Source organism: Notolepis coatsorum (assembly GCF_963971535.1).
Source record: "Notolepis coatsorum genome assembly, chromosome: 14".
In the NCBI taxonomy this organism is placed as follows: domain Eukaryota; kingdom Metazoa; phylum Chordata; class Actinopteri; order Aulopiformes; family Paralepididae; genus Notolepis; species Notolepis coatsorum.
Window position 1 is genome coordinate 65,990,474 of NC_140178.1, and position 72,089 is coordinate 66,062,562.

General features: G+C 45.0%; 1 protein-coding gene across 1 annotated transcript; it reads left to right on the plus strand.

The window, feature by feature from the left end:
* Positions 1–70,850: 70,850 nt before the first annotated feature.
* LOC311240550 (inward rectifier potassium channel 16-like) lies at positions 70,851–72,005 on the plus strand (the record flags this gene model as incomplete). Its single annotated transcript, XM_084329128.1, has 1 exon — positions 70,851–72,005. The coding sequence occupies one exon, from the start codon at positions 70,851–70,853 to the stop codon at positions 72,003–72,005; it is 1,155 nt and encodes a 384-aa protein (XP_084185254.1).
* Between the last annotated feature and the right edge of the window lie 84 nt (positions 72,006–72,089).

Here is a 72,089-nt window from a genome sequence, read left to right on the forward strand (position 1 = left end):
ACCTGCAGGGGAGGTAGTGCAATACCCGTGGTGCGCTCGGCTGAGCGCACCACTCTCTGTAGGGCCTTCTTGTCCTGTGCCGTGCTGTTTCCATACCAGGCAGTGATGTTTCCGGTCAGGATGCTCTCTACAGCTCCTGAGTAGAAGGACTGGAGTATCTTCCCCGATACTCTGAACTTCCTTAACTGTCTCAGGTGGTAGAGGCGCTGTTTCGCCTTCTTTACTACTGTGTCTATGTGTGTTGACCATGTCAGATCCTCTGAGATGTGGACCCCCAGGTACTTAAAGCTGCTCACCCTGTCCACGGTAGCCCCGTTAATCATCAGTGGTGTGTGTGTCTCCTGCTGTCCTCTCCTATAATCCACGATCAGCTCCTTGGTTTTACCAATGTTCAGGAGCAGGCTGTTGTCCTGGCACCAGCGTTCCAGTACCTCAACCTCCTCCCGGTAGGCCTTCTCGTCGTTGTCCGAGATCAGCCCCACCACCACCGTGTCGTCTGCGAACTTCACTATGGAGTTGGAGCTGAACTTGGCCACACAATCGTGTGTGTAGAGTGAGTACAGCAGGGGGCTCAGAACACAGCCCTGGGGGGACCCGATGCTCAGGGTGATGGTGTTGGAGGTCTGACCCCCCACCCTGACCGCCTGGGGTCTTTCACTCAGAAAGTCCAGTACCCAGGCGCTCAGGGCGGAGCTTCTTCCCCAAGAGGAGATTGCTCCAACCAGACATGCCTATTAACAAGCGTTGATAGCATCCTAATCCTCCCCGCAGTTATAGCTTGTGACTGAGTCAAGATCTCTATAACACCACAAACATGCAAAATGTTTTCAGCGTCGGCTGGTCCCGTAGCCCCACTACCCGATGCTAATGTGGACAGGAAAACAGTCAGCTGAGCCACAACACTGGCCGCCGCTAAACACCATCCTGCAGCAGTATAGCTCTCATCCGTCCATACTGCCACCCGCCGAGCCGATTCGCTCTCAAGCATCAGCTTCCGGGTGGGACACCATCCAACCCCGCCGGGGCACAGGATCAAAGCTACCTGGCTACTTAGCCACGGCACACCCGCCCTGCACCCTGTTGTCAACCCATTTACCCGTAAAAAGGGTAAATAGGACTCAGCAAAACCCCCCACATTAGCTACCGACTGACCTTCATCAATGAACCGGTTAAGAGGAGGGAAAAGCGGCAACATCCCACGGCGGGGAACATTAGAACAGTGACCCATTTCAGCATTAGCGTTAGCATTAGTGTTAGCAGCACGCTTCAGGATCGCCTGGAAACCGTCCACTTCAGCGGAACGTTCACCAAGCCATCCCGCCCCTGGCGCCGACACACAACTCGGTTGTGTAACAACACAACCAGCATTACTAACACTAGCATCAATGCCTGATGACACAGGGCCTACCTGTGTGCGAGCCGGCTCGATAGCCAAACCTCGCATGCTGTCCCTCGATCTGCTGCCACAAGATGAGGAAACATAAGAATAGACCCGACGTGTCGTTGGAACATGCCCCAAAGATTCCAGGGGTAAGCAAATCTCCGGTAAGCATTCAATATTACGCAATTTCTCTAAACTTTTCACAACTAGATGCATAGGGTGTCATGCATCCGCTATGATGGAAACGAAAATAGAGGAAGAGTGAGTGGTGACCACGCCTAGTACTATATAGTACGCCACTAGGGGCGGGGCCTGGCAGGTGATGGGTGTATTAGTTTTATTCGTTGATGGAGTACACTAGGTACATGAGATGAGGTATATCTCGGTATGGCTTAAGAGCGGGACGCGATGCCAGTACGAATATATAACTAGCCTACACCAAGGTCCTTGATGGAAATAAGTTGATAGACTTTATTCTGTCAACCTTGACAATGTGCTATTGATGTAGACTAATCAAAGTATTTTTAAATGCTTTATGTCTAATAAACTAGACTAAATATAGCCTATAGAACAGATTTTTACAGCCTAACGTTAATATAGAGAGATGGAAACAATACGTTATTTATATTGATGTGATGTCGATTGATATGAATAGCTAGTTACGTTAATATAGAGAGATGAAAACAATATGTTATTTATATTGATGTGATGTCGATTGATATGAATAGCGCGTTACGTTAATATAGAGAGATGAAAACAATACGTTATTTATATTGATGTGATGCCGATTGATATGAATAGCGTGTTGCGTTAATATAGAGAGATGAAAACAATACGTTATTTATAATGATGTTATGCCGATTGATATGAATAGCGCGTTACGTTAATATAGAGAGATGAAAACAATACGAGGAAATGGGCTACGTTAATATAGAGAGATGAAAACAATACGAGGAAATGGGCTGTGGAACTGAAGGACTTGGGCTGTGGAACTGAAAGCTAGGCGCAACGCGATTGGGCGCTGAGAGAAGCGTCAGTGGCCAATCAGGCCGCGCAAACCGAACGCGGAAGGACAACCACCTTGGGGAAAGTATTCACGCGTCCCCGACGCTTGATTACCAAACCTAGCCGCATTTCTGGCAGACGCTCTCTGATTGGCCGACTTCAGTTTCTACACTGGTTAAGCTTAGGCACTCTTCGAAGTTGGTTAAGGTTAGAGTTTGTCTTAGAGCATGGCGATAGAACGCCAGGTAGTTTGCAGGCTGTTCGACGCGGAAATGGGCAAAGACACAGCTCGTCACGCGATTGGGCAAACATGTCAGTGGCCAATCAGAGAGCGTCAGTCAGTGCCAATCAGAGAGCGTCTGCCAGAAATGCGGCTAGGTTTGGTAATCACGCGTCCCCGACGCCTGTACCCGTTCCGCAACTGTAAGTTACTTCCGGGGTAGGCCTGATTGGCCCCGACAGGCACGTGACGCGGCAAACTCAGGACGCGCAACGAGGCTGCTGAGAGCTGTCGCGCGGAAATAGGCTGTCTATTGCCATTCTCTAACACAAACTCTAACCTTAACCAGCTCCTTAACAGCGCCTAAACTTAACCGTTCTAACCTTAACCAACTCCGAAACAATGCCTAACCTTAACCTTAACCTTAACCATGCCTAACCTTAACCATAGAAAGAATATTGCCATTCTCTAAGACAAACTCTAACCTTAACCAGCTCCTTAACAGCGCCTAAACTTAACCGTTCTAACCTTAACCAACTCCGAAACAATGCCTAACCTTAACCTTAACCTTAACCATGCCTAACCTTAACCGGCGAAAGAATACACGTTAAAAAAAAAATCACGTTAAAAAAAAAAAATTGATGGGATTCGAACTCGTCAACAACGGACCGCAGGACCGCAGGACCGCTGCTCTGCCAGGTGAGCTGAAGCGCAGAATGAAAATCATGGCGGATTTGGGCGGTTACATAATTCCGCAAGCTCTGCCGCTCCGCTCCGCGGAGCGTGCCGCGCGGCAGAGAAAGTTGCGCGTCACGTGCCTGTCGGGGCCAATCAGGCCTACCCCGGAAGTAACTTACAGTTGCGGATAAGCTATAAGCGTCCCCGACACACGCAGTCAAGTTTGTGTGTAAATGCTCCTACGAGGGAGAGAGATGGCGCACACACATTTTTACACACACTTCTGCACGGTCCCTCTGGTCCCTCTCTCTCTCTCCCTCTCTATCTCTCCCTCTCTCTCGCTCGCTCGTTCTCTGCCTCTGTCAAAACCCGTTTGAGGAAGTGTCGGGTTACACTATGCGCTACAACCATAGAGGGGGCGTTACTGCAGATCAGCTACTTGCTACGTCGCATTGCGAGTCAAATCAGAACAGCTTAGTTGAGTGAGGGAAGATCTCGTGAACTCGAGACTAGACTGATGAGTTAATATGATAATTAACGACACAGACCACATTGATATAATCCCAAATTGCTAGGAAACAATGCTAAACACTGGAAAAGGCCATTTATAATGCATGGGACCTTTACAACTGTCTCACTCTATCAAACTCAAAGCTACCGCGCACTGTCAAACTCAAACCCGACATGTCAAAAAAAGGGCGTGTTCTTCACCGTGCTTTAGACATAATCCTCATTGAACTGGCTGAGCCTATATCTAACATATAGACCACTCAGCAGCATCACTGGGGCTGCACCTCGTCTACTACTGCTTTAATCTACAAATTTACAAGGCAAGGCAGGTTTATTTATATAGCACATTTCATACATAGAGGCAATGCAAAGTGCTTTACATAAAATAGTTACAAATACATACAAGCAAATCATAGAGCATAACAAATATTTATATAAAAGTAAAAGCATTAAAAAAAAGAAGAAACGTCATTATCAGTGGGCTTTACCAGTAATTCAATTTGAATTAAAGGCAAGATTCAAGATTTCAAGATTCAAGATGTTTATTTATCACATACATACCATGGCATACAGTGAAATGCTGGTGAATATGAAGGTTTGTAGCCTGTTTTTGAAAATAGTCAGAGTTTGAACAAATCTGAAATGAAAAGAGATCATAAATCTTACCAAGAGGTAATTGCGGTCTTCTCTTTTGCCTTGTTTTAGAACATCCACATCATCAGTACTCCAGTCTCCACGATCACCATCAATATTCCTCACTTTACCTATAGTCAGCTCCATACCACATCCTAAAGAAAGTATGTCTTAGGTCAACATCTACTCATCTTCAAGTCAGGTGAAAGTGAGTTGAGGTGTGTCTGTCCACACAGCACAAAGCCAGGTAGGTAGCACAGCCAGGGGTGTAGCTCCAGATTCTGGGCCCCATGAAATAATGTATTTGTAGGCCCCCAGTGAATGTGAGCGCGCGTAAGCGGAATTTTTTTTGGCCATTTTTTTATTGATGAAAACGCATAATATGGTTTTTACCTATACATTCGGATCAGCAGTTCAACACCTGCACTGTTGGTGGGTGAGCCTAGTAAAGGATGTCGCATTGCGTTCATCTTCAATGAATGGACCAATGCAATAGTCTACCAAAGCCCCCCCTCTCTCTCTATATATCTCACACACACACACACACACACACACACACACACACACACACACACACACACACACACACACACACACACACACACACACACACACACACACACACACACACTTCAGAAACAAACATAGTATCAATGAGAGCATCAATAATACACCTGAGTGATGTCTAGAAAAAAAAAAAAAAATTGCCCCCCCCCCCAGTGCTGGGCCCTTGGAATCATCCTAAGCTACCCCGACCCCCCCCCCCCCCCCCAGCTACGCCCCTGAGCACAGCCTTCTCCCAAACAAGAGAGGCCTTGCACTGAACGTTTGTGTACAGTAGTTCTCTTTCTTCCAGTGTGGCTGCCTGTAACTATTGCTAACCACTTTCAAAAGCAAATGCATAATTTCTGTGCAGTGGTAGAGTATGTAAAACAATGGAAACACATGATATTACTGTTATACTATTCCACTAATAAGACATCAAATTATTATGTTTTTGTTCAACACCTAGCAACTGTTGTTTTGCACATAGTAACAGTTGTCTCTTCCATTGCCATGTACAAAACAATGGTTGCTATGTTACAGGCAGCCATGCTGGAAGAAAGAGAACTACACAAACATTTCATGCAAGGCCTCTATCAACCATTGCTTTAGAGTTCCAAAATGGGCCATACAATTACAAAACAATTACACTTTGAGTTCAAAAGACCAATATTTACATCAGTTAAGTAGCACATTACATTTTAAATTCCCACTGTGCATCTAATGATATATAAAGGGCACAGTCCTCACTGTAGTGCAATGGTTTCACAAGAGAACACTAGATAAGTCATTTAGAGAATTCTGATGGTCATTTCATGCCCATTTTGGAAACAGTTATTTGGGAGAAGGCTAAGCAACTAACTTGCTTATGGAGTATGTACATACAGTAATGACAAAAGGGAAATCTTCCTATAATTCTGAATAAGATTCCATAAATCATATGGAGGAAAATAAAATATCTCATTGTTGTTATCAGGGTTCATGCAGTCAAGGAAATGTCACGTCATGGAATTTTTATGGAATTTGAAAGAAGCCGTCCCAACAAGAAATGTAACATTTGCACATTAACACCAACACGTCTTAGTTGTGGAAATTGCTCTATATATCATGGAATAGTCATGGAATTTGATTTGGGGGAAAAAAGTGAACCCTAAAAGTGTATGAACCCTATATCATATTGATCTATCTCAAACTCTGCCCTCTTTTCTTGATCCTCCAATCACAACTGTTGCTTTCAACAGATATAGGGTTCATACACTTTTCCCTCCCAAATCAAATTCCATGACTATTCCATGATATATTTGTAATGTAATATAGTAATCGTTGACCTCACCATCACTGGCCCAGGCTTGGATTGCGATGGGGCAACTATCCTTCGTAAATGGGTATGTGAACATATTGATATCACAGGCCACCAGTGCGTTTATGATAACAGTGTGCTGAATCTTCCCGTTGCTAGATACAAGCAAATCTTGGGAACTGTGTTTCATAGAGGATTTCATTCTGCAGACGTGAGAGAAAGATGGGGTGTTTTTCAGCTGAGTTTCAGAATTCACGACTTGATTTGAGATTTGAATGAAAAACGACAATGCAAATAAGAAAATAGACTATAATACAGAAAGAATAGATGTCATTAATATGGGATATAAAATCTCTTTTAAGTTAAAGGACTTACGCATTAGTTATGAAGAGTTCTGGGGTCCAGACTTTACTCACTGGAAGGACTACCTTATCATGTGGGTAGACTGTTTCGTCCCATGCTAATTCGGGATCAGTCCATATCTGTGGTTTACAATCAGAATTACAGCGATTACTACATGCAACACACTGTAAGGTTTCAAGGCACAGGTTTCGGCAGTTTACTTTTTGGCCAACCTTTTGTGCAATATAAAGTAATAATGTAAATGTATATGCCTTAATCTAAAGAAATTAAAGATGTCTATTGCCAAATTAATTCATTCTCTTACCATTGTGGCTTGCAGACGACTATTAAAGCGGAGTAGTTTTGTGTCCTGTTGAGAGCAAAAACAATATTTTAAGAAAAATGTATGAATGAAAGAAAAACATCATACCACAAATAGCTGCCCTAAAATATACAAGACAATACTTACAACAGACAAAGTTTGATACTCTATGAATGTCATGTTTATTTGTTGGGTACAGTTTTGAGACTGTGGTTGAGATGTGTAACCTTTGGCAATCAACATTTCAGCCAGACATCGACGTTTAGTGCAGGATGAATTGACATCTTGTCGAGACACTAGAATTACAGTAACATTTTATCCACATTATTAACAATTTATTAACAATTTGTGTATATAAATTGATCGTCTGATATACTCTTGACAGAAAGATCTTTTTTTGTACAGTTTTTAATTTGATAGAATTAAATAACCACAACTTTGAAGTCACGGGTGTTTATAGGTGTGCCATTGTCATAGGAAAGATTCTGCCTCTTACTTATTTAAGACACACTTACCTACTAACGGTAACATGAGCAGGAAGACGGTCTTCATCAGATTGTGGTGGTTGTTGATGTTGTTGTTAAAATGTCTCAACATTTCCGCAAGCCTAGCTGTTGCAAAGCAAAATGAAGGGTAAATCAATGCAGGTATGGTAGTAACTGGATGACAAAGACCTTGTGTAGCTACTTAGCATCTCTCTCTGCACTCTCATCCTTATTTGTTATAGCTTGGGTGCAGGGGTGACCCTTAAAAAGGCTCATCTGTGACATACCAAACCCACTGTAGGACACAAAGGTGAGTAAAATGACCCTAATGTAAATACTGTTGTCAGTTATGTCCCTTGATTATCTTGTGTAAACAGTCACACCATACAAAAAAATATATGAAAATAAATACTTCCAGTGTCTATTTAATAGCCACTAGGTAGGCCCCAGCTGGTATATCTCATTACAGTTGGTTATGCTGTACTGCACAACAATAGGACTGCAGCCGTCATACTAGAGCAAGCTTGAGCAATGAACAATGCCTAATTGAGCCGGATGTCGCTCAATAGGTTCATGACAAAAGCCTCTAGCTTGTCAGCAGTGTGGTCTCAGTGTGGCAGTGGAAAACTCTGTCTTCTCACTCTAGCCTTCTGTTTTGACAGCTGGTCATTGAATGAAGGTTTAGTCACATGACCTCCCAAACATACAAGAGAGGAAAAACAAAAGGAAGAAATGTAATACTTCTTAGTTCAATGTTCAAGTTAATTTGCAGTCAATGAAGTAGAGTTGCAGATATTGCCATTCTCAACAGACCCAGGGTTTAAATCCATGTGGTAGCACTGGAGAAAGTTTTACAGAGTCAACTAAATCAACAGGTTTCTTCCTCTAGGGCAGGGGTCAGGAACCTTTTTGACTGGGAGAGCCATAAAAGCCAAATATTTCTAAATATATTTCATTAAGAGCCATATAGTATTTTTAACGTATAATAAATTAAATATGTCTTACTTTTAATGCGACTTCTGGTGCTGCATGGTTTTGCTGATGGCCTTGTAATCTGGTTCATACGTGGTGAGGTTGAGCTTCATGCAGGCGTTGAGGCTTCCATCAGTTAAACGTGAGCGTAGGTTGGTCTTAATGTTCCTCATATGCGAGAATGACTGCCCACATGCATATGTAGAGCCAAACATGGTCAATACGGCAATACTCACGCTGCATTGTGTGGTATGTCACAGGAAGCTCGTTCCAAGTTTTAAGAATCAGCTGGTCTTCAGGTTGAAGATTTTTAATTTCTGTCCACTTGTGTTCCCTCGCCAGCTCTGCTCGCTATATCTTCAGCTACAGATACTATTAGCTGTATCTTCAAAACTAATTTCTGTTTACTTTTAAATGACACAGTATTATTAAGAAATATCACAAGTATAAAAAAAAAGTTTACTCAAAAGATTCTGGGAGCCATATGCTGTCACCAGAAGAGCCATATATGGCTCGCGAGCCATAGGTTCCCGACCCCTGCTCTAGGGTAATGAGATTTGATATATTTTTGACATATTTTGTGACTGTACAATGGGTCAGGATATGCTCATTTTAAAATGGAAGGTTTGACCTGATAGGGTCACTAGCAGAAAGGTCATGGGGTCAGGGTCACTAGCAGAAAGGTCATGGGGTCAGCTAAATTATTAGATATTTTCCTGTTGGGGATATGAATGTCACATGCCCTATCAATATCAGTTGGATGTCGCAACGGCGCATTTCCAGATAAACATGGATTTATGTCAATATATTGATTGATATTGAAATTGTGAAGCTTGTAAAGATATGATGACAAGCTAGCAGCGAACACTTGTCAATCTACTCTGGTCCTACTCAGAACTTTCCCTCCCACTCTGTCTCGCTGAGATTATGACACAAAGGTTTAGCTTCATACAAGGCAGGGATGGGTTTTCATCTGATTTAAAATAAACAAAGCTTTCAGAATATTTAGATGTTATCATCAAATGCAGATTATAAATAAAACACTGACGCTTGTATGTGGCACGGATGAATTTGTAACACAGCAGGGTCTTTACAATAGGCTGAACATGTTCATCTTTTTCTTGTTTGCCCAATAATCGTTGGGAAGCACACACACCAACTGTCTTCCGCGCAACTTTCCTCATATAATCCTCTTTAGTTGGCCTAATCAATACGATAAATGGATTCACACGAACAATAATTATTAACCTCTTAAAACTCATTCAGAGCCACGCCCCTTTGACCATATTAAGGCTAGCGTGCCAGTAAGGAAGTCAATGGGAGGTCGGGAAATTTGCGAACGCCTAAACTATATCTTAAATTATGGCGTTTAATAGTGTTTCAAGCCCTGTGCTAGATATCATAAACACTTCCCTTAGAACTGGTATTTTCCCAGATGCCTTTAAAACAGCAGTTGTAAAGCCATTACTAAAAAAACCTAACTTGGATAGTAATGAAATGGCAAATTATCGTCCAATATCCAACCTACCATTCATTAGTAAAGTACTTGAAAAGATAGTTTCAGTTCAAATAAATTCCTTTGTTGAAGAAAACAACATCTTAGAAGAATTTCAGTCAAGATTCAGAAAATATCATAGCACTGAAACTGCCCTCACCAAAATAATCAGTGACCTCAGGCTAAACTCTGACGAGAATAAGATCTCCATCCTTATCCTACTAGATCTCAGTGCAGCATTTGATACAATCGATCACGATATTCTAATCGATCGTCTTGAAAACCACGTCGGTTTCTCAGAACATGTGCTAGGCTGGTTTAAAACATACATCAGAGGGAGGAAATTCTATGTTAAACTAGGAGATCACATGTCTGATATATACAACAACAACTATGGAGTTGCACAAGGGAGTTGCTTAGGTCCTTTACTCTTCTCCCTTTACATGTTGCCGCTAGGTGATATCATCAGAGAACATAATGTAGATTTCCATAGCTATGCGGATGATACACAACTGTACATATCTGCTGAACCAAATGATACAGCGATTAGCTCCATTACAGACTGCTTACTGGCAATAAATAAATGGATGAGTGTAACTCCTTCCAAGCACTGCAGACACAAGTGGTTTCCTTTCGACGGGTTTACTAAAGGCTTGGTCCTCCAATCCACCGTGAAAACTTAAACAGAAACATACGTTGCGTCAGGTCAACACAAACAATAATATACACGGTATGAAAACAACACATCAGAAAAGCAAAATACAAACAAACATTAAATACCTCGTTGGCTGCATGCTACATAAAAAGGGGTCTTATTCTTCTGTTCTTGGTAACAGTCTTGATAGTGGTACACTACACATAGTGGTACACTCTTAGAATTTAGAGAGCCTGTACAACTCGTCTCTGACCATTCCTGCCGCTTGCTTGCAGGTGTCTTAATCAGTCCCAGTCTCCGACCATCCCTGCCGCTTGCTCGCAGGTGTCTTAATCAGACCCAAATGTAAAAACACAACAGCAGCCTAACGGGACACCATATATGACCAGACGTCAAAATGAATATATTATAAATTGTAGCAAATTAAATAATAAAGAAAATAAGAAATGAAACATAAATACATTCTCAAATATTACACTTACAAACTGAAATATCATATAAATGATGAAACCATATAATGGCCACAGTTACACTCCCACCAAATCGCACACACGTGGGATTTCTCTGAACATAATTTGGTTATCTTCTAAATTAAATATTTCTTGTGGTCATTCAGCCGCTAGTTGTGCCCCTCCTGGGGACTTGTACAGAACTTGTAAGTCGCCCTGTATAAAAGCGTCAGCTAAATGACTAAATGTAAATATCATTATTAACATAAGTTTTAGGCAAAACATTAAATTAGTCTGCTTCGAGTAGCGTTATAACCTTCTGTACAGGTATCAAGGAACACTTTTAGTTATAGGTTTACCTTTTAAGGTGGTGTCACTAACCAGCCATTTCAATTTTCTCACCCTACCATCTGACCCCGTGTATGACCCTTAAACATAGACAGGTAAGTAAGAGATCATATATTTTGAGATTCTTCCTCCCTTCCACATAGATCGGATCAAAGCAGTCTATGCCAAGCAGTCTATGCCAGCGTAAGTGAAGGGTGGAGTTGCTTCCGATCTTGTGGTAAGTCACCCCCTCTTTGTCCTTCAGTACATCTTCTGTACTTTCTACACTTGACACATTCCGAGAATCTCTGTAGGCGATCCAATGATGATCTGTTTCCTTTGCTTTAGTATTGCACACAAAAGCCTTGTGGAGTTCAGGATCATCTTTCTTAATTTCTCCCACCTTGAGTTCTCTGTTTTTTTCTTCTTTTTTCTTTTTTCTTTTCTTTTCTTTTAGCTTTAGCTTGGCTTGTGGTGGTCTTTGTCCTTCTTTGGCTCGCTCCTCATGCAGACATGTAGGATGTTGCTTGTGGCACACGTCGCAAACATTCCTACTGTTGCAGCTCTTTGAGTAGTGACCAGACTTGAGACAACCAAAACATAGCTTTCCGGTTTGAACAAACTTGACTCTGTCTGAAACAGTTTTCTCCATGAACGTCCTGCATTTATGCAAAGTATGCCCTGACTTCTCACAGAAAATACATGTTATGACAGTCTCTTCATTGGAACATGTGGTCAGTGCCTTTGCTTCAAAGCTTTGATATCTTGGGCATTTAGTTTTTTCAGTCTCACCTTGTTTCAGTGACTGTAGTGATGTAACAGGGTTGCAGGCAATTTTCGCTTCTCTTGTCAGAAACTTTACAAATTGGCTGAAGGAGGGGAATTGGTTACGCTCTTCTTCTTCTTGGATAACCATCCTGTTCCATCTCGCTGTTAGCCAATCAGGCAACTTTAAAAGAATTTTCCTGTTTTCATTACAGTCATTTAAAATGTCCAATGCCTTGATGTTGACCATGGCAGCCTCGCAACTCCTGAGAAAGTCTGCAAACTCTCTGAGCTCAAAGCTGTCCTTAGATCCCATCTTGGGCCATGCTTGGAGCTTGTCTCTGTATGCTTTTGCTATTGTAAATGGATTACCATATCTCTCCTCCAAAGTCTTCCATGCTGCAACATAGGCAGATTTGGTTCCGAGTAAGAAATAGCCATCAAGTGCTTTCTTAGCTTGTCCACTTACATACCTACGGAGGTAGTATATCTTCTCCTTGTCTTCAATGCTCTTCTGATCAATCAGTATTTCAAAGGAAAGTTTCCAGTCATTGTATTTCAATGGGTCCCCACTGAATAATGAAGGTTCAGGAATTGGAATTCTGTTGACACTCAAAGCACCTGCCAGCATCTTAACAAGCTCTGCTGTACTGTCATTTGAGGAGGTGGTCACAACTTGTGGTACGGGAGACGTATACAGGGACAGAGGACTTGTGGGAGCAGGCACTTTGTTGTCTGCTACCCTCTCATGTTCTAGTACGTCTTTCCGCTCTTCTTCTGTGGCCTCCACTTGATCGTACACAAGAATTCTTGCTCGTGCTGCATTAAGACCTTTCACTGCCTCCAAATGCTGTATCTTTCTCCGCTTTTCCTCCAGAGTCCTTTGTATAGCTCCATGTTCTTCTTCCAGTTGAGCTTTACATTTTGCTTCCTCTTCCTCTCTCTTTATTCTTCGTTCAAGCTCTTCTGCTTCTTGTCCTAAACGACGTTTAACCTCTTCTGCTTCTTGTTCTAAACGACGCTTAACCTCTTCTGCTTCTCGTTCTAAACAACGCTTTATGCCTGCTGCCTCTTGCTCAGCTATCTTCTTTTTAGCTTCTGCTTCTAGGCACTGCATTTCCAATTGTTCTTTTTCTTGTTCTTTTAACACTTCCAGAACAGCTTGGCTTGCAGCAGCATCAGCGACAGCATCTCGTCGCTTTACAGAAGAACTGCTTGAATGCACTGAGGTGCCTTTCCTGGAAGAAGTGGCAGAACCAGATTTATAGGCACTTTTCCTGGAAGAAGTGGCAGAACCAGATTTATAGGTGCTTGAGTCAAAGAGAGAGCCTGCTTCTGGCCACTCTTTCTCTCCTTCTTCTAACACACTTCCCCCCCAGTCTAAATGTGGCTCTGGACACAATTATCTCAGAAATCCCTGCACACAGATCCACTCTTAGACGTGTGTCCTGGTCTGGAGTTGAGATGTCACGTAGTTCATCATAAATATGCTGCACATCATTAGAAAGACCTGTGACATCTGTAATGATATCAGTAAGCAGCTCATTAGACAAATGTTCTGTTGATTGTGATAACGGACCTTTAGAAGATTTAACTTGTGTCCTCCATTTATTGTAAATGTAATTAAATCTTTGTTGTAGCGCTTTGATCTTATCCTCCTGCATTGCTTTACCCTTCTCTGTTAGAGTTCTGGTTCTTTGAGATCGTTTTGGTACCTCTTGCTGGGCTTCAGCACCTTCTGGCTGACCTTCTTCAGGTCGGTCTTGGGAACTTGCACTATCCTTAACACTGTCCCCTACTTCAATTGCAGGCCTAATTGGCTCTGTCATTGTAAATCACTACTTTAAATTGACCAACATTTGTAAAGAGAAAATAGTAAATACACCTTTAAACCTTTAACATGTGTTGTACTCAAATTTGAATTAAATGGAGTACTATCCGAACAAATCAAATTGCTTAATTCAATTGGCTTTCAAAATAACCTCCACATATATATTAAGCACTTCAGAACGCTTAGGAACATAAATATTAGATGCCAATAATAGCCTTCACCTATAAATTATACGTGCCTTTTATAGGTTATAATTTCCAAAACACACTTTAAATTAGAAATGAATTCAATCAGAAAATATTTATACTTTAACGTTGACACCTTAATGTGTACAAATGGTTAGCTTCAGTTAAATTATATTGGCAAATAAGTCAAAACGTTTTAGCACGCACACCACAGTAATTATAATTCACAGTCAAATATATTATAGAAACGTTTACAAAGCACTCTTCTTGACCTGACCACTCTTAACTTATAATGTCCAAGTCCTTTATGGCTTTATCTTGAAACGCTGCTCATTATACGGTGTGCATCTTCTTACTTCTGTGTGTTTATGCGTGTAGTGCGTATTGTTTGTGACTCATCTGTCCTTTGATGACGGCGCGCAGGCAGCGCAGCAAACATTGTCGGGGAAGGTCCGCTGGACGCCGGCCTTAAACTTGGACTTGCTTCATCGCCCACTTGCATCGATGAACAGTCGAGTTTTCACTGTAACTCCTTCCAAGCACTGCAGACACAAGTGGTTTCCTTTCGACGGGTTTATTAAAGGCTTGGTCCTCCAATCCACCGTGAAAACTTAAACAGAAACATACGTTGCGTCAGGTCAACACAAACAATAATATACACGGTATGAAAACAACACATCAGAAAAGCAAAATACAAACAAACATTAAATACCTCGTTGGCTGCATGCTACATAAAAAGGGGTCTTATTCTTCTGTTCTTGGTAACAGTCTTGATAGTGGTACACTACACATAGTGGTACACTCTTAGAATTTAGAGAGCCTGTAAGATTCTGATCAAACTGGCCAGTATCACGTCTTCGTCTGTTTGGCCCTCCATCCAATTCCTCTGCGTTGTGTACTTTTAATGGTCCTGACGTCTCCGATACCGGTTGATAAGATCCTTATCTCCCCCGTTAGTGCAATCCATAAACCATAATAATTCTCCACCTCCGTAAGAATTCGACACTTCGACACCGTGAGATACCTTATGAGGAAAAGCGTTGTTTTATTGCTATAAACAGAACCTCATAATCAGATGTTGTCAGATGTTATCAAATTGTATCGTCCTTGAAGATTCTAATGATCTTTCGGTGTGTTCGTCTATCGTCCTTTTGTTATCCAGTCCAATAGTGTTCAGGCCTGTTCGTTAGCCTGAACCCTCCTCGTGTTAGCCGAAGCTAATGATGTCGTGGCATTCTCCCCCCCCCCCCCCCCCCCCCTCTCGTGATAAGAGGAGAGAGAGTCCTCTGTGTGATCTCAGTCCTACTCGCTCTCGGTCAGATTCTAGTCCGCCTTACACCCGGAAACACCGTTCGACTCATAGATGTTCGTCGTCGCAACGACGGCCCCGCCTTCTGGTTGTCATGCGACGTGTTGTCATGACAACTGCTAAATAACCTTTAACACCATTAAACTTTCATTAAGATGAACCTCTCTCCCTCCTGCTCTGGGACTACAGTACACTCTTATCAGTTTGTTCCTGCAAGGAATGCAAAACATTGGGCTGGCTGCTAAACATTCTGCAGTGCTGGCTACTGCCTCTTCTTCTATCACCGTTTTCTAAAGCGAACCATGCACATTTCGTTACCACCGTTTTAGCTGTGATCATCTCCCCCCAATCTATACATCACATACATTGAAAAAGCACCCCAAATCTCTCATTCCCCCCTTTGATTCTTAATCAACCTTCAGAATCATACAGACTACTTGGTTTTTCAATTAATTATACACAAAAATAGACTCATAACAATTAGGGCCCCGCCGTCTGCTGTTTTCCTTTTGTTTTCCATTACCCGCATCACACCCAAACCAGAAAGGATAAACAACGGTCATGGAGGAGAGAGAGAGAGAGAGACAGAGAAAAACACAGATTGCAACTTTTCAGACGACACACCTAAAACCCTTCGGCCCCCCTATTAGGTACCCCACGTCCAAATCAGAGCGCTCCCTTCCCTCTTACAGTACACCTCCCATCTCAGGCCGGTCCCGTCTTCTAGGGCAAGGGCCCCTTTCAGTGACGGCTCCTTTCCTGAGCTGGTCCCCCTCCCAGGGCGCGGTCCCCTAGGCAAAAATGTCTCCCCTGGTCTGCTCCTGCTCAGTGTCTCTGGCTGTCCTATCCACATCTGCTCCTCCACCGCCGCCGTCTCCTCTCTCTCGTCGTGGATGATCTGATGATCTGTGTACCAGGCTGCGGTGCCTGGCCCCTGCGGCTTCCTCCTCCTCCAGTCTGTCTCGTGGTCATCTCCTGGTCATCTCCATCGCTGTCGGTGTCTCCCCCCTTTGAAAGCAGAAACACAACACCGGCAGTCGTCTGTACATTCGACTTCCCTTGTTTTGCTATTAGTCTACCACCTTCTCCACACCTATTATCCATCTTACAGGGCGGTTCCCTGTTTGTTGTCTTCCGGCGTGACACTTGCAGTTTCCGATACCCACTCCGCGCAACTCTTCATCCCAGTTTGACCCCCAGCGTGCGCCAGTTCTTCTGGTGACGTGTCTTCTGAAGACCCTGCCTATCTATTAGGTGTGAGAAGGCCCCACTGGAATTCAAACTCCCTCTTTATTCCATAATTAACCCATTCAAATAACTGCACCATCTTTCTGTGCAATTCTTATTTAATCTATTGTATAATTAAACTCTATATCTAATATTATTATTATAATAATAATCCACTCTCTGTGCTAAATATTCCCCTATGGGTAATGAAAACTCCCCAGCACTACCCCCCCTCCACCACTAGGTGGCGACCTACTCCTCCTCTATGGTGGTTTAGTTGACATGTCATTTCCTGGTTCTTTATCTGTTGTTATCTCCTCGTGGCTCACGGCCATCTTGTATCATCCCCCTCGTGGCCCCTTTTGTGGCCATCTTGTCTCGCTCATAATGGCTACTCTCTCACAAACAAACGCTGCCCTCCTTTTTCAAGGCCTAACAACAAAACACCTGTTTCTTAGAGTCTCGTCGGCCAAACAGGTCATAATGATGTCTGCAGGTCACATGACAATAGATGATCTACTAACATGCAAGTACTGAACAGGTCAAAAATAAACTGAATGCCAAATGACGGTAGGTCTGAAAAACGTAGGTAGATTCTCCCGACTCACAGTCCCGCGTTCCCGCCTCTTGCGAGGAAAACAACCCTTATATTACAGACCAGATAAAGTGGAATTAACCCCTTAGAACACTGCCTTCCTTCACCGGCCCGTTTGTTTTTCATTCCCTGTAGATAAAACCCATCTTGGATTTTCAAAACACCATGGCTCTCTGCTCATATTATCACAGCTGGCTTCTCTGTCGCTACTTATTTACGGATGCACTATCTTCGTTCGTTTTTATTTGGCTTAAAAGATCAAAACAACCATGTGTGCACAGTGAACTCACATCTTTCTCCGGAACGCTGTTTCTCCTACAGCGCTGGTCCGCCTCATGACCACTCGACTCGACGCTCTCTCCCAGGGCTGGCCGGCCTTGCTTCGATCATGATTCTCCCACACATTGATGACTGTTGTCCACTGTCGCCCCATTATTGAAAAAGTCTTTATCCGTTGTTCTTATCTCTTGCAAATCCGGCTGTCATCAACAACCAACTGTTCCCGTTGTTTTAATCTCTTGCAAATCCGGGTCACGGCACCAACTGTAAGATCCTGATCAAACTGGCCAGTATCACGTCTTCGTCTTTTTGGCCCTCCATCCAATTCCTCTGCATTGTGTCATTTTAATGGTCCTGACGTCTCCGATACCGGTTGATAAGATCCTTATCTCCCCCGTTAGTGCAATCCATAAACCATAATAATTCTCCACCTCCGTAAGAATTCGACACTTCGACACCGTGAGATACCTTATGAGGAAAAGCGTTGTTTTATTGCTATAAACAGAACCTCATAATCAGATGTTGTCAGATGTTATCAAATTGTATCGTCCTTGAAGATTCTAATGATCTTTCGGTGTGTTCGTCTATCGTCCTTTTGTTATTCAGTCCAATAGTGTTCAGGCCTGTTCGTTAGCCTGAACCCTCCTCGTGTTAGCCGAAGCTAATGATGTTGTGGCATTCTTCCCCCCCCCCCCCCCTCCCCCCCCCCCCTCTCTCGTGATAAGAGGAGAGAGAGTCCTCTGTGTGATCTCAGTCCTACTCGCTCTCGGTCAGATTCTAGTCCGCCTTACACCCGGAAACACCGTTCGACTCATAGATGTTCGTCGTCGCAACGACGGCCCCGCCTTCTGGTTGTCATGCGACGTGTTGTCATGACAACTGCTAAATAACCTTTAACACCATTACATTTTCATTAAGATGAACCTCTCTCCCTCCTGCTCTGGGACTACAGTACACTCTTATCAGTTTGTTCCTGCAAGGAATGCAAAACATTGGGCTGGCTGCTAAACATTCTGCAGTGCTGGCTACTGCCTCTTCTTCTATCACCGTTTTCTAAAAAGCGAACCATGCACATTTCGTTACCACCGTTTTAGCTGTGATCATCTCCCCCCAATCTATACATCACATACATTGAAAAAGCACCCCAAATCTCTCAGCCTGTACAACTCGTCTCGGACCATTCCTGCCGCTTGCTCGCAGGTGTCTTAATCAGTCCCAGTCTCCGACCATCCCTGCCGCTTGCTCGCAGGTGTCTTAATCAGACCCAAATGTAAAAACACAACAGCAGCCTAACGGGACACAATATATGACCAGACGTCAAAATGAATATATTATAAATTGTAGCAAATTAAATAATAAAGAAAATAAGAAATGAAACATAAATACATTCTCAAATATTACACTTACAAACTGAAATATCATATAAATGATGAAACCATATAATGGCCACAGTTACAATGAGTAAGAACTTCCTGAAACTAAACGAGAACAAAACTGAAATTCTAATTATCGGCCCCAAAACTAAAAAAGAAACATTAATAAAGAACCTGGGAGGACTAACCCCTTGGATAAAATCTGAGGTCACTAGTCTCGGGGTTATCATAGATTCAGAACTGAACTTCAATTCTCATATTAGCAAAGTGACGAAAACATCGTTCTTCCATCTCAGAAATATAGCAAAAGTACGACCATTTATTAATCAGAACGATGCTGAGAAGCTAATTCATGCATTCATATCTAGCCGGTTAGACTACTGTAATGCACTTTTCACAGGTCTCCCTAAGAAAACCACAGAGAGGCTTCAGCTAATCCAAAACTCTGCAGCCCGACTGCTAACTAGAACCAAAAGGAGAGAGCACATTAGTCCAGTCTTAGCTGCTTTACACTGGCTTCCTGTAACATTTAGAATTGACTTTAAGGTCCTTGATTGATTGATTGATTGAAAAGTTTATTAACAGATTGCAGAATGGGTACAGTACAGTACAGCTCAATACATACAATTGTTAAGGGGATGCAGACCAGAGAAAGACTTTCGTCTTGTTTACATCAGGGTCCCCCATTTTCAATTCATCATAACATATATGACATACATGACATACAGATAGACAGTACTGCTACATCTATACATTTATGACATATCAGATTTGCAAATACAGTACTGTTTGTGATACAAAAGTGTCCAGAAAAGGAGTGTATATACATTTGGCATAGAAACTGTACATTGGAGGAGGTTGGTTGGGTGGGGTGGGGTTGGGTGGGTTGGGTGAGGGCTGTACATTGGAGGTGGGGGGGGGGGGTTGGGAAGGGGACACACACACATTTTACACTGTACATTGGAATATTGACAAAGCCTTACTTGGTCATTTACTGTACAACTAGGTTAGGACATTTGTAGGGGCCAGTTTCGAATTGCAGTCTCACGTAGGTGTTTTTTGAGAGTGTTTTTGAAGGTGGGTAGTGATTCACATTCCTTTACAGCTTTACGCAGGGCGTTCCACATTGATGTGGCATAATTGCGAAACGTGTTTAGTCCCTTGTTTGAGCCGAATCTGGGTTTTACATGATTTGTGGAGCTCCCTCTGGTGTTGTGATCGTGGTATTCACTGACCTTTGGGAAGTATTTTGACATGTACATGGGTACCTTGGTCGCGTAGTGTATCTTGTAGACCAGGCCCATTGCAAGTTGCTGTACTCTGTCGTCTACTCTAAGCCATCCTAGGTTGTCAAAGCTCTAAATGGACAGGGACCTAGCTACATCGCCAACACTCTAATAAATTACACACCAGCAAGAACACTGCGATCATCAGCTGCTGGACTACTAGAGGCTCCTAGAAACAGTCAAAAGAGGATCGGTAATGCAGCCTTTATCAACTATGCCCCAAAACTGTGGAACAAACTACCCCAAAACATCAGAGAAGCCAACTCGCTAGACATCTTTAAAAGACAGCTTAAAACCTATCTCTTTGCTCAGGCATTTCACTGTGGGGTAATGCAGGCAAATATCTGAAGATAGATATCTGCTACCACCTAGTGACAAGAGGAAATATTATTATAGAAACATCAGAGATATCCTGACACAAATTGTACTTACCTGCACTATTCTTACCCTGCCTACTTTTATACACTGCCTATCAAATTCATGTGTCGGTTATCACCCTTTTTTACTTCTTACTGATGACTATTTTAAACTGAATCATTTTAAACTATTTTTATTATTTGTATTACTGAATCAAACTGTAAACAGAGAGCCTATTGGGATGCTAGATCCTAATGTGAAACACTGTGATTTACCATATTCTTACCCTACCTACTTTCATACACTTCCAATGAAATTCATATGTCGGTTCTATGATGTTGGAATGATGCTCTGTTGTGAGGAGAAGATGACTTTTGACCTAAATCTAGCAAAGTTGTTTACCATTCCAGTTAGGTACATCGTGAACCTCACCGCCTAGCCAAGGTTGATTCTCCTAGCTGGGCCATTTTCATCTGATTGAACAATCGTATCACACTTTTTACTGTAACCTTGCTATTTACATTTAAAATGTTTATGCTTGCTTATACCTGTATTTTTTACTGTTGTTGTATGTCCCTTCTATTTTATTAGTTTTAGACTATTTTAATCATTTTAAACTATTTTATTACTTGTATTACTGAATAGAGAGCCTATTAGGATGCTAGATCCTAATGTGAAACACTGATTTACCATACCTTGCTATGCTCGCTCATGCCTGTATTTTTTACTGTTGTGAAGCACTTTGAACTGCAACCTCTGTATGAAAAGTGCTATACAAATAAAGTTATTATTATTATTATTATTATAACCGAAAGCTGTTCCGAGCCTCCCCAGTGAATGTGGTAACAGATACTGCTTGTCCGAGATGGGAAAACCCCGGACCGGAGTTTTTCTCTGATGCACAGTCCCATCCAATCCAATCCAATGATGTGCAATACCATCCGGGAGACGATAGGCGGCGGTATTTGCCCTTTTCGAGCTCAGACCCATTCCCAATGATAACGTCAGGCTGGATGGATGAAAAATGAATGGATATTGCTAATAAAAGAAATAACGATTAAAATCCGAGTTTTCTCAGGTCTTGGCACTCAACGCATGGCGAGTTAACCCGACTAATCTCGTGGTCGGCACTGAATGGGTTAAGCCCGGAGCCCTATTTTCTGAAAATCTGCCTAAAATACATACCTAAGTAAATGGAATATTGCTCCACTTCTACAAGGCCCATTAGCATATTCTTGGTATCTAGGGACATCTATGGACCTCAGTAAATGTATTCCCAGTGTCAGAAATATTGTGTCTATTACTAGGCTTGCTTAAATTGTGATGAAACAAAGGAGAATATGAATTATGATTTTTCTTTGCATCTTTGACAGTGAATAACACCATGACTGAATTACCAGACATGGAAAACTGCCACTGATCTCGTTCAGTACCTTCTTGAGATCATGTGTACAAAAAAATCTAAGGAAATTAATAAAGGGAAGATGATTAAACAGAAGGTTTTGTAGATACAGTACTGAATTCTCCCATCCGGACCAATGCTATTTGAAATATTATTATAGAATATAGAATAGCAGGCTTATAAATTACCTTTATTATAGCCAATTCGCACATTTATGGATTGTGCCAAATCTTATATTTCAAATGCCCGAGTTCAATTTGGATTTAGTATCACCAGGCGTGCATAAGAACAGATAATGAAATCGACTGTATGTACAGTAGCTTTTTTATTTGTGCCAGGGTGCAACCATTTTGAAACTAATTTCAAATCTAATTGTTGCTACATGCTAAAAATAGGGAAGAGAAACTAACTGCGCTTCAATATACAAGTTTTGTAGTATATTATCCCGAGTAATAAGAGATATTAAAAAAATGCATACAGAAGTAATTAGCTTGAAACCAAATACAACGTCCTCTACAAAATGGCCGCAAAAAAACTACAATTCCCGACGTAAGATTTTTCCAAAATGGTCGACTTCCGCGAAGTAAACAACACAAACTAAAACAAAAATCTATCTAATAACACTTTAACCTATTGGTAAACTAACATATTGATGATAATATACATTATAACTGCTGTTGTGACATGGTTATGATGTTTATACTTGAATACGTTTGAAAAATAAAACACTACTTTTGTCAAACAGTCTGGAGAGATTGATTTATGACGTGATGTAATTTGCAGTCCGCCGATGGACCGCACAGGTGGAAGAGGACTGTTGAACAACAATATTATTAAATCTCCTGATGAGCAATAGATTTGACTGATCAGCGAATACTTTTTGACAGCACCAGTTGACGTTGGCCTGATGTTGACAATCAGTGTGTGAAACTCGAAATATGTTTTGGGGTCAATGTGATTGAAAATGATATTATGTCATGAATGTTCATAGCCAATTTAGTTATTGTATGACAAACGGGTCAGGAGAAGCGTCCATTTGAAATTCTGCTCTGATGGTAGTCCTAGAGGAAAGGTTATTGGGTCAATTAATAGATTTCTTCCTTTTGGGGTTATAAATATTCACAGCAGATTTCATGGCAATCCGGCCATAATTTATTTGATATTGTTGTATAATTAATCTGTTCATAAGGACTTATAGGTTAATACATTGATATTGATATTCAGATTCAGATTCAGATTCCTTTATTAAGCCATTTGTGTAAAACACATTGGTAATTGTTGCGGCATTACAGTGTATGCATTTTTTATTTCTTTTTTCACAGTAACAACGAGAGGCAGTTAAATCATTTTGTGTCCTGTACTGTGCAGGACAGTGATGCAACAGTAGCAGGACAGTGGATCACAGTGATGTAGCAGGACAGTGCATCACAGTGATGTAGCAGGCCAGTACATCACAGTGATGTAGCAGGACAGTACATCACAGTGATGTAGCAGGACAGTGATGTAGCATCACAGTGATGTAGCAGGACAGTGCATCACAGTGGTGTAGCAGGACAGTACATCACAGTGATGTAGCAGGACAGTGATGTAGCATCACAGTGATGTAGCAGGACAGTGATGTAGCATCACAGTGATGTAGCAGGACAGTGATGTAGCATCACAGTGATGTAGCAGGACAGTGATGTAGCAGGACAGTGATGTAGCATCACAGTGATGTAGCAGGACAGTAAGTAAGTAAGTAAGTAAGTAAGTAAGTAAGTAAGTAAGTAAGTAAGTAAGTAAGTAAGTAAGTAAGTAAGTAAGTAAGTAAGTAAGTAAGTAAGTAAGTAAGTAAGTAAGTAAGTAAGTAAGTATTTATAAAGCACCTTTCATACATGTCATGTAGCTCAAAGTGCTGTACACAAACATAGGCATATATAACGATAAAAGCAATAAAGTCACAGTGATCAGTTAAGATCAATGTTTAAAAAAAAAAAAATAATAATAATAATAATAACAATAATAACAATAATAATAATAATAATAATAATAATAATAATAATAATAACGTAAAAATGAAAATAACGTAAAAATGAAAACATGAAAACAGTCATTTGCTTACCAGTTTGGGAGAACAGGTCCGCACAAACATGTCCGCTCAGTAGCAACCGGAAGTAGGAAATGCACTAAACCAATGCACTTGTACGGTAGGTAGCAATGTTAGCTCTTATAACGCTAGTGTAGTTACGTTTTTATTAGTGGTCAGAGTTGGGTCCACAGGACTTATCCAAGCCCCATGGATCCATCAGTGGCCGCGTATTGTGTGCGTATGTACCCGTTCCCTCATGTGGTCAGTGGTCAGAGTTGGGTCCATAGGACTTATCCAAGCCCCATGGATCCATCAGTGGCCGCGTATTGTGTGCGTATGTACCCGTTCCCTCATCTAAAGAGTTGGGTCGATAAGACTTATCCAAGCCTTACGGATCCATCAGTGGTCGTGTATTGTGTGCGTATGTACCCGTTCCTTCATCTAAAAAGTTGGGTCCACAAGGCTTATCCTAGCCTCATGGATCCATCAGGTTTTTCCAAGCCATAACTATTTGTAAGCTAGACTGTATAGGTACGTTTTAAATTTTCCTTTAAAAATGTGTATGGAGCTGGCGTTTCTGATGTGTGTTGGTAGTGTGTTCCATAGTTTTGGGGCATAGTTGGCAAATGCCATACTTCCTATCCTCTTTTGGTTTCTGGGCGTGTCTAGTAAACCTGTAGTGGATGACCGTAGCGTTCTTGAGGGCAGATAACTAACTAGGGAATTTGCTATGTATTTTGGGCCTTGCTCATTAAGAGCTTTATATGTTAGGAAAAGGACCTTAAAATCAATTCTATGAGTTATTGGAAGCCAGTGCAGAGTGGCTAGGACTGGAGTGATATGTTCTCTTCTCCTTGTATGAGTTAGTAATCGAGCTGCAGAGTTTTGGATAAGCTGAAGCTTCCCAATGGTTGCTTTGGGAAGACCAGTGAACAGTGCATTACAATAGTCAAGCCGACTTGATACAAAAGCATGAATCAGTGTCTCTGCATCTTTTTTATTTACGAAAGGTCTTACTTTCGCTATGTTTCTTAGGTGGAAGAATGACGTTTTCATGGCCTTATTTATATGAGACTTAAAGGTCAGGTCTGAGTCCAAGATGACACCTAGGCTTGTAACCTCAGTCTTTACATAGGATGACAGACTCCCCAGGTTTTCACACAGCACTTCCCTTTTCGCTTTTGGGCCGATCAATAGGATTTCGGTCTTGCTTTCGTTTAATTTTAGGAAGTTATTGTTCATCCACTTGTTTATTGCTAACAGACTATTTGTAATGGACTGTATGGCTGTAGTGTTATTTGGTTCTGCGGAGATATATAGTTGTGTATCATCAGCATAACTATGGAAGCATACATTGTGGTCTCGAATGATGTCCCAGAGGGGCAGCATATATAGTGAGAAGAGTAATGGACCAAGGCAGCTTCCTTGTGCAACTCCAAAGCTGCTGTCATGTTCCTCGGATACATTGTCTCCAAGCTTAACATAGAACCTTCTCCCCTTAATGTATGTTATGAGCCAATTTAGTACATGATCGGAAAAGCCAACCAGTCTTTCAAGACGACTGATCAAGATATTATGGTCAATCGTATCGAACGCTGCACTAAGGTCCAATAGGACAAGAATTGAGACTTTGCCAGCATCGGAGTTTAGCCTGAGGTCGCTAACTATTTTAGTAAGGGCAGTTTCAGTGCTGTGATTTGTTCTGAAACCTGATTGTAATTCCTCCATGATGTTATTATCTTTGAGAAAGGAGTTTATTTGTACTGAGACTATCTTTTCTAATATCTTGCTGATAAATGGAAGGTTCGATATTGGCCTATAGCTTTTTAGTTCGTTTACATCTAAGTTTTTTTTGCCTTTAGTAGTGGTTTTACTACAGCCGTTTTAAATGCATCTGGAAAAGTGCCTGTTTGAAGCGACATATTTATGATTTCAAGGACATGATTTGAGACACTATCGAACACCCGCTTGAGAAATGCTGTTGGTATAGGATCGAGGCAGGAGGTGGCGGAATTACACTCAGAGACAATCTTACAGAGGTCAGGTAATGTAATACATGTGAATTCCCTCATAGTTATCTCAGGTGGGTTTCCACTCACAGCCAGATCTATATCAGAGGCAATGCTTGCTCTAATCAATGATATTTTTTCATTAAAGAAAACTGCGAACTCTTCACATTTTGTGGCTGATTGCTGCGGTATATGGGGGGGTGGCATGTTAATCAGCCGGTCGATGGTGGAAAAAAGTACCCTGGAGTTACCCATATTTTCTGAGATCATTTTGGAAAAATATTCCTTTCTCGCAAGTTGTATTGCTTTATTGTATGCGCCCATGGCGTCTTTGTATAAATTAAAGTGAGCTGTGAGTTTGAATTTCCTCCATTTTCGCTTGGCTATCCTACATTTTCTCTTGTTATCTTTAACATTGGTTTTATTTAACCATGGAGAGATTCTATCAGTTTTTACCTTTTTAACCTTCAGAGGGGCAACAGTATCTAACACTGTTGACAAGGTGCTGTGGAAGTTTTGCACTTTCTGATTTAAGGAGGATTCACTGCATTGGTCATATGATTTCATCATACTAGAGAATTTTGCTTCAGCTCTAGCGTCCAGAAGCCTTCTGTGAACTAGGAATTCGCTTCTGGTCTTATGTAATATTAGGCTTGTACCATAGAACACACAATAATGGTCAGAAATTGGAATTTGTTTTACTGATACATTCTCAATGTTTAGCCCTGTTGTTATTAGTAGGTCCAGAGTGTTGCCATGTTGGTGGGTGGCCTCGTGAACATGTTGCATCAGTCCAAAACTGTCCAGTAGGTTCAGAAACTCGCAACCCCTGGGGTCATCCTTTTTGTTGATATGAATGTTTAGATCTCCATTAAGAATGATTCTATCATACCTGGTAATGCAGATCGATATGAGTTCTGAAAATTCCTGTATGAAGAGTACCTTGGTGGTCGATACAATGTCACACATACTACTGGCATTTCTGTTTTCAATACAATAGCAAGGTATTCAAATGATAAAAATTTTCCCAGGTCAATATCACTGCACACAAATTGAGTGGAGATGATTGCTGCTATTCCGCCTCCCCTCCCACTCTGTCTGTTTGATTGATAGAATTTAAAATTGGAAGGGCAGGTCTCAATCAGTGTTGCTACACCAGTGATGTTGTCTAGCCATGTCTCTACTAAAAACATACAATGTACACCATGTTTTACTATGAGTTCATTTATCAGAAATGATTCTTGTTTCAGCGCTCTAACGTTGAACAGTGCTAGTTTTAGCTGTACGGGTTCTGTAGTGGGGCGTGAGATAGTCTGTGGTTGAATACTGATATTGATAAGGTTCGATTTACATATGGGACGTGATAATGAGTAATTGATTAGTCTTCTGGTGATCAGAATCGGGATGACACTCAACGTGTTTCTTTGTAGCTTAGGCTGCTTCTGTATATAGTCTACAGAGCTAGATATGGTTGGTTGTCAGGCCAGTGATGCTACACATTGTATGACGTTATGTATTAGCACATTTACCCCCGATATGTTTGGATGGATGCCATCGGGTCTGTAATGGTCTTTCCTGGACCAGAGCAGATCAAAGTTATTTATATAGCAAAGTCCTATAGTAGTACAGTAGGTCTGTAGCCACTGGTGCAGCCAGAACAGACGGCTAAATCGCTCAGATCCACGACCTATGGATGGAATGGGGCCTGACACAATGCATATTTTACCCAGGCTTTCAATAGTGAGTATTAGTGATTCAAAGTCAGATTGGAGTTTAGCGGATTGTCTAGCCATTACGTCATTTGCTCCGATATGAATGATAACGGTGTGGGCGGACGGATATCTGTCGATGATTTCGGGAGTACACTCTAGTAGGTCAGTAACTTTTAAACCGGAAAAACAATATGTAATGCCGTGTGGTATTTGCAAAAACCTGGTGATGGAATCTCCGATGAGTAGGATTTCTGGCTGTTCATGGATGCATTCCCCGTCGTAGATGGCCAGGTTTCTATGGTGAAAAGCCGCAGGAGTAGCGTCTGCATTGCTGGCGGGGTTAGACGGTTGGTCGGGGCAGCAGCGCCGTGTGGAGGGGCTCGTTCACAGCGGCATTTCTATCGATAACACTCGCCGTTTGAATGATCGTACTGGCATGGGCTGCAGAGCACCGCAGGCGAGGACGTTTAAACTTTGGGGAGTCGGACCCATTGCGTGAGTCTGGGAAATTTGGCGATGCGAGAGCAAACAGGGCAGAACGCTTTCTGCTCCGGGTTGCAGCTATATTTCCATGGTTGAGTCGTGAGCTGGAGAGGGCCGCCGTCCTGGCAGCTTCGCTTGGAGCCTGGCTAGTAGCTAGCATCGGATAGTCTTTGAGAAAAGCTACAGTACTAGCAGGAGACGGAAACGAGGGAGAGCCTAGGAGGCTGGGATCATTACAAAGAGGATTGAATCGGTTTGATAGTTGAGGTGAATCAACGGGATCATATAGAGGAAGGGAGAGCTTCCTTCGGCCCCTCACCACTGTCACCCAGGAGGGGCTACTGGTGCAGCCTGCATCCGCTTGTTCCATGCTAGCCAGCCTGGACATGAGCTCCGTTTGACGCTTGAGAAGATCCATTACTAGTATCTTGATGGATTTCAGTTCCGTTCGCATTTCTGCGACATCTGACGTTGGAGCCATTTCCTCGGGGGAGTTTAGCACTGTGAGTACTGTAGCGTGTAGCTGTAGCTATGGCAACAACAAGCTCCGATAGCTTAGGTCACGTCCAGTAAAAAGTCACATAAACCAATAAATCCAACAGCATAAACGATAAGAGCAAAAGTCACTGTGATCAGTTAAGATCACTGGTTAAAAAATGGTAGAAAGAAAGAAAACAAAAACGTAGAAAGAAAACAGTCTAAAGTTTGAAAGTTTGGGAGGTCCACAAAAACACGTCCGTTCAGCAGCAACCGGAAGTGTAGTGGATCCAACCAACTAACACAGTGCATCACAGTGATGTAGCAGGACAGTACATCACAGTGATGTAGCAGGACAGTACATCACAGTGATGTAGCAGGACAGTGATGTAGCAGGACAGTGATGTAGCAGGACAGTACATCACAGTGATGTAGCAGGACAGTGATGTAGCAGGACAGTACATCACAGTGATGTAGCAGGACAGTGATGTAGCAAGACAGTGATGTAGCAGGACAGTACATCACAGTGATGTAGCAGGACAGTGATGTAGCAGGACAGTACATCACAGTGATGTAGCAGGACAGTGATGTAGCAGGACAGTGATGTAGCAGGACAGTGATGTAGCAGGACAGTACATCACAGTGATGTAGCAGGACAGTACATCACAGTGATGTAGCAGGACAGTGATGTAGCAGGACAGTACATCACAGTGATGTAGCAGGACAGTGATGTAGCAGGACAGTGATGTAGCAGGACAGTACATCACAGTGATGTAGCAGGACAGTGATGTAGCAGGACAGTACATCACAGTGATGTAGCAGGACAGTGATGTAGCAAGACAGTGATGTAGCAGGACAGTACATCACAGTGATGTAGCAGGACAGTGATGTAGCAGGACAGTACATCACAGTGATGTAGCAGGACAGTACATCACAGTGATGTAGCAGGACAGTGATGTAGCAGGACAGTACATCACAGTGATGTAGCAGGACAGTGATGTAGCAGGACAGTGATGTAGCAGGACAGTACATCACAGTGATGTAGCAGGACAGTGATGTAGCAGGACAGTACATCACAGTGATGTAGCAGGACAGTGATGTAGCAAGACAGTGATGTAGCAGGACAGTACATCACAGTGATGTAGCAGGACAGTGATGTAGCAGGACAGTACATCACAGTGATGTAGCAGGACAGTGATGTAGCAGGACAGTGATGTAGCAGGACAGTGATGTAGCAGGACAGTACATCACAGTGATGTAGCAGGACAGTACATCACAGTGATGTAGCAGGACAGTGATGTAGCAGGACAGTACATCACAGTGATGTAGCAGGACAGTGATGTAACAGGACAGTGATGTAGCAGGACAGTGATGTAGCAGGACAGTACATCACAGTGATGTAGCAGGACAGTGATGTAGCAGGACAGTGCATCACAGTGATGTAGCAGGACAGTACATCACAGTGATGTAGCAGGACAGTACATCACAGTGATGTAGCAGGACAGTACATCACAGTGATGCTGCAGGACAGTTAAAGGTGTATTCCACCCAAATAGTGTTAAAGGTTATAACCCAAATGTGTCTTCCCCGAATGATTTTAAAGGTGTATTCCACCCAAATTGTTTTAAAGGTTATAATACAGTAGCAGGACATTGGATCACAGTGATGCAACAGTAGCAGGACAGTTAAAGGTGTATTCTACCCAAATGGTTAGCAGGACAGCCCCATCACAATGTGCAGGAGGTGTGTACAGTAGCAGTACAGTAGGTGTACAGTAGCAGTACAGTATGTGTACAGTAGCAGTACAGTAGGTGTACAGTAGCAGGACAGTTAAAGGTGTATTCCACCCAAATGGTTAGCAGGACAGCCCCATCACAATGTGCAGGAGGTGTGTACAGTAGCAGTACAGTATGTGTACAGTAGCAGTACAGTAGGTGGACAGTAGCAGTACAGTAGCAGTACAGTAGGTGTACAGTCGCAGGACAGTTAAAGGTGTATTCCACCCAAATGGTTAGCAGGACAGTACATCACAGTGATGCACCAGTAGCAGGACAGTTAAAGGTGTATTCCACCCAAATGGTTTTAAAGGTTCTAATACCCAAATGTGTCTTCCCCGAATCATTTTAAAGGTGTATTCCACCCAAATGGTCTTAAAGGTTCTAATACCCAAATGTGTCTTCCCTGAATCATTTTAAAGGTGTATTCCACCCAAATGGTTTTAAAGGTTCTAATACCAAAATGTGTCTTCCCCGAATCATTTTAAAGGTGTATTCCACCCAAATGGTTTTAAAGGTTCTAATACCCAAATGTGTCTTCCCCGAATCATTTTAAAGGTGTATTCCACCCAAATGGTCTTAAAGGTTCTAATACCCAAATGTTGTCTTCCCCGAATCATTTTAAAGGTGTATTCCACCCAAATGGTTTTAAAGGTTCTAATACCCAAATGTGTCTTCCCGAATCATTTTAAAGGTGTATTCCACCCAAATGGTTTTAAAGGTTCGAATACCCAATTGTGTTATGATGTCTTCCCCAAATCCTTTTAAAGCTTATAACCCCAAATAGTTTGAATGAATAAATGAATGAAATGGGACTATGAAGTCTTTATTTGTAACACATGTGAGATGGGCAGCACACACGCATTCCTTTGGGGGGGGTTGCCATTGAAATGTCATCTGCGCTTGACCCATCCTGTCATCCTTCATCCTGTCGTGGGTCCGCTCCAATACAATACCTTGCCAATCCAAGTGCTCCTGTTCATCTTCATCAGGGACGTGACAGCAGTAGCGATCAGTTCTGCGTGTTTTTCCATTCTTTCGTTTTTATTTTTTTATGTGTATTCCCACAAATAGCTTTAAAGGTGTATTCATCCCAAATGTTTCTAAAACTTTATTCCACCCAAAGTTAAAATACTACTTCATGTTCAACTCCTAAAGGTATATATGCTTGAATTACATTCAAGTAATCTCATGACTTCCAGCTGGCTATAATGGAGGCGGTGAGCCCTCTAGTGTTCAAACATAAATAAGACACTATTCTAGACAAAATTAATTCTAATATTCTAGCAATACAAATCCAACAAGTCGGCCATGGCCTCTACACACCGGCGCCTAATTGTGCCTTAAACTAAACACAATTACAAAATATATATATATATATCGGAGAAGCTACCGACATAATCAAAACACTCATATGGCCCTTACACTGTGTCTATGTACATGACTTCTATTTTTACTTCTATTTTTACATGCTATACTATTTTATTTCACTTATCTTTTGTCTAGCACAGTCTCTGGAGCGTAACAGAAAGAAGCATTTTGTATAAAAGTATTCTGTACTTCTGTATGACAACTATTAAAGAAACTTGAACTTGAAACTTGATACATGACATACAGATAGACAGTACTGCTACATCTATACATTTATGACATACCAGATTTGCAAATACAGTACTGTTTGTGATACATGGCAGGCATGTTAGACATCGTTTTGCCTCCTGAGCACAGTGATGTACAGGTGCAGCTCAATAAATTAGAATATCGTGGAAAAGTATATATTTAGCTGTATTGATGCAGTAATTTGTGCAAAAGGAGCCCCAACCGCGTGAATACTTTCGGTAAGCAACAAGCCCTTCCGCGTTGCTCTGATTGGCCGAGCGCGCGCATGCGCATGAGCCGCAACAAGCCCCTCAGCCAGGCAGCAATACTAAGGTCCGCTTAATGCAATTTATACAAATGGAAGTATTGATTTCGCCGTGACGAATCATTAAAAAAATATACCGTTAACTGGAATATGTTGTTTCTTTACACATATGTTGGATTATGTAATTGGTTTGTCATGACAAACCAATTGTCACATAGCAATGTCACAAGACAATATAGAATCTAAGCTGGAGCGGGCCGTATGTGAAAACCAGCCCCTCCAGTAGTGCATTAAGCAAGGTCCCGAGCAGGTAATAAAGTGAACACAAGACGTTGATCCAAATAGTAAATTATATTTATTATTCAGTGTTACAAAGGGTCAGATTAAACCGAATATATATATTTATTGCTTGAGATCCCTTGTATAATATTTGTATATCGTTTGATATCCCTTGTATATTCTTTGTATATATACACGGAATATCCCTTTACCTGGGTACAAACCAGACCATAATATTCGCTCTCCTATTGGACAGCGACCCCTAGGCGCCAACGACCATACCCCCAACGGCAAGTTCAAAGGCAACGCCAAGGCATGTCTCAACATGTCCAGGTTTGCGCAGTAATACGAGACAGAACTGAGGTTGGCACTAGATAATTCACCTTACGTATAAATACGGCGCAGGTGGAAACAGCAGCAATTCGTTCATTACTAGTAAAGCCTTCACCACGAGACAACGTGCAGTGAAGTGGGCAACTTTGCCTCTGAATATAGCCTTGAGAACCGCGTGCGAATAGATTGCTAAAGTGTCAGAGTTTAACGCAGTACCGTTGAGTTCGACTTATTCTAATGTGAAGTAATAGTCTATCATTTATAGTGTATCGTGCGGCTACCGTTCTTCAGTGACCAGCATTACCACCGGTTCGTCGTGTATATAGCTAGTGCACTTATCCAGGCTGGGCGGCCTAAACTCGTGCCCCCACCCGAGGAGTCCTAGACGAGAACCGTTGGATATGTACACCGGAGAACCTACACCGGCGACTGCAGAACCTTTTCTGGTTGGATTATATTGCTTTGGTACCGTGACTGCTGGAGCAGAGAACCGTCTACCCCACTATCGTGTGGGATCTACCCCCCGTGAGGAGCATCACTCAAGCCCGCCTCTAGGAAGAGGCTGGCTAGCTTTCATCCATGCTGTCGAGCATACTGGATTATAGCTGTTGCTTTGTCTACGGATCAAGGGAGTACTGCACTGGCTCCTGTATCTGGAGCCTCGTTATTCCGCGTTGACCCAGACTTTGCACCCGAACATTCCTCTACCCTGCCGGCCTTACACCCGGAGGGAACCCCCCAGTGTCTCCAGCTGGTACTAGTGTGCCTTATGTAATTGCTATGCCACAGGTGGCGTCAGTTTAGACCCATCTTACTATTCTCATTGACTTACGCTCTTGACCTACTTTACGTGTGTTCTTCGCCTTACAAGCGCGAGTATAATTCTCAATCTGTAACCTAACGTTGCTTGCTCTGATAATAATAAATACCCTCCAAATAGAACTTTATGTGTCAATGCCGTGTTCTTGTGTGGGTGTTCACCATATATATTCATGTACTGTATGGCCAGTAATTAAAGTACATAACTAAGTAGTGGTTTAATAATACCATACTCTCAATACAGTCAGGGAATTGTACCCCTCAGTTACAATTGGTCCTTCGAGCCGGAGGGTATCAGTGTAATATCTAATATAATATTGATATTAACCATGGCCAGCGGTGAACACTCCCCAAGCGGCTCTCCCAAGCTAGAATGCCCGCAGCGCAGATGTCAGCCACCTCCCTATCTGGAGGAATACGCTGTCAGTCTAATACCTAGCTTTAAACAGACGTTAAATGCGGATAAAGCGGATAGTCAAAGCATGTCAAATCCTACCGACCAGGCGACCCTGCCAGTAGAGACCCTAGTGGGTTCTAACGAAACTGACCAAGCTCACGGGGGGGACCAGGGGGGACATGACATGACTATACCCCCAGACAACGTCAACGGTATAATCCCCGGAGAGCTCCAGGATAAAGAAAGCGCTCCAGGGACAGAACCCGACACACGACCACAAGAGAAGCGCGCCCAGGAGATGGACCTTGGGGCGCGCCAAGAGAACAGATCTCCAACGAGCACTGTCAGAAGCCGATCACCTCCGTCAGTGTCATCCCCCAGCGAAGCGGACCAGATGCTGGCGCAGGCATTCATCGCCACCCTGGCAGCCTCCACTGAACGCGATCGACTCCAAGCACAGACGCTTAGTGAGCGCGAACATTCTTCCATGGAACAAGAGCGCCTCCGGGCGCAACAACTAAGTGAGCGCGAACACCCTACCATGGAAAGAGAACGCCTGCAGGCTCAACAGACGAGCGAGCGCGAACAATCTGCAGACCAACGAGAGCGCCTTCACGCACAACTCCAAGCGCAAGCCCTTAGTGAACGCGAACACTCTGCCACCGAGCGAGAGCGCTTCCAGGCGCAACAAAGGAGTGAAGACGACCGCATACGACTGGAGACCAGACGCCTCCAGACGGAAGAGAACATTGAAAGAGACCGCGCCGATGCACAGCGCGCCGCCGCCAATGCACAGCGCGACGCAGCCCATGCCCAGCGCGAAGCAGAGTGCGACGCAGCCCACGCCCAGCGCGAAGCAGAGCGCGACCGGCTGCAGGCGCAGATAATAGAACAATTGATTGCCAGGGCGACACCCCCTCTCTCCGCACGGAGCTCCAGGACATCATCACGACAAGGGTCTAGGGCACCTTCCCCTACCCGACCAAGTGACCCGGAACCCGGCAAACAGCACCGAGGAACAGCACCTGGGTACCCGGCCTCTGGTACCCACCAAGTACCAGCCCACGACAACACGAACGGGGAGACTCGCCCAGGAGGCCTCTTCCCCAACGCTCACCGATGTGCCAGCCATCCATGGCATCGTACCTTGGCACACCGACGTTCCCAGACTTTACGCACGAGGACAGAGCACAGTACACGGAATTACGGATGTGCTTAGAGACTATGATGTCCGACGTCCCTGATGAGTCGTACAAATATGCCATCCTCCTCAAGCATCTCAAGGTGCCCAGAGCGCATAATATAGCGCTGGCATATTCCAACTCAAGCACCCCATACTCCGCGGCTCTAGTGGCCCTCGACCAGCGTTATGGACGCATATGGGACTACGTGATACAAGAAATAAGAAATATTGACCGTCTCCCCCCAGCCAAAGACAATAGAGCATTGGATGACCTCTCTATCAAGGTACAATCCCTGGTAGGGATGCTGGGGTCCCAAAAGGAAAAAGGGAGACATGAACTATATGCTAACTCTAATGTAGAACGAATACTAGAGAAGCTCCCTCCAGCCCGCCAAGAGCGCTTTCGGCGGCAGAGAGACCACCGTGATCCCGACGGTCCCGAGCCATCCCTCCTAGACCTGGCCGACTTCCTCGCGAGAGAAGTCAGCAGCCTACGACTGGATACGTTCGTGTGGAGTGGACCAAGGCCAAGAGATGGACCTCAGAGATCTAATGATAACCGCCGGTCGGTGACCGTTATGCACCAAGCCGAATCAGTACCGCAGCACAAGAACCACAACACCTCCTCGACGAAAGAGAAGTGGAAGATTGTATGCCAGTACTGTGAGAAAGAACATTGGCTGTCTCAATGTGACACTTTCAAGAAGATGACCGCTGACGAGGTGAGTTAGTGGATCAAAGCCAACCGCCGCTGCTTCCGCTGCACGCGCAACCATATGGCAGCCGAGTGCCGTTTAAAGAAGAACTGCAGCAAGTGCGACGGCGCCCACTTGGATGTCTTGCATGACAGCAACAAGAAGAAACTCGCACCCCCAAGTAGCTCGAGAGTGAACGTCATGTATATCGACCCCGCCAGCAGCGGGAGCTCCCGAGTGCTTTTGAAAGTGGTCCGAGTGATATTAAGCTACGAGGACAAGGTCATGGACACTTACGCCGTCCTGGACGATGGGTCAGAAAAGACTCTCCTCCTCGCATCCGCTGCAGCCCGGCTGGGTCTGCGGGGGAGCGAAGAAACAATGACAATCCGTACTATAAGAAGAGACCTGAAGACCATAAAGGGTGAAAATGTCTCCTTCACGATAGCAGCGGTCGGGCAGCCCGAGAAGCAGTATAGGATTACTAACGCCTTCACCAGCCAAGACATAGGCCTGTCACAGTACACCTACCCCATCCCCAAGCTGATGGAAAAATACGTGCACCTACGTCAACTACCTATACCGCTCATCGACGGCGCCACCCCGACCCTGCTCATAGGATCCGACCACGCACACCTCATCGTCCCAACGGACCTGGTCCACATCGGGCCCAGAGGCTGTCCAGCAGCAGTCGAGACCCGCCTAGGATGGACACTACAAGGCCCCCTCTCCAGGTCTCCCAATCGACCAGCAGCCACTCGTTGCCTCCACTCAAGAATAAAAGAAGAAGAAAACACCCTCTTACAGCACGTCGAGAGGCTATGGACATTAGACGCAATGCCCTTTAAGAATGAAAAGAAACTTGTTCGATCAAAGGAAGACACTTATGCCATAACCCTCCTCGAGCAGAGGACAAAGAGAGTCGAGGTCAATGGAGTGATGAGATACGCAACTCCACTCTTGAGGCGAGAGGGTATGCCCACCCTCCGCGCCTCAAAAGAAGCGACGGAGCGATATCTACTGAACACCGAGCGGCGTCTAGCCAAAGACCCCACTCAAGCCACTGTGTACCGCACTGAGATTGACAAGCTAGTCACAGCGGGACACATAAAGAAAATGGACATTCAAGAGGCCGACCAGACGACCGAATCATGGTACGTGCCCCACCACAAGGTCCACCACAACGGCAAGGATCGTATTGTGTTCAACTGCAGCTACCAGATCGGACTACAGAATCTGAATAAAGAACTCTTGCCTGGCCCAACACTCGGCCCCTCTCTACTAGGCGTGTTGCTACGTTTCCGCCAAGACAAGGTGGCCATCAGCGGCGACATCAAAGGGATGTTCCTGCAGGTGCGACTAGTAGAAGAGGACAAGCCCCTGCTGCGGTTCTTATGGAGAGAGAGGATCGGGGATGAGCAACCATCCATCTACCAATGGGAGGTCCTCCCTTTCGGAACCACATGCAGCCCATGCTGTGCTACGTTCGCACTACAAAAACATGTCGCAGAGGACCCAGCAGCTGACGAGGAGGTCAGACAAAGTGTAGAGAGGAGTTTCTACGTGGACAACTGTCTGCAAAGCGTCTCGACGCCAGAAGAAGCCGAAGCCCTCCTACTCAAGCTCCGCGCCTCCCTGATCAAAGGCGGCTTTGATCTCCGGCAGTGGGCCAGCAGCGACCCTCAAGTACTGCGCAGCCTCTCCCCAGAGAACAAGGCAGCAAGCAGCGAGACCTGGATGGCGACCATCCCAGGTGAAGCCCAAGAAATAACATTAGGACTAGTCTGGCGCTTCAAAACAGACTCGCTCCATTACAGATACACACCCCTGACCACGGAGCAGGGAAGGTCGACTTCTCTACCAACCACCAGACGGAGTGTATACAGAACACTCGCCAGACAATATGACCCGTTGGGATGTATCCTACCTTACACCACCAGGGCAAAAATGATTGTACGAGAGCTGTGGGACAAGGAACAGGGCTGGGACGACCCCATACCCGACCACCTCGCTTCCACCTGGAGAGAGTGGGAAAAGGAACTCAACTCGCTCCCAAATGTGAACATACGCCGCAGCTACTTCCCACCCACAGTGCGGCTGGAGACGTGCCAGATGGACCTGCACGTCTTCAGCGACGCCTCAGAAGTAGCCTACGGCTCGGTGGCCTACTTGCGGGCCCGAGAGGAGGGAGGAGAAATACACACAGCCTTCATCCTGGCTCGCTCAAGGATAGCCCCCCGCAAGCAACAATCGATCCCGCGTCTAGAGCTCTGCGCAGCCCTGGTAGGCGCGCAACTCGCCACGTTAATCCAACGTGAACTCACCATCCCGGTGCAAAGAACAATCCTGTGGTCAGACTCCATGACCGTACTCACATGGATCCAGTCCGATTCGTGTAGATACAAGGTCTTCGTGGGAGTCAGAATCACAGAGATCCAAGACTTAACAGAATCAGCATGCTGGAGGTACGTGGACACGAAACAGAACCCAGCAGATGTCATCACACGGGGGATGTCCCTAGATGACCTCACACGTCACAATATCTACAGTGACGGTCCCGAGTTCCTCAAGCTCCCGGAAGAAGAGTGGCCTAACCCCACCCCACGGGAGGCTAGTCAAGAGGAGGCAGAGATGAAGAAATCTATGTTCTGTGGGTTGACGCACACACCAGTCCCCACCGACCCTAACATAGACGACTGCCCCACCCTTGAGAGTGCGCAGTTGGAGACATTCCTGTGGCACCACCCTGAGGTTCCCTCCACTACTGACATTAACGCCGCTAACTACGAAGAAGCAGAACTCCTTCTGCTACAGCGAGCCCAAAGAGACTCGTTCCCCGAGGAGCTAGACTGTCTGCAGGGATCAAAGCCAGTCCCGTCAGACAGCAGACTGCTCCACCTGGCTCCTGAGCGCGACGCCCATGACCTCATCAGAGTGGGTGGTCGTCTGAGACGAGCCCCGGACTTAACGGATGACGTCAAGTTCCATATAGTCCTCAACAGCCGACACAAGGTCACCGAGCTCATCATAAAGAAATACGACGAGGATGTGCACCACGCTGGGGCAGAGAGAGTCTTCGCTGAGATCCGACGTCGCTATTGGATACTGAATGGAAGAGAAGCAGTACGACGCTTCCAGCGGACCTGTCTAGACTGTCGCAAGTGGCGAGCACAGCCCAGTATACCCAGGATGGCTGACCTGCCTCCCTGTCGCCTCCGACTTGGCGACAAGCCCTTTCACTCCACCGGCATGGACTGCTTCGGCCCGCTTTACGTGAAGAAAGGAAGAGGGACGGAGAAGAGGTGGGGCATTGTATTCAAATGCATGACCACCCGAGCAATACACATAGAACTCCTTCCGACCATGAGTACGGGCTCATTCCTCATGGCCTTCCGGAGATTCACAGCGCGAAAAGGAAAACCGTCTATATTATTGTCTGATCACGGGACAAACTTCAAAGGCGGAGAAAGAGAGCTGAGAGAGAGCTTCCAAGCCATGGGCCCAGAACTTAAGACCCACCTCGCTCCCTCTCAGATTGACTTCCAGTTTAACCCCCCGAACGCCCCTCACTTCGGGGGAACCTGGGAACGAGAAGTACGTTCAATAAAGACAGCCCTGTACGCCGTGCTTGGGGCCCAGACCGTGGCTGAAGAAGTCCTCACGACAGTCCTCACAGAGATCGAGGGAGTATTGAACTCAAAGCCCCTCGGTTACGTCTCAAGTGATGTAGCTGATGTCGACCCAGTCACCCCCAACACTCTCTTGATGGGGCGGCTGGACCCCGCGCTCCCACAGACGGTGTACAGACCTGAAGAAGCGAACGGCCGAAGAATGTGGAGGTACAGTCAAGTATTGGCTGACAAGTTTTGGAACAGTTTCCTCCTCCACTACCTACCGTCTCTACAAACCCGCCAGAAATGGGTAAAAGATAGAGACAACTTGACGGAGGACACAGTCGTCATGATCGTGGACCAGTCACTACCCCGAGCTATGTGGCCGGCCGGCCGCGTAAGCAAAGTGATCACTGGTGCCGACGGAAAGGTCAGAGCGGCAGAAGTTCTTGTCCAGGGACGGACATACACCCGACCCGTGGCGAGGCTGATAGAGTTGCCAAGGCTCCCTGACTCCCTTGATGACGATCATGACCCACTGACTTTGTGAATTGCCCTACTCCCCACAACAGACATTGAGTAGTTGACAAGACGATTAATCTGTCTTTGCTTTATCTAATTAGGTGCGGACTAATTAGGAGGCGGCTGTTACAAAGGGTCAGATTAAACCGAATATATATATTTATTGCTTGAGATCCCTTGTATAATATTTGTATATCGTTTGATATCCCTTGTATATTCTTTGTATATATACACGGAATATCCCTTTACCTGGGTACAAACCAGACCATAATATTCGCTCTCCTATTGGACAGCGACCCCTAGGCGCCAACGACCATACCCCCAACGGCAAGTTCAAAGGCAACGCCAAGGCATGTCTCAACATGTCCAGGTTTGCGCAGTAATACGAGACAGAACTGAGGTTGGCACTAGATAATTCACCTTACGTATAAATACGGCGCAGGTGGAAACAGCAGCAATTCGTTCATTACTAGTAAAGCCTTCACCACGAGACAACGTGCAGTGAAGTGGGCAACTTTGCCTCTGAATAGAGCCTTGAGAACCGCGTGCGAATAGATTGCTAAAGTGTCAGAGTTTAACGCAGTACCGTTGAGTTCGACTTATTCTAATGTGAAGTAATAGTCTATCATTTATAGTGTATCGTGCGGCTACCGTTCTTCAGTGACCAGCATTACCACCGGTTCGTCGTGTATATAGCTAGTGCACTTATCCAGGCTGGGCGGCCTAAACTCGTGCCCCCACCCGAGGAGTCCTAGACGAGAACCGTTGGATATGTACACCGGAGAACCTACACCGGCGACTGCAGAACCTTTTCTGGTTGGATTATATTGCTTTGGTACCGTGACTGCTGGAGCAGAGAACCGTCTACCCCACTATCGTGTGGGATCTACCCCCCGTGAGGAGCATCACTCGAGCCCGCCTCTAGGAAGAGGCTGGCTAGCTTTCATCCATGCTGTCGAGCATACTGGATTATAGCTGTTGCTTTGTCTACGGATCAAGGGAGTACTGCACTGGCTCCTGTATCTGGAGCCTCGTTATTCCGCGTTGACCCAGACTTTGCACCCGAACATTCCTCTACCCTGCCGGCCTTACACCCGGAGGGAACCCCCCAGTGTCTCCAGCTGGTACTAGTGTGCCTTATGTAATTGCTATGCCACAGGTGGCGTCAGTTTAGACCCATCTTACTATTCTCATTGACTTACGCTCTTGACCTACTTTACGTGTGTTCTTCGCCTTACAAGCGCGAGTATAATTCTCAATCTGTAACCTAACGTTGCTTGCTCTGATAATAATAAATACCCTCCAAATAGAACTTTATGTGTCAATGCCGTGTTCTTGTGTGGGTGTTCACCATATATATTCATGTACTGTATGGCCAGTAATTAAAGTACATAACGAAGTAGTGGTTTAATAATACCATACTCTCAATACAGTCAGGGAATTGTACCCCTCAGTTACATTCAGGGTAGGGCTTTAAACCTCCACTGATATTTATAGGCAACAAAGGGAAAAAACAACCCACAAACATGTAAACAAACAGGGAGAAAGGTAATTGGAGAACAGACAAAGTGAGGTATAGGAGAACTAAATCAAAGGTACCAAAGGTACAGTTCCACTCTCAGTGGAACTAGGCCTACAGCCAACAAGAGAATACTTACTCCCATGGAGGAGTAGCGCAGAGGCCAACAATATCTACATACATGTACTAGTACTTTAATCCACACGAAGCAGTAGACAAGCACAGTATCAATTCCACCACAGTGGCAAGCAATGGCAACCTCACGAAACTCTGATCAGTGGCAACTGACAGAGTGAGGCGCCCCGATGTGTGTCATCTCCACTCTATTAACCACCCATCTCCACTGCCGGTTTGAAGGTGCACCAATCAGATGCAACCAATCCAATCAGGGAGATGAGTGGCATCTGTGAATAGAAACAGGCAATTAGGAGATGACACAACACCACACATAACAGACAACACAAATAATATATTACCCTGATGTTACATGGTGTTAAAATATATGGCAATAATGATAATGAACAACCCACGTACGTGACACCTCCCCCCATAGAAGCGAATCTACCGGGTGAACAAAACATTATAACCATACAACCAACATCAGAGCAGTACCCCCAGACCTACCCTCTGGACAAGGCATCGGCCACAACATTGTCCACCCCCTTTTTGTGACGGATGACAATGTTGTAGCCCTGCACCAACAGGGCCCAACGCATCAACCTCTGGTTGTGGTTGTACATGTGAGCCAAGAACACCAGGGGATTGTGGTCCGTGTGGACCAACACAGGAATAGCGCTTGAACCCACTTACACCTCGAAGTGCTGGAGAGCGAGGAGCATCGCCAGCGTCTCCTTCTCGATGGTCGAGTAGTTCAACTGATGCAGCTTGAACTTCACCGAGAAGTAGCAAACCGGATGATGCACCTCGCCCTCTCCCGCCTGCAACAGCACAGCTCCAGCCCCAGCAGCACTCGCATCGACCTCCAGCTGAAAGGGCAACGCAAAGTCAGGGGCTGCCAGAACAGGAGCACTGCATAGGAGAGACTTAGCAGCCTCGAAGGCGCACTGACACTCCTCGGACCACACAAATGGTACTATAGGACTACATAAAGAAGTGAGGGAAGCCACCACCACAGAAAAATTCTTACAAAAACACCGGTAATACCCTGCCATCCCCAGGGAACGCCGTAGCTCGCGTCTCGTGGAAGGAGCCGGATACGCCAGGATCGCTGTCACCTTAGCGTCCACCGGGCGAACCTGTCCTTGACCCACCTGCTTCCCCAAGTACGTCACCGTGGCTTTCCCAAACTCACACTTGGCGAGGTTCAGAGTTAACGAAGCCTCCGCCAAGCGTGCAAAAACCACCCGTAATTTGTCAATGTGCTCCCCCCAAGTGTCCGAGTACACCACCACATCGTCCAAATAGACGTTACACTTAGACACACCCCCCAACACCATGTGCATCAAACGTTGGAACGTGGCCGGTTCGTTCCTCATTCCGAAGGCCATGACGGTGTACTGCAAAAAACAGTCTGGTGTAACGAACGCCGAAATATCAGATGCTCGCTCTGTCAGGGGAACATGCCAGTACCCCTTCAAGAGATCGAGTTTCGTAATAAATACAGCGGGACCAATACTGTCAATGCAGTCATCCATTCTGGGCAACGGGAACGAGTCAGGCACCGTCACCGCGTTCACCTTCCTGTAATCAGTGCAGAACCGGGGAGACCCATCAGCCTTAGGAGCTAAAAGGCAAGGAGAGCTCCAGGGACTACGGCTATCCTTAGCCATCCCATGTTCCAACAGATACTCAGCCTCCTTCCTCATCACCTCCCTCTTCGCCACCGGACACCGATACGCGTGTTGTTTAATGGGGGTCGCACCACCCACATCAATATCGTGCTCCAGGACGGTCGTTCTGGAAGGCACATCAGACAACAACACAGGGTAGGATAACAACAGTTGACGTACATCATCACTCTGTGACTCGGGCAGATACAACAGATGGGCAGTGACCTCACTCATGAACTCTGAGTTAGTCAAACGCCCCGTCTGCTGACCCTCGGACAACGCCTTCAAATCGTCGTCCGGCAGGGGATTAACACATGTCAACAAAACAGCTGGAACAGCTCCTGGGCTGCCAGACTGCACCTCCTGCTCACTCTCACCAGCACGGGTGAGATACTTCTTCAACATGTATTATGACACAACCGTGTCTTCCTGCGCCTCTCGGGCGTACATATAACATAATTGGTGTCTGATACTTTCCTCTCCACCTTATAGGGCCCTGCAAACTGGGCAGAGAGAGCTGACCCAGGCATGGGCAGCAAAACCAGCACTTCATCGCCAGCCTCGAACTGCCGCCCCACCGCCTTCTTGTCAAACCTCACCTTCATCTCCCCCTGGGCAGAGGCGAGGGCCTCCCTAGCCAGCGAGGACGCACAGCGGAGACGCTCCTTGCACCGGGAGACAAAATCAAACACAGTCGATTTAGGAGAAGAACCAGACAACATCTTCTCTTTGAGCAGTTTCAATGGACCACGCACACTGTGACCAAACACTAACTCTGCTGGGCTAAACCCAAGTGACTCCTGTTTAGCATCCCGAATAGCAAACAGTACAAATGGCACACCCTCGTCCCAACCACAACCCGTATCAACACAGAACTTTTTTAGCATTGCCTTCAGCGTCTGGTGCCAGCGCTCTAGCGCCCCCTGTGATTCAGGATGGTACGCGCTTGACACCGTATGACTGATACCCAAAACCTGTAATGATTGATTAAAGGTCTTAGACATGAAATTCGAGCCTTGATCACTTTGCACAGTTTTTGGTAACCCGTAAGTCGCAAAAAACCTGTTTAATGCCTTGGTAATTGCTGGGGCAGTAATCTTCCTCAGAGGTATCGCCTCTGGGAAACGGGTGGCAAGACACATAATAGTCAACATGTACTGGTGACCTGCCTTTGTCTTAGGCAGGGGGCCAACACAGTCAATGATCACATGTTCAAAAGGTTCCCCTATCGCTGGAATGGGGTGCAGGGGAGCTAAAGGAACCCCCTGATTTGGCTTACCCATAATTTGACATGTACTACAAGTACTACAAAATTTTACCACATCGGCCTTCAGACCGGGCCAAAAGAGATTTTGCAGTATCCTGTCATAAGACTTTGAAATACCCAAATGACCAGACCAAATATGTTCATGAGCTAACATCAACACGTGAAGTCTACACTCCACTGGTAATACAACCTGGTGGCACTACATTCCAGGCATCCCCACACTCTAAGCCTGTCACACCTGGCCTAGCTACCCAAGTTCGCATCAACACCCCTTCCTCCATTAAGAAGGTGTGTTTCCTACTATCAGTAGTGCTGGCTACTGCCGCAAAACAACTTGTTAGGGAGGAATCATTTTTCTGAGCGTCAATCAACGATTGACGCGTTAGAGGCAACAGCACGTCGGAAAACTTGGGATTTACCATTTTCCCCTGAACGCTACTCACACCCCTTTTCATCTCGTCACTAGACGGCCACCTGTCCTCAGCGAGCGCCTCGCCACAGATGGAGTCACGCAGCGTCACCGCCTGCCCTCGTCTCGCCTGAGCCCTAGTCACAGCACAGATAGGAAAAACATTTGGGTGACTCTTAATCAACGCATCGCACAAAAACTCAGACAATGGGGCATCCACCATCTCTAGAAATGGAATTACCTTCCCCCCAGCTATATCATTCCCCATGATAAAATCAATTCCGGCTACCGGAAAAGATGAACGAACCGCCACGGAAAAACAACCTGTGACAAGCTCTGATCTCACATGTATCATATGCAACGGAGCGGGTGTGAAGCCCATTTCTATCCCGCGCACAATAGCACTTGAGTTACAAGACGACTTCTCATTTAACGGCAATACATCCGCCAGAATAAAGGACTGCGAACCACCTGTATCACGAAGGATCCTCACCTCGCGTTGGTCACAGACTTTACCCGACATTGACACAAAGCCAGAAAATATAAAAGGTTCGAAACAACTGTCTGGTTTCTCCTGCTCTGGGCGTGAGACAGTACTAATCAACCCCACCCCCTTTGGTTTCTGAGCTGGCCTTTTAGTATCTTGCCGATCGCGCACAAATGCATAACAGTCCGCCACCAAATGACCTGGCTTCTTACAATAATTACAATGTCTCTTTTCAGACAGAGGCGAGCGTGGCCGATACGCACGCTCGCCATTTCCCCGAAATGGTAATTCCCGAGAGGGAAACTCACCGTTTTTAACACACACAGTATCGTTACGCACCGAAGCATGTTTGTGCGTCAACGCCAATTCATCCGCCAAAACAACAGCGTCTCGGAGAGTAGACACTTTCTGTTCATTCAGATACAGCTCGGTTCGTTCGGGCATACAGAGTTTAAATTGTTCCATGAGTACTAACTCGCTCATGGCTGCAAGATCCTGCACCTTACTCGCCGCGCACCATCGTTCAAAAAGATTCCTCTGTTCACGGGAAAAATCTGTATTTGTCTGAGAAGGGGATTTTCTGAGCGAGCGAAAACGCTGTCTATATGCTTCGGGAACCAACTCATACACACGTAAAACAGCATTCTTCACCCGCTCATAACTTTGACTGTCTGCCATAGTTAATGACGCTACCGCTGCACTGGCTTTGCCAGTGAGCCTGGTCTGAAGTAAAATCACCCACATATCCTCCGGCCAATGCAGAGCCTGTGCAATCCGCTCAAAAGCAGAAAAATAAGCCTCTACCTCTGACTCTCGGAACATGGGCACCAGATTAACGTGCTGGCCGATATTAAAGTGAGCCGGGGAAACCCCAGCTGGAGAGGAGGTACCACTACCAGCTCCAGCCTCCAACCTCAGCCTCTCTATGGCCAGTTGAAGTTCCCTGTCTTTTTCCTCCTTTCTCTCCAGCCCGGCTCTCTCCTCCATCTCCTTTCTCTCCAGTCTGTCTCTCTCCTCCTTTCTCTCCTCTCTATCTTGTACAGCCGCTTTGTCCTCTCTGTCTTTCTCCTCCCTTCTCTCATCCCTGTCTCTCTCCTCCATAGGGTAGGTCTGGGGGTACTGCTCTGATGTTGGTTGTATGGTTATAATGTTTTGTTCACCCGGTAGGTTCGCTTCTATGGGGGGAGGTGTCACGTACGTGGGTTGTTCATTATCATTATTGCCATATATTTTAACACCATGTAACATCAGGGTAATATATTATTTGTGTTGTCTGTTATGTGTGGTGTTGTGTCATCTCCTAATTGCCTGTTTCTATTCACAGATGCCACTCATCTCCCTGATTGGATTGGTTGCATCTGATTGGTGCACCTTCGAACCGGCAGTGGAGATGGGTGGTTAATAGAGTGGAGATGACACACATCGGGGCGCCTCACTCTGTCAGTTGCCACTGATCAGAGTTTCGTGAGGTTGCCATTGCTTGCCACTGTGGTGGAATTGATACTGTGCTTGTCTACTGCTTCGTGTGGATTAAAGTACTAGTACATGTATGTAGATATTGTTGGCCTCTGCGCTACTCCTCCATGGGAGTAAGTATTCTCTTGTTGGCTGTAGGCCTAGTTCCACTGAGAGTGGAACTGTACCTTTGGTACCTTTGATTTAGTTCTCCTATACCTCACTTTGTCTGTTCTCCAATTACCTTTCTCCCTGTTTCTCTCTCTCTCTTCCCTGTCTCTCTCCTCCCTGCGCAAAACCGCTCTCTCCTCCATCTGGAGACGGGCAAAACGCAGACTAGAGCGCGTATGGCCAGAAGACGTGGATTCTTTATCTGAATCGCCCGCGCCTTCACTTTCAGCTCTGTTAGTACTACCATTCTTCCTAATAGCACCACCCTCCCGGTTAAGATCACGCAAGGGAGATTTATCGCCAGTGTTTTTAACCTCCTGGTCTTCTAACAGTGAGTCACTATGACTCACCACTCCCACAGCCGTGCTGAACACCTGTTGCTCCACCAACCCAGCTATTACAGCCGCCTTCATATCAGCCTTGGACTGGGAACTTTGCACAGTAATATTATAATGCTTAGCAATAAGGCATAATTCCGCCTTAGTGCAACCTTCCACCTGATCCTATGTTGGATCCGCCACGAAGACTTCCAAAACAAACGCTGATGCAGCCATAATATGTCTTTATGCGTGACTATGATACACCAAAAAAAATATATATAACGTCCTCACTTAGTTAACCATGACCGTGCGCAATAATAATAATAGACACATTCTGCTTTTATACCTCTTAACCAAAACAATCCAACTGACCACATCTACCAAATGAAAACAATAACAAATGTTCCTAACCACTCAACTAGGAGTCACCTGTGTCACTCTAGCCTATCCCAGCTAAACTACTCCCCTACCGGGATGAAGGCTACACATATCTTCAGTCGCTTACCGATTTCATTGCGCGCTCCACCGAAATCACGACTCGTGCCCCCCACCCTCTAGCCAAGCAGGTGACCCCCCCTGTTACCTATGTGGTAGAAAAAAGAGATCTGGTTAAGAGCATACACGAATGGTTAATTATTATATAAAACACAGCATGGATACATAAATACCAATAAACAACAATGCCACTTTACCTGATACCATCAGCCCCTATGTCAAACGTACACAGCAGACCGGCATTGAGCCCCCCATGTCACAAGGACATGAAAGACCGGAAATGAGCCCCCATGTCACATAGCAATGTCACAAGACAATATAGAATCTAAGCTGGAGCGGGCCGTATGTGAAAACCAGCCCCTCCAGTAGTGCATTAAGCAAGGTCCCGAGCAGGTAATAAAGTGAACACAAGACGTTGATCCAAATAGTAAATTATATTTATTATTCAGGGTAGGGCTTTAAACCTCCACTGATATTTATAGGCAACAAAGGGAAAAAACAACCCACAAACATGTAAACAAACAGGGAGAAAGGTAATTGGAGAACAGACAAAGTGAGGTATAGGAGAACTAAATCAAAGGTACCAAAGGTACAGTTCCACTCTCAGTGGAACTAGGCCTACAGCCAACAAGAGAATACTTACTCCCATGGAGGAGTAGCGCAGAGGCCAACAATATCTACATACATGTACTAGTACTTTAATCCACACGAAGCAGTAGACAAGCACAGTATCAATTCCACCACAGTGGCAAGCAATGGCAACCTCACGAAACTCTGATCAGTGGCAACTGACAGAGTGAGGCGCCCCGATGTGTGTCATCTCCACTCTATTAACCACCCATCTCCACTGCCGGTTCGAAGGTGCACCAATCAGATGCAACCAATCCAATCAGGGAGATGAGTGGCATCTGTGAATAGAAACAGGCAATTAGGAGATGACACAACACCACACATAACAGACAACACAAATAATATATTACCCTGATGTTACATGGTGTTAAAATATATGGCAATAATGATAATGAACAACCCACGTACGTGACACCAATAAAAAATACAAACCAATTACATAATCCAACATATGTGTAAAGAAAAAACATATTCCAGTATCTTTTTCTGATCAGTTAGGAGTTGTTTAGAAACAGTGTAAATAATAACAATCAAATAGCACACAAGCTAACACTACTACTACAAGCACAACACATAAACAAGCACATCATTTGTGATAAACTGTAATCCTCATTGTGCAGGTGTTCTCAGTGAGCATGGTGAGGTTATGTGCACACATTCAGATTGTCTTGTAGTCTTTAAAGTATGTCCTTTCATGGTGCTGGTCCTCAAAAAAATTGCAGTTACTTTGTTGGGCAAAAAGAGCAATAGACTTAAGCTAAATTCAGGCAGCCAACCACGTCCAATGGCTGCCGATATCCTCCACCCTAAAAAGGTGCAGGATCACAGAGCCTGAAGAAGAGTGGAGCAGGAGACCAAACACACCCAGGACAGGATGACCACAGTCAGCAGATGAGGGATGGAGCAGGAGAGATGAGGAATGAGATAGGACTAAACAGACCAGTAAGTAGTGATTCCGGGCCCCCTGGGAGACATGCCAAGGAAAGAGAAAAAGTTAAGTATTGTTAGTTAGTATTGTGGCTATATGATGCTAATTATGTGAGTTAGTCAACTGGCCTACTAGCAGTGCATGTGAGCGGATCGGAGCGCGAGCGGCGCGGGGCGCGGAGCGGCCGGTTTTGACGTGAGCGAGGAGTGGGTTTTAAAATGAGTCGGCGCGACGTCCGGAGCGAGAGTTCTCCTCCGCTCCAATCCACTCCAGGCCGCTCACAGTGGTTTAACACTGATGTAATATATACATGCAGTACAATGCCAAAGCAACAGATGGCGATGTACAAACATGAAGGCCATTTTCAACCAATGAGAAGGGTGAACCTGTGATAGGCTGTTCGTTCAGGCTTTGTCACTGTAGAGACGCCCACACTCACTCTAGTTAGAAAAAGTATATCGACGCCATTGTTGTTGACGTTAGCTTACATGCTAACGTTAATGGCAGCGACCATAGCATTGTGGCTCGGCTAGCCTATCATCGCTTAATAGAGATAGTGAATGGATAAACAACGTTATTTAACATTGCAGAATGGCTACAATTACAATGCGGCTCAATACAAACAATTGTTAAGGGGCCCAGGGGGTGTAGACTGTTGTAGTTTGAGCTCATTTACACCATGCTCCAAAAAAAGAAGAAAAAAAACTGCCGAGCGATCTGGCGCGGGGAGCGGGGAGCGCTCGATTCAAGGTGAGCGGGGAGCGAGCGGAGAGCGACTTGGGGGCGGGGTCAACATGAGTGATTAGCGGAGCGGACCAAGCTTTAAAGAGCGAAGAGCGGATTTCTCGGCCGCGCCGATCCGCTCACGTGGTCTGCCTACTAGAAGGCCTTTTATATGAGATATTTGGTATGGTCAAATATTCAGTATACTCAAGTCCCATTATGGAATATGGGTTTATTTCTGTGGCCACTACTGATGACCATTTTGTATAATGCGTCATTGACAGCAACATCATGTGAAAATGTGCCCCATTGCATTGGAGCCTGGTGAGAGGATACAACATAGTGCTATGTTTCTAAGTACTAAAGCGATCAGTGAAATCTTGGCCTGTACAGCAATATCAGAACCTGAACCAATCCCAGCTACTCACATAACCTGGTTTTAGGTAGAAGCATAAATGTCATAACCTGGCAGATCTCAAAACAAACTGGTCAGACTACTGCTTGACCTTACTCCTAGAACCCACCTCACCCCTGCCCACTTTGACAACCTAGGATGGCTTAGAGTAGACGACAGAGTACAGCAACTTGCAATGGGCCTGGTCAACAAGATACACTATACGACTAAGGTACCCATTTACATGTCAAAATACTTCCCAAAGGTCAGTGAATACCACGATCACAACACCAGAGGGAGCTCCACAAATCATGTTAAACCCAGATTCGGCTCAAACAAGGGACTAAACACGGTTCGCAATTATGCCACATCGATGTGGAACGCCCTACCCAAAGCTGTAAAGCAGGGGTCAGCAACCTTAGGCACGAGTGCCACCATTGCAGTAGGAGTTAGATCATTTTGTGTACTGTACTGTGTAGGGACTGTCCTGCTCCACTAGGGGCAGGCTTTTCTCATTCACTAGGCTGGGGGCGGGGCTGGCTTTTCTAATTCACAGGAGCGATCTTTTCTACCACAGTGCACGTTGGCTTTGAGAGTTGTTTGATTGATTGAATTGATTGAAAACTTTATTAACAGATTGCAGAATGGGTACAGTACAGTACATAGATGTAGCAGTACTGTCTATCTGTATGTCATGTATGTCATATATGTCCTGATGAATTGAAAATGGGGGACCCTGATGTAAACAAGACGAAAGTCTTTCTCTGGTCTGCATCCCCTTAACAATTGTGTGTATTGAGCTGTACTGTATTGTACCCATTCTGCAATCTGTTAATAAAGTTTTCACTACCCACTTTCAAAAACACTCTCAAAAAACACCTAAGGGAGACTGCAATTCGAAACTGACCCCTGTAAATGTCCGAACACAACCCCCTCCAATGTACAGTAAATTACCAAGTATGGTCTTGTCAATATTCCAATGTACAGTTTTGTTTGTACAGTTGTACAGTGTCCCCCACCCACCCCTCCTACCCAACCCCCCACCCAACCATCTCCAATGTACAGTCCCCCCCAGCTCCTGATGTACTGTCCTGCTACATCACTGTCCTGCTACATCACTGTCCTGCTACATCACTGTGATGTACTGTCCTGCTACATCACTGTCCTGCTACATCACTGTCCTGCTACATCACTGTCCTGCTACATCACTGTGATGTACTGTCCTGCTACATCACTGTCCTGCTACATCACTGTGATGTACTGTCCTGCTACATCACTGTCCTGCTACATCACTGTGATGTACTGTCCTGCTACATCACTGTCCTGCTACATCACTGTCCTGCTACATCACTGTCCTGCTACATCACTGTGATGTACTGTCCTGCTACATCACTGTCCTGCTACATCACTGTGATGTACTGTCCTGCTACATCACTGTGATGTACTGTCCTGCTACATCACTGTCCTGCTACATCACTGTCCTGCTACATCACTGTGATGTACTGTCCTGCTACATCACTGTCCTGCTACATCACTGTCCTGCTACATCACTGTCCTGCTACATCACTGTGATGTACTGTCCTGCTACATCACTGTCCTGCTACATCACTGTGATGCTACATCACTGTCCTGCTACATCACTGTCCTGCTACATCACTGTGATGCTACATCACTGTCCTGCTACATCACTGTGATGCTACATCACTGTCCTGCTACATCACTGTGATGCTACATCACTGTCCTGCTACATCACTGTGATGCTACATCACTGTCCTGCTACATCACTGTCCTGCTACATCACTGTGATGCACTGTCCTGCTACATCACTGTCCTGCTACATCACTGTGATGCTACATCACTGTCCTGCTACATCACTGTCCTGCTACATCACTATCCTGCTACATCACTGTGATGCACTGTCCTGCTACATCACTGTCCTGCTACATCACTGTCCTGCTACATCACTGTGATGCTACATCACTGTCCTGCTACATCACTGTGATGCACTGTCCTGCTACATCACTGTCCTGCTACATCACTGTCCTGCTACATCACTGTGATGCTACATCACTGTCCTGCTACATCACTGTGATGTACTGTCCTGCTACATCACTGTCTTGCTACTGTTTAATCACTGTGATCCACTGTCCTGCTACATCACTGTGATCAACTGTCCTGCTACTGTTGCATCACTGTCCTGCACAGTACAGGACACAAAATGATTTAACTGCCTCTCCATTGTGGGCATCCCAGCTGGGATCATTTTGGTTGTTTTTTACAATATAACAATAATAAATATTAATAACTATCTACATAGTACTCTCAGTCCAGAGTGCACCACAGCAACTATAAAAAAATATTTATAAAAGAAAATGAACATAGGCATAAAATCAGCACACAAATTGACCAAATAAATAATTGCATAAACTTCAGACATAAGAAGACAATAAAAGTAGTGCGAGTTTGTCTTAGGCAAGATGGTTGCCCTAAGAGAAATCTTATGGCAATGTTGGTGAGTAAGACCCAATGCTTTTATCTCCCACAACTGCAAGCCTGAGAAGTGGTGCTGCATATCTGCTGCATTTGCTACATTCAGGCTGCAGACACACCATTTCTCACAGGATTTATTTTTCTATCCTGGCTTTCTGATAAATTTCTGTTTTCTCCAAGATTTGTTCATGGATTTCCAGTTAGTTCAGTTGAATATTTAAATTTGCCAAGCATATAAACCAATTGATTGTGACTCATCAGTATACGTATATAGGCCTTTACCACTTTGCAGGCTTCTGTTGTCCTGTAGCTTCCTGTTGCCCAGGTTTGAATGAATGAATGAATGAATTTATTTCGAACATAAATTAAAAACAAATGAAATAAATTAAAACATTTAAATATAACAATAAAGTAATAAACAGATTAAAAAACAAGCTAAACATTAATGTTCGAAAAGGAGTAGGATGAAGTGTAAACTTGTGTATTCCTACCCCCTTCACACTCAATTATCTTATGCAACTCATATTAACCCAATTTTTTTTTAAATATTTGTGCTTTGTTTTAATTCCACACTCAAACCATTCCACAGATTCACTCTACGGCACAAACTGAAATGCACATACTCTTCATTGTTGAATGAAGATTTCACAGAAGATTTTTTGGATGTTACCCGGGAGTGAATTGTTTGGTGTTCTAAACATGATTTGTGCAGTCTTAAATTCAGCCAGGTCCCTGAGTTTCATGGCATGTGATTTTAAAAACATTGTGTTTGTGTGTTCCAGATATCCTACTTTATTGATAATCCTAATTGCTCTTTTTTGTAGTGTGCATAATGGTTTTAAGTTACTTTTATAAGTGTTACCCCAAATCTCCACACAGTAGTTCAGATATGGTCGAAAATGGCGCCGCAATCCGGCTGCCTCTCTGTGTGCTCCGTCGAGACTGTGCTTAATTTTGTGAATTTCTATAGTTTTAAGAGTTTTTGCTGTACCAACTGTACAAACACATTTAATGTATATGACCGTCAGTCACTCATAAACATTGGATTAAGCAACACTTACCAACTGGATTGCTCTCTGGATCGGCTCGCCGAGGAACAACAATGGCCTGTCGAGATCTTGGGTAGAAACGACAACGGCCCAAGCAAGAAGGGGGGGAGATGGCGAGGAAAGAGAGCCGGCGTCCGAAACAGACTGCGATCCAGGAGACACAAAACGCCATTGCCCAGCATATTGTTGGCCAATGTGCAATTAATAGAGAACAAACTGGATGACATCAGAGCAAGGATTCAATTCCAAAGAGACATTAGGGACTGCTTCACCGAGACGTGGTTGACGCCGGACGTCCCAAACCACGCCATTCAACCGGCTGATCACTTTTTCATACACCGCAAAGACCGTACAGAGGAAGATTCCGGCAAAAAGAGCGGAGGTGGGATAGCCTTCATGTTGAACAACAATTGGTGTGATCCAGGCAACGTGAAGGAGCTTTCAAACCACTGCTCCCCAAACCTGGAGTATATAGCCATCAAGTGCCGACCATTCTTTCTCCCGAGAGAATTAACGTTGGTTATCCTGATCGGAGTGTATATTCCACCACAAGCAAACACAGGTGAAGCGCTCTCCAAGCTCCACGACGAGGTAAACATACTCCAAACAGCTAACGTTGATGCTGCTATTGTGGTTGCGGGTGATTTTTTTTTTGATCCACTTTTTCTCCCATTTTTCTATATTTTCTCCCATCCCAATTTCGCATCATCCAATTCAACCCTCCCCTGTCACGAACGCTGTTTCTTGCCTCCCACAAGCCGGCTGCAATGTGGACTAAGTCATACATAGCACAAGTCCCCTCCGGTACTTGAGGTAACAGCAGTCGCATCTTTTCACCTGCACAGCTCGATCTCTCAGTGGCGAGGAGTAACGCGTGGGAGGCTCACGCTGCCCCCGACACTTCCTGATTCTACTGCGCAGGCGCACCAACCGACCTGTAGGAGTCGCTGTCCACAACGCCCGATCCCCACCCATCAGTTTCCCACCCCCTAATACGGCCAATGTGTATTAGTACGGACGACCAGCTAAACTGAAAGCAATGTGGAGCGCTGGGATCGAACAGGCGATCCCAGCGCCTCCGCATTCGTGGCGAGCGCCTTGCCCACTACGCCACGTAGCCGCCCATTGGTTGCGGGTGATTTTAATAGCGCTAATCTTAAAAAAGTGCTGCCGAATTTCTATCAGCATGTGACTTGTCCCACCAGAGGCGGGAATATATTAGACCATTGCTACTCGCAATTTAAGAACGGGTACAAGTCTCAAGCTGCTAGCGCATTCGGCAAATCAGATCATGACGCCATCTTTCTTTTACCCGAGTATAGACAAAGTCGTTCTTGTAGTAACGTGAGAGGTTAAGCGTTGGTCTGCGGAATCAGAGGGCACACTCCAGGCTGCACTTGAATGCACAGACTGGGATGTATTCCGTGATAACAGACAATATTAATGACTACACTGAAACAGTGCTGGACTTTGTCTGTACTCTGGTATAGAAGAAACAATCCCCTCTACCACAATTAGAGTTTACCCAAACCAAAAGCCCTGGGTAGACAAATCCGTCCGTGAGGCTTTGAAAGCGCGAACCTCAGCCTATAACGCCAGGCTTGTGACAGGCAACATGAATGAACACAAGGCGGCAAGATACAACGCAAGGAGGACAGTAATAGAAGCAAAACGGCTCTACATGGATAAAGTTGAACTTCAGGCTGATTCCAGAGGTATGTGGCAGGGCCTCAGAACGATGACAGATTACAAAGGCACCTCCCTCAAGCTGAACAGTGACATCTCCCTGGCAAATGATCTCAATACCTTCTATGCAAGGTTTGAGGCTGTGAATAACAACACCAGCCTACAAACCACTGCAATGGAGGGGGGGCACTGCTGAGACTGAGCAGACTCAGTGTTCAGGATAACAGAACATGAGGTGAGGAGGACCTTTAAGAAAGTGAATATCAGGAAGGCAGCAGGATCGGACGGTATCCCCGGCCGCGTCCTAAAAGTCTGTGCTGACCAATTGGCCCCGGTATTCACTGACATATTTAACCTGTCCTTAGAACAGGCTGTCACCCCCACCTGTCTGAAGAAGTCCACCATTATCCCTGTACCCAAAAAATCTACGCCTGCTTGCCTCAACGACTACCGCCCTGTAGCTCTCACCTCCATAGCCATGAAGTGCTTTGAGAAGCTTGTGAAGGGCTACATCTGTTCCCCAACATGTCCATGGAGGAAGAAAAGCCCTCATTTATCAACGTTGCGTACGCACAGATATGTGCGTAACCCCTGCCTACGATCATTTCTAAGCAAAGTGTGGGACTTATCAAATTAAACTTGTGCTTGACTTTGTGCGTATATATACGCACAGCTCGGAGCATGCGTAGCTGGTGCCCGGTGGTAGAATATTATTATTGCAGACTGCAACGCAGAAGTAAGCTTCCGTGCATTACTACCAACACTGGCGTGTTCAACTTCTGTATGCCCCGTAATTCATTATAGTTCATTGTAAAATAGCGACAGTAGTGTAATTATAACGGGCTCACGCATGAACAAGAGGTTGGCTTGCTTGTTTGGCACGGGGGGCAGACGCAGAACACCCACCTCCAAACGCGATTAAATATTGTTTCAAATAAAAAGCGACATATTATTATTTTGTGTCATGTTTCCAAATAAGATTGGCCACAACGAAATGCTTTCTACTTCAATTTGTTGGTTAGAATAGATTACCTCGCTCCGTTGAAACTTCACTGAGACTAACAGTAAAAGACAGTTTATTTTTTTTGTGCGCTCCGCCCACAGACGTGATAATAATAATAACAATAATAATAATAGCTTCATTTTATATAGCGCCTTTCAAGAGACCCATGCAAGGTCGCTTTACATAGATAGGGGGGGGAAATAACAAAGTAATAAACATAGTGGACAGACTATGTAAATATGATGATGGGATTCAAGTTCGCGTTTTTATTGATCACATAGGCAGGCTATACATAGGCTACATAGCACGGTCCATCATGATATTGTAGATGGATTGAGCAATAGACTGTTATTACTGTACCACCCATGTAGCTGTCAAAGCTCCATCACAAATGCAGTTATGTAAATAGAAAGGGATTCCACTCAGTGATGCGTATTTGCCTGATTCATGTCGTTGCTGCCGGGAGGAAAGGCATGCTGCATGTTTTCAATTCATTAAATAAATCAGATACTTTTTTCAAGGGTTTACTGACTGTCATACAAATAATCAACCAACTACATACTGTAACCTTTCAGTGCACGTTCTTATTTACATTGTGACAACAGCCTTGTGAGCTCCCGCACACAGACATGATGGAATTCAAGGTCATGTTTGTATTGATCACATAGGCAGGCTACACATGGCGTATAGGCTACATCATACATGGCAGTGAGATTCATTGTTCTTGTATATGCTCTTGTATTATTGTTTATATAGGCTACCCAATACTGACATCAAAATAGATTGTATGCCTCTAGAAATCATATGCAGCAGGTAGAAAATTGACGGAAAATCCGTCGCGATTTGGAATAAAATTGAGGAGAACTTTAATCCCTGGGTATTAATCGAACAAAACGGAAAAAGGCAGTCATATTCTAGCACGGTCTTTATTAGTTAATATGGTCTTTAAGTTAATAGATATCATATCCGACATCACCGTACGTGTACATGTCTGTCAGCCTGTCACGTATTTCTCCATAACACGCTTCCTTTGGCTTAGTCCACTTTTCCACATTTCATGGGGGTGTTCCATTACCGTATATGGTTAATTACGGGCGGTGCTATATGCAAATACTTAAAATCGTGCACGTGCTGCAGCGTAGGATCAAAGTGATATTTATCAAGACAGGTGTGCGTACGACCTGTGTACGCACGTGTGATAAATCCGTTTTATTTGTGCGTACACACATTGTTGAATAATGAGGGCCCTGAGGAGAGGATGTAGGAGAGGGAGAAGATGAGGAACATGACTCTCCATCGGATCTCCACCAGAGTGGTGAAGATGTCCAACTCGATTCTTGTACCGGATCTCCTCTCTGGTAAACAAGAATACCCTGAAGACTCTGGCAGGAGCACTCATTCAAGGGTACTACGACTATGCTTGCACCTCATGGTACCAAAGCACCTCAAAGGCACTAAAAACCAAATTACAAACATCTCAAAACAAACTAGTCAGACTACTGCTTGACCTGACTCCTAGAACCCACCTCACCCCAGCCCACTTTGACAAACTAGGATGGCTTAGAGTAGACGACAGAGTACAGCAACTTGCAATGGGCCTGGTCTACAAGATACACTACATGACCAAGGTACCCATGTACATGTCAAAATACTTCCCAAAGGTCAGTGAATACCACGATCACAACACCAGAGGGAGCTCCACAAATCATGTTAAACCCAGATTCGGCTCAAACAAGGGACTAAACACGTTTCGCAATTATGCCACATCAATGTGGAACACCCTATCCTAGGCTGTAAAAGAATGTGAATCACTACCCACTTTCAAAAACACTCGCAAAGAACACCTACGGGAGACTGCAATTCGAAACTGGCCCTTACAAATGTCCTAACCCAGTTGTACAGTAAATGACCAACTATGGCTTTGTCAGTATTCCAATGTACAGTGTACTCTACTTCCTTAGGCGCCTAAGGAAATTCAACGTGAGTCAGAAGATCCTTAAGAACTTCTACTCATGCACAATAGAGAGCATCCTGACTGGCAATATCACCTCCTGGTTTGGGAATAGCACCGCACAAGACCGTAGCAGACTACAGAGAGTGGCCCGTTCAGCCGAACGCACAATTGGAGGTGGGCTTCCCACTCTCCAAGACATTTACAACAAGAGTTGCATGGGTAAGGCTAAGAGAATAATCAAAGACTCCAGCCACCCAAACAACTGCCTCTTTGAACTGCTTCGGTCAGGCAAGCGATACCGGAGTCTCATGGCAAGCACAGAGAGACTCAGAAGGAGCTTCTATCCCCAGGCCATCAGGATGCTCAATGACAATAACACTATGTAACAAACCATCAAATACACTCACAGCACACACATCCACACGCACACACTCACTTTAAATAAACAACTCACTGCAGCACCCACTTTACCCACTTTAACACACTTTATATTTATTGGTCAAGAGATTTGCACTACAACTCATACCTCATTACACCTTCCCCTAAATTGTACCTCATCCCATTTCTGCATTGTACTGTATATTGTATTGTAACTCAGTTACTTTTTCTACTCTGCATTGTATATTGTATATATGTATATTGAACACTTTTGTTTACGTACTTTTGACTTTTATTTTATACTTATTTTATACTTTCTATCTAGCACATTCTCAGGAGCAAAACAGAAAGAAGCATTTCATATAAAAGTATTCTGTATTTGTGTATGACAACTAATAAAGAAACTAAACTAAACTAACTAGTAAGCATTATAGAATGTACAGTGATTTATGATCCAAAGTGTGTTTTGTTTTCCCTAGTACTGCAGTGGCAGTTATAGCCATGGGTACATTATGTACTGTTGTAAAACCTCTGTTGTCTAGCTGACTTTTATTTTTACCTCGCCACTCTGCTACTGTAATGACTCAGTGATGAACCACTCCTTCAGGGTAATCTGCTATTATTTCTGTCCTCCTCCAACCACCACACAAAACCAATACATGTTGCAAGGAGTCTGTTTTAAAAGGGATTAGGATGATAATATTGTATTTTAGGAAGTATTCTCAATGACTGGAATGAGGTGATGTTCGTGTTACCCAACTACCTACTGTAGTAATTGCTCTGGATCCTATTATGGATCCAATAGACATGAGTAAATAGTTAGTACAGCTTATAAATGGTGCATTTTTATATAGCGCTTTTAAAATATGTTTTTGTTCCTCACATTCACCCATTCATTCTCACATTCACAAACCGACGGCGGAGGCAACCATGCAAGGTGCCAACCTGCACATCGGGAGCAATTAGGGGTTCTGTATCGTAACGGCTCTCGCTCTGCGTCACTCACGCACTGTACCTCGCTTGTGCACGCGCACTGAATAAAATTCCACAATGTACCTTTATATCCCAATATTCGTCTGACCACACCCCCATCAGCTTACCCTCATAAGCAGGTGTGTGGCCACCTACTCGCCTCCTTCTTCGCTTCACCACAAGGAAGTGCCTTTGGTAGATCCCCACTTGACGAGGTTGTTAGTAGGAGAAAGTTGGAAAACAAGAGATACGTTGACATCATATCTTTATTTTCTCTCTCACTATATTCGAGAAAATACGGCGATATTGTCTTCGTACTGGAGTGTCTGGAAGATGATGATTCTACACCTCCGCCGTTCTTTTCGTATTGGGAGTTTACGCCGCTACATGCCTCCCAACTGCAGTCCTCCTTGCTGCGACTGGTTGGGGTACAACCCTCCAGCGACACAGCTGGACTGTAGGACGCGCCGCTGTTGTGGGAAGCGATGGGTTCCAGGTTGGTGAGTAATGTTTGCTTGCGAGCTCCACTTGTCTGTTAGTGCTATGGGGGCTAGCTGACAATGTTTACGAAAACCGGCCCCAGATTAGGGTCCTTTGTTCAGCCTTTTAGGCGACGGCGGATGATCTTGGTTTGAAGCCCATTATAGCAACTAGTGGGCCACGACCAGTAGAACTGGTGATCCCAGGATCTCTGGACGCGTGGGTACTTCTCTGTCACCGTATAGGCCCCGTCTTTCATATGCAAATGAGAGTATACCCTAAACGAGGAAATGTGGGCATGGATGATCGTTATCGGAAGATCCATGTTCAAGTCGGCTACAGCCCAGATGGGACTTGTGCTGGCTCCGCCGGATGGTAAAATCACCGTTGTAAAACTGTGTTAACATCTCGTTTCTCTTCTCTCTTAAAAGGTGAGGAGGGTTTCAGAACGGCGGCCTGTCTGAGTGTGGCTTGTTATATCGTTGTGTACAAGTTCAGGTGATAGCTGCTTAGCTTGCGTGCTAGTTGTGGCCTACCTGTTAGCCAGTCAGCTGTTAGCTGCGGGCGCTAGCCTGTTGTGTCACTAGGCTAGGTAACGTTAGCTTGCTGCTATCGGCCGAGAGTGGCCGTTAGCTTAATGCTACACTGTTGAACGTTCTGAGACTATAACATGCTTTAAACACTCTGACTACGACGTCATCTTTGACAGAGGATGTTAGTCGAACCTACCCTGAGGCCGGCCAGCGAGGACTGCGTCAACAAGGGGAACCGTAGCGGCGGGATGGAGCGGCGACGCTGCCCATGTCGACAACACAGGAATGCTGTGTTACTATCGGTGCCTTGTTAGAGACTGCAGTTTCGCTTGATCTGCGCTCACGGTAGGAAGGGTCTTGACCAGACCTTGAACACTTCTTCTTTCTTTCCCTTCTAAATGTTTTGTAAATAACGATGTTTTCCAAAACGAGTGTTGCTGCACTACATTTAGGATACGATGCGAGTTATGTGTGAATTGTCTTGTCACTGGTATTTAGCTTCTCCATGCAAATCGGGTTGTTTGTTACAGATGTGAAAATGATCTGGTTTGTTGTGTTGAGAAACATCATGTGTGTTTATGTACCGTGTACTCACAACTAAGGGGGTTAAACTAACCTATAAAGCTATGCTTAGTGACATATGAGTGAAGAATGAATTCTTTTCTCAGCCTGTAATGACAATGAACAGTGTGTTCACATATTAACAGGTTACCTGTTCGACTGGCCGTATTAAGGGTAATGTAGGAGGGGTGTTTTCCCCCCGGTTCCCTGGGGACTTCCTCACCCTCCTCTCAGACATGTTGTTACAATATATTGTGTCATTGTGTGGTGGGATACGATGTAACCCTTAGCTTGATTGCTGGGGTTGTGCTAAAACTGCTTGAGGAACTGTATTTTCCTAAAAGAAAAGATTGTTTGGTCACTTTTCGTGTGTGCTTAGCAAGGCATGTGGCCGATACTAATCGAGAATTATGTATTCTCTCATTATGAAAAACAGCGTTCCTCTGTAGAGTGTTTTTGCCATTTTTTGTAGGTGATAATGGGTTGTGTATGTCGTGTGACCTACAACTGTGTTGGGTTGGCCACAGAAGCACATGTGTAAGTCTGGTACCGGGGCTCTTGAGAGGGCCCTCTCTATTCTGTGTTTTTTCCTTAGTAAAAATCAGATAGCAGGTTAGCACATGCGCTGTCTAAAGCTGTTAGACGCTTCATGGAGCTGACTATGACTGCGCATAGCTGTCAACATTTCGATTTGAAAAAACGTGCAGGTTTTAGCCACGCCCCTTATCCTGGCCCCGCCCCCTCAGCCCGCCCCCTCCCACCCGGCCCCGCCCCCTCCCAATGGAGCTGCCTCGTCGCTGCTGGTCAAAACCGGTATTATTTTGTTTTCCTACTGTGTAGAGTGTAAATGCTATAAAAATACAGTAAATTACCTTTTATCAAAATATTATCCATTAAATAAAGGTTGTAATCTGTAAATGCATTTGATTTTACTGTAATTTGACAGTATTTGGAAACCATAGATGCCAGACATTTAGTTTTCTTGCAGCTTTTTTTCTTACAGTCTACAGTCAGTGTAACTGAGGGGTACAATTCCCTGACTGTATTGTTAAGTATGGTATTATTAAACCACTACCTCTTGTACTTTAACTTCTGGCCATCCAGTACATGATATAGATATGATGAACACTTTCCCACCTGATGAAACGAAGTCCACACAAATGTACAAATCGAATATTTAATATAGCAAAAGGTATATACAACGTTCACTTGTTTACACTTATGATTTGAAATGCACTTGTATGGCAAATGAGTATTCGTAGGTAAATCAACATTGAATGTCCAATCTCTGGTTACGCAGGGAGTAAGTATACAACCCGGTTCTTTAGGGAACTATAGCGATGGTACTTAAATGATTATAGCTGGATACACTAAGGGGGGGGGGGGGTCCCGCTGGTTGTAAGACAGTAGGAGGGGGGGGTTAGAAGAGCCGCTGGCGGTATCCCATCTGGCCGACGATTTCTTGGGAGAATTCAAAGTCTTGAACACGGTGCCCACAGAACCTCGGTCCGCAGATGAATACAGCTGGACCCTCTGGTGGACGGTAGCTGCCGGTCCACAACGGAGAGACGTGAGGCGACCTCACTGGTGTAGAGCGCCGTCTCACCTGGACTCCTCTCCGGGGGGTAGTTCCAACACTCAGCAGTGTTGGCCGTTATCCATGGAATAATCAAAGCACCCAAAGCATAATCCAAGCCGTGGAAGGCTCGCCGTCGTCCGGGTAGAGTAATCCAATGTACAGGTCCGCTCTTCCTGGCCCGGAGCTCCTCGGATGCAAGCACCACTAGTGGTCTGCCCAGCCTGGTTAAGACTCCAGATAACGTCAGGAACGATGGGGGTACTGATAACTTTATAACTCTAACCGACGATGCACCATACATAATAGACTATTATTAGCTTAATAGAAATACGTCCAACTCGACGGTATAGTGCCAAACTATGACAATTCAACTATTAATCCACACGATATCTCAATGCCTATTCTGAGGCCAAGTAGGCCTTACTGCACCACACGTGCGTCGTGGGTGAGGCTTCGCGTCTGTTACTCGGTTGGAGGGTAAAGAACTAATGGACTAAAAGAAAGTTCTACTTTACTTGCGCCATATATATATGCGCTGTGAACAAATAGTACCATTCGTATTTCGCCAGACGTATTCCTACGCGGAACCGGGCTTGCCACGACATGTTGGGTGGCACGATTTAACTTGAACCTAGGGGTATGGCTGCTGGCGCCAGGTTCTCGTCCAATGGTAGAATGAAACTATTATGGGCTGTTTAGTAGACTAAAGGGATATTCAGTGCATATTGTACAAGGAATATACAGGGGATATCAAACGATATACAAATACTATTTAAATATATATATATAAATAAATATATATATTCGGTTTAATCTGATCCTTCACAACAGTCAGTGAATCCTAAATCTCCACTAGGCAACCACTTAAAGTTATCAGTCCAACAAGGACTGGGTGAACTAGTTGCTACATTAAATTAATCAGATACCTGGTTGAAAGTGAAATGCTGTGAACATCCCTGCATTAAGTGTAAGACAAATTCAGTATAAATTCAGTTTATGTAGTAGTAGCATTAACATGTTCATATTTATTGAAATCTTACAATTCATACATAAATGTTATGATGAATTGAAAATGGGGGAAGAAGTCCTTCTCTGGTCTGCATCCCCTTAACAATTGTGTATTGCACAATACTGTATTGTACCCATCTGTTAAAGTTAGCAATCAATCAATGTATTACCAGTGTCTTTATACCTTCATCACTGTAGGCTACATATTAATACGACAACTCAAGAAGAATCAAGAGGTTTATTTGTCACATACAGTGAAATGCAGGTGGTCACGCCCGCATTGATTGTGCAAAATGCAAAAAGATATAGACACAGGATATGCATGATAAAAAAAGACATGCCATGTTCCTGAAAAAGCTATAAAAAATACCTATGGTCATTAATTTAGCAGTGGGAAATGGGAATATCATTTTTGGAACAGTGTGTGTGTGTCTATTATGTCTGTGTAGTATGTCTGTATGTCTGTATTGAGCCGTACTGTATTGTACCCATTCTGCAATCTGTTAAATAAAGTTTTCATTCATTCTACAGAGAAAAATGAGATAGAAAAAAAGCCAATGCGATTTTGTGTTTTTCCTCAATATCTCTGCAATGCCTGCGAGTTACCAGTAACTGTATTTGTCATACCATGACAATTCACGACAACTTTTAAAACGGATCAATTTATTTATATGTATAAATCGCATTCAGGAAATTGGGCATCAGTGAAGGCATGCTATCCGTGGAGGAATGGCAGGAGCAGGAGCAAACGGCTGTTAGTGTTCACCAACCAACACATTTACACATTCCTGCATTTGTATTGTTTTATCCACAGAAGATTTGCAAACCTTTTGTTCCAGAGACAAAAGCCACAGAGTGGGCAATCAAGAGACACTGGCTAAGTTGATTTGACACCCTCGGTCCGCGGCCGCCTCGGTGCAGTCTACTCTCTCCCCTGAGCTCTGAGCTCCGGTCGCGTCGCTGTCTTCTTCTGGTCGCAACGGTCTGACTTCCTGTGATAACGGTCTAATCTACACTGCTGCCACCTGTCGTCACGGAGGAGAATTGCACCCATTTTGTAAAAAATAAATAAATAATAATAAGTACAAAATACGTACCAATCCGTGAGCCGTGAAGAGGCCGTGCAGAGGGTCGAAAAAACAGGAGAATCCCGGTAAAACCGTGAGAGTTGACAGCTATGTGACTGTGTCATACTCTTTTTTGTCATTACATCGTATCATGGGTGTGGGGTCGTAAAGGGGTGAACTGGTAATCCTTTTCTCCCCTTCTTTGATGGGCAGGGGTTAAAACCTCCTGTCCTTCAAGGTTCCTGTCACGTTGCTGTTCGGCACGTTACAGGGTAAGAGGGGGGGGGGGGGGGGGGAGTTTCCTGGTCCCACGCCCTGGAATATTGGGCGTGTGCACCGCAGAAATTCCCCCGCCATAGAGTACGTCACTGTGCGCGTCTCTGTTGGTAGGACTTCCGTGAGCTGTTCGGGTCCATATGATGGATCTGTTTCGGGGGGTGATCAGGACTCCTCCTCATGAAGCTCCTATTCGGGCCTTCTGTGAGTTAGGACTCTCCTTCCATGTGAGGGAGCCTCCTCAGAGTGCAGAGCCTCCTCCTCAGATTGTCAAGGTGAGTGGAACCTCAAAAAGGAGTCCTACTCTATTGTGTGTGTATTCGATTCAATTCGATTGAGTGTGTATGGGTTCAGTGCCTCCTCCCCGGAGAGCCCTAAAACCAAAATTTACATGGCTCAAGGTTGCAATATGTTCTTTTCAATCTGTACAGCTCGCGTGGGAAGTCTCTCTGGGGATTTCCGTCTCCTCCCTATGGGAGGGTGGTGGGATGTAAAAATGTAAAAAAAATTACCCCCGGCTGTGTAGACTGGGATTCATGCTGTTGGTGCTTCCTTCTTTTTTATTAAAAAGAGTTGGAGTTAGGAGGCATCACACCCCTCTTGTCGTTCCCCTGAGCGCCTTGGGGATTCAATGACAGGTCTAAATAGCCTGTTCATTGATGTGGTTGTGTCCCGACGCACGCATAGTGCTAGCTCGGAGTGTTCTGTTGAAGATCAGGCGACTGACTGGCCTTGGTTGCTTGGGGTTAAAACAGCGTTTTTATAAAGCAACTGGGATGGGGGTTTTTTCCTCTTCCGACGACCTATGTTGGTTGTCGACGGATTCTCGTTCATATCAGGGGGATGATGACGGAATGGATCTGAACATACGTAGAAGGGTCTCACGCCCTGGGGGTGGGCCACCGGGCGCGGTTCGCACCGAACGGCTGGGTGGCGCCTTCTTTTCATGTTTAAGGTCAACACGCATATCTGCCCCTTCTCCTGGAGTTGGCATGTCGGCGTGGTTAGGGCACGGGACTGGTTCTGGTCACGCTGGTCCGGATCAGTTGAACCCGTTGTCCGCCGGGGATGCAGATCTGCTGTTCTGGTACCCTGAGGGACTTGGGCTTTTTCCAGGGGGAGAAATGCCAGGTCGGTCCGGGTGTCACAGGGTTAGGCGCTATAGAGACCCTTGTTGGGTACGTTGTACTCTGCACTGTCGTAATGGCTTACGGCCGTGCCAACCTGTACACGCCCGATCTCGTCAGATCTCGGCCGCTACGCAGGTTGGTCTTGGTTAGTACTTGGTTGGGAGACCTCCTGGGAATACCAAGTACGGGGTGCTTGGGGCTGGTTCTCCATTCTTTTCGCTCTTCTCTTACGCATGGCGAAGAGGGGCCTGTTGGGGTGGTCTTTGACCTCCTCGGGGGACCCTGTGCTCCCCGTATCGCCGGGCCCGGTCCGGAGTAATGTTTCGTCGACCCGTAGGCCTGGGATAACCCTGTTGGAAACTAAAACACTTGTACTGCGGTAGTGCCCGCAGGTACGTTTTGGAGTTTTTTCTTGAGGGGTTATGGGACCAACCACCGCATAGGGTAACGACTGGGTGGTTGGTTCTCTGGTGTGTTGGTGCAGTGTCAACTCCCGGGTTGCCCGGTTGAGTGTGCCCCTGCACGTTCATGACGTCTGCCAATCGTGTCAGCCTTCGCTGCCTCTTTGAGGGAGGCTTTGTCATGGTGGTCAACAACGCCAGCATACGCCCCTTCCGCCGGGGCGGCTGTTTTCAGCTGACCCCTCTGGCGCCTGTCTCGTCCGCAGTACTCCAGGCTCGGGTTACAGCCTGTTGCCTGGTTTCCCCGGTGCGCTGCCTGCTTTCGTGGTAAGCCTTTGGTTCTTACGGCCATGCTGACTGCCTGTCCTGCAGGGTCAGTGTGCCAGGCGGTGTGCTATTGGGGGGACAGGGCCCGCTCTTGTGAGGGGCCTTTGTCCGAATACGCTGGCGATGTGGGGGGCGGGGTCACTAGGTGACCACCTGGTGGGGTCTTGATGCTGGCGTCATGGACTTCTCCGGGCCCCCGTTTTCCAGGGGGTCCAGTCCCTTGGTGGGTCTGGGTCTTCCTTCGCGCTCCGCTGCTACGGCCTTGCCACGGGTTGGGTTTGCTCTTGACCCCGTGATTTCTGGGGGCAGTAACGAGGTTGTTCCTTCCGTTCGTTCCCGGGTGGCATGCGGGTTGTGCGTGTGGGTAGTCGTGGGGTCAGGCCACGGTCTGCTCACCCTGTGCGTTGAGTTGCTTGAGTGCCTCTTCGCACGGTCGGGTCCGTCGCTCTCCCGTGATCCCCCAATAGGGGGGGTGCCCTCCATTAGGGGGGGTCGGGGGGGCTCGGTCCTCCCTGATCTGATGGTTGTGGGGGGCCTCAGCGGGGTATATTTGTCGGCCGATGGCTCTCGCTCGGCCTCCCTTGTGCGTGAGTGACGCCGAGCGAGAGCCGTTACGATACAGAACGTTAGGTTATAAAACCTAGAAAAAATGTAAGCAGAATAGTAGACTAAAACTAAAAAAGTTACTAACTAAACTAAAACTAAACTAAAAAAGTTTCTCTTTCACTATCCCAAAACAAACAGCAAGAGGACATTTTATGTGTTTGACTTAAGGAACTAAAGTATTACACAGGCCATAAATTCTTCTGGGTTGTCCCATTAGATTTGAGAAGGAGACCTGATTGGTGCAATATGATGGACTTTGCCTCGGGACCAGGCTCGCCCCCAGCCAGGTCACACACTGTATCCAGGTTAGCTTATAAATAAAAGAGTCTGGCCGTGGCAACAATTAGCTCAATGCTTGGTAGACCTGCTGTGCATGTGGGGTGTTCAATCTACATTAACATCGACATTGGAAGTAAGTTTTTTAGAAATATTATACATAGCATCCAATTGCACAGACATAGATTAAGCCTAATTCTAGACTAAGATGTGATTGGATATCTTCACTAGGGTTGGATTTAGTGTCAGTGCCACCAACCAATATGTATGTATAGCCTATGTTAAAATTGTGTTATTTTTCTGTAATAACAAATGTATGAATGTATCCAGAATATGAATAGCAATACTGGAATTGTTGATAATAGTGCACTCTATGTGGTAAAGATGATGTGATGATGTGTAGATACAGTATATTGAATTTGAAATCTTCAACAACACAACTCCAATCTTTCGCTTTGAAACACAGTTAAAAGACCGGTGTCAGTGTACCTCATCATACACTGCTTTTTAGAGTGACTTTGCCTCTAAGGTCCAATTCATGAGAGTGCATATTATGGAGGATATTATATGCAAGCTGTTTCAGGTTGGAGTCTTTGTGTATGTTTACTTGCGTGCTACATTTAAATTTTTACATGTAGTCATTTAGCTTACGCTTTTATCCTAAGCGACTTACTGTACGTATTGTGAACAACAAGTCAGCAGGAGGAGTACATCTCCTAAATAAGTGTTAGATCACCTATTAATGAGCACCAGGAACTAATAAAACCAAACTCAAAGATCATTATATGCCATACAAATTGGATTTAACCAAGGGCTTGGGACTGTTTTCGAACAACTTAAACTTGAAATGCAGTGTTGTACAACCAAGGTGCAGTTAACCTAAAAATAGCCACTATTGTATCCTTGTCATTCTGAGTACTGGGGGTGTAAAATATGTCCTTATAAGATTTCATTTATCGTAAACCATAGATAAATATAGCCTACGTGTTCTCATGTGACTCAATTAAGCAATAAACACACAAGATAATAAACGCGGCTGTCTTTGGCATACAAGTTTATGGCTTTAAGAAACGTATTGATCTTGAAGTAACAGCTCTCGGGTGGAATCCAAACTCGATTGCACAGCCTTCGTCAAAGCATGGATGGAGTTGTAAATATTGTAAAGATTACTGACACAGTGACACTGAGGTATGCGAATGTCAAGGAAGTGATAAAAAAAAGGAATGGACTAAAGTCTGTGTAATGTGTCTTATTCTGACCTGCACTTTGTTGTACCGAAACTTGCATGGTTAAAGATTGACGTTTGAGGCAACATTTAGAGGAGAACAATTTTAGAGGTGGTTACGAGATAATAATTTACCCTCATGAAGAGAAATTGCTTAATAACTGCTCTGCACTGAGGTCAGGGTTGTGCTTAATTGACCGATAGATATGTCCTACGTCCAAACAGACTATTTTGACAGGATTGCATACATTTTTGTTTTCAGTTACATATGAACAGCCACCTGTGTCCTATGGCAGAAGCTGGACAAATTATATTTGAATTTCTTGGATCTCAATATTTCTCTGTAGTTCAGAAAACCTACTGGTTATTCTCTGTTTGACGTTAGTTCTGGGTCACATCTGGGAAAGCGACAGACTTGGCCCTCACACTTAACTCAGAGATAAGCCAATTATTAAAATGAGCTTCTTTCATGGTAGGAAAAAGAATTTCCCAGACCCAAATCCTTGGTTAATCTTTTCAAATGTGATCTATCATAGCCAAATATAGCGAGTATGATGGCTGAAGATCAATACAAGACACGGTGACAATTCCAGTGCTGTTTCTTTAAACATTCACTGTACAGTATGTGAGGCGCAATCGAGAAAGACTATTGGCAGCAGTTGCATTAACATAATTAGAAATAAACTGTTACATAGGAAGGAACAATATTCCCTGAGGCACATTTGCACAGTGTTAAATTAAAGATATTTTTAACCAGGGGGCAGGACTAGTGGAATATCACTTCTGCAGTCTATTTCTGATAAATAATCAGCCATTGAAAGGTTCATGATCTTGAAGTGCTATTTAACACAGCCTAGGAATTCAGGTGGTGATGGCCTCAGGCAAGGTTTGACCCAGCAATTCAAACATGAAGGTCTCCTTTCAACAAACACTATCAGGGCCATTTACATTCTACTTGCTTGTAATGAATGCCCCATGCTACCCCCTCTGCCTATACTGAATGTGCACTTTGTCATGTTTTATACTCTTCCTATGTTTGCAGTAGATGCTCATGCTATGGTATTGTCTTCTCTTCCCTTCAGGAGATTTAAGGGCAGCACTGGTCAGAATGACACCAGACATGGAAGAGCATGTTAGTATTGACACCTACCACACTACAGTCCACACACTGAGGAGAAACCCTGGCAAGGAGGGCAGGCGGCTGCGTTACATGCAGAAGGATGGAAAGTTTCCTATAGAGTTCAAGAAGGCCCCCGGGGAATGGAGTCCATACCTGATGGACATCTTCACCACTCTGGTGGAGATCCGATGGAGAGTCATGTTCCTCATCTTCTCCCTCTCCTACATCCTCTCCTGGCTCTTCTTTGGCCTCCTCTACTGGCTTATCGCCTATGTGCACGAAGACACAGAGAAACTAGACAACGAACCCTGCGTGGCCAATGTACGCACTTTCACTGCAGCCTTCCTGTTCTCAATGGAGACCCAGGCAACTATTGGCTATGGCTACCGGGGGATGATGGAGACCTGCATAGTGGCTATTATAGTGGTGACGATTCAGGATTTATTGAGCTGCTTCATTGACACCATTGTCATTGGCATTGCTGTAGCTAAGATGGCGTCTGCGCGGAAGAGAGCGCAGACAGTGGGTTTCAGCAGATGCGCGGTGGTCAACCTGCGAAACAGGGCCCTGTGTCTCTCCTGGCGCCTAGGGGACTTCAGAGGTAATCATATCCTGGAGGGCACCGCCAGGGCCCAGGTGATCCGCTATACGAAGCACTCTTTGGGGATGATCAGGATATCCTACCAGGACCTGGACATCCAAGGCAGAGACATTGTCCTGGCCACACCGGCCACCATTATTCACAGGCTAGAGCCCGGCAGCCCCCTCTACAGCCTGAGCCCCGACGCCTTGTCAGAGGAGGAGTTTGAACTGGTGGTGTCTTTTACCTACACTGGAGACACCACGGGTATGCTGCACCAAACGCGTCGCTCATACACCCCGGCAGACATCCGCTGGGGCCAGCGCTTCCAGGACATGCTTACGCTAGGCAGGAGGCACTACAAGGTGGACTATGCTCTGTTTAACCAGACCACCTGGGTGCAGGCACCTATGTTTAGTGCAGAGGAGTATGACAGGGGGAGGGCCTCGGTGGGGAACACTGAATCTCTGCGACCCTTCTTGCCATCAGTCAAAAGATCCTTAGAGAGAAGATCAAATAAACCTGATGTCACTGAGGACATTCTTCAGGAAGCCCGTTTGTAGGTGATTCATATTTAGAAACGGACATGTCAATATTATTGTCTTTCTAGATACTGTGCTTTTTTCTACAAAGCTACATTGAGGACT